The sequence below is a fragment of the Camarhynchus parvulus genome, chromosome 26 (assembly GCF_901933205.1).
Source record: "Camarhynchus parvulus chromosome 26, STF_HiC, whole genome shotgun sequence".
NCBI classification, from domain to species: Eukaryota; Metazoa; Chordata; class Aves; order Passeriformes; family Thraupidae; genus Camarhynchus; species Camarhynchus parvulus.
The window spans coordinates 541,898-602,845 of NC_044596.1; the positions used below are offsets into that span (position 1 = coordinate 541,898).

Below are 60,948 nucleotides of genomic sequence, written 5' to 3' on the forward strand. Positions count from 1 at the left end.
CCCTTTCTATGGTGCTTTCTGGTCCCACAAAAGAGACACTTTCAAGGCAGGCAGAGTGAAACCAAAGTGTGCAAGTCTGAAGAGCAGGTTCCCTCCTGCAGAACCTTACTAGGCTCTGGAAAGTCTCAGCTGTGCTGGGGCAAGGATGATTCACTGCTCAGAAAACAGCATTATCCTGGGAAATACAAGAATTCCCGGCATCTGCACCTCTGCCCCTCCTGGCGACCACCTGTCCAAAGGAAGGATCAACCCCCGGTGCTGAAGTTACCCCCAACAGCGGGACTTCTGACACCAGGGCTGGGGACAATCATTCCCCCCAGCAGAATTCGAGCGCGCCTCAGACACTTCCAGCTCAGGAGCGCCCGACAAGTTTGAACAGGCACGCTGCGCCTCTCTGGGAGCAGCATTGGGCCAGCGAGCGCTTTGATTGCGATCAGGCAGCTGGCAGGAATCCCAGGAACTCTCACAAAAATGCTTTGAAGAGCCCAGATGCACAGGGCGTGTCCCGGAGTGGGTGCGGAGGGTGAGTCACGGCCTCGCCATGCGCTGTGGGGCAGCGCCGGGACCCCCGAGCCCCCGGAGCAGCGCCCGCCTCCTTCGTGACACTGACTGCATCAACCCTCCGACCCCGGCCCATCGCAGCCCGATTCGGCACGGCTCTGCGTCCCTTCCAGCCCTGCCCGCTGTGCCGTGAGCTCCAGACACAAAGGCAGACAGGGAATTTGCTCGGGGCGCTGCGGGATGAAAGCTCTGCTGCTGCTGCTGCTGCTGCTGCTGCTTTGCCGGGGCTGCGCTGGGCTGGCCGGGATGATGCTCCTGTGCCCCGCTCAGGGACACCCCAGCCCGATATCAGAACGCAGTTTGCACAGAACTGCAATAAAAAATTTCGTTTAAGCATCTTTTGCTCTTCCAGATTCGGGTTTGGAATCTGTTGCAGAATCCCGGGAGATTCCCTCCTTTGGGCTAAACCGTGCGAACTCGCCCCAAGAAACCATTGTTTCCTGAAAGCCTCCCTGAGCTCCCTGTCCGCAGCTCCGCAGCCCAGCTCAGCAATTTGGGCGAGTTATGAAACCGGGAGATGCCAGAGCGCAGTGACGGGTGCGATAAACACGCGGGGACAGGGACAGGGCTGTTCCTCGCCCCGGGCCAAGTGACATTACAGGTTTGCGAGAGCTGGCACTTTGTTGTGCAGGAGCCACCTGACGCTGACAGCCTGTCATTGATTTGCGAAAACACCGCTTGGCATCGATATCGAGCTTTCAGGAGAAACAAGTGGGGCAGGGGAAAACAACAGCCGGGCACTGCTGCTGTGCTGCTCCTGCCTGCTCCGGGACAGCACGGCCTGATCCACACCCGGGAAATGCTCAGGAGCAGCAGGAAAGGAGGGCACCCACTCACCCCATCCACTCATCCCACTGGGCAGCACCCACCCTCCTCCAGGCTGGCCTTGCCTAGTCTAAAAGTCCTGCTGGTTGGGTGATGGAGCAGAGTAAAGCCTCTGCATCCCTTGGTGAGGTGTCAAGGAAGGTGGGGAGAAGGGACCAAAGGCAAATAAATAGCCCCAGTTGCTCTACTTCTGTGTCATATTGACATATTGACAAAACCCGGCTTTCCACTCCTGGGTTTCATGGGAGGAGCATCCTGGAGTATGGAAAAGGACAGTGCACAAAGCTCATCTTTCCCAGGAGCCTGCTCTGTGCTTTGATGCTGCTCTTGTTCCTACAAAACATGAAAGGTGGACACAAACCGCCAGGGAAACACAAAACCTGATGGATGGGAGTGAAAGCACCAGGTCAGACCCTGGGCACTGCTGATTCTCATTGGAGGCAAACTCCACACATCTTTTCTCCCACAGCTGATCCATCTGGAAACACAAAGGGCTCTGCTCCTCTGAGTGTTGGCACAAGCATCCAGGTCCTGATCCTGGAGCACCCAGGAAGCCTCTACCCTGGGTATCCTCTCCTCAGCCTCCCTCCTGATGGGGACTGTTCTTCTGTATCAGCCTCCTGTGGCTTGGCAGGAGCTTTGTCAGCACTTGCTGTGACCTGAAACTGGTCACACCAGCAGCGAGGTGCTCGGTTCTCTGCAAACGAGTTGCTGCAGTGTGGCTTGGCAGAGGGAGAACTCTCTGCTGCCATTCATAGCCTGGCGTGTCATTTCTTGCACAGCCATTTTATCTCCTCTTCTTGCTAAATTTCCTCTTTTCCTCCCTGCTACCCCAAGCTGTGTGCAAAGATTGCTTCAACCGGGCCCTGATTTCCCCACAGGCCTGTCCCTCAGACAAGTGGGACACCCTCTGGGGGGATGTCCCTGGCTCTCCAGGGGACCTGTCACGGCCCTCCCTGACCCCTGGGGCCGGTGTTCTGCAGGAATCCTGCAGGAATCCTGCACTCCTGGGCTTGCAGGGGTGGATTTGCAGCCTGGGCTTGCGGAGTTGGGCTCTGAACGGGCGCTGTGGGCAGCATTGCTCCTGCAGGCAGGGCCATCTCTTGGCACTGAGACCTGGGGCTGAGGGAAACACTGGAACCCAAGAGGAGCCGTGCGGGAGATGCTCCAGCCCCCGGGGAGCACAGTTTCCGACCCAGACCCACAGAGCCTCAGCCCGACCCCTCTCAGTGCCCGTGCCCAGCCCTGGAGCCCCCCGCCCTGCCCACCGGCACGGCCGCGGCCCGCGGGGCTGGGCAGGGGCAGGGGCTGGGGCCGGGCAGGCCCGGGGCCGGGCAGGCCCTCAGCGGCCCGGGGGTGCCGGGGCTGGCGGGAGGCGTGGGTGTGTGCGGGCAGGGCTGTATATCCAGTCTGGCAGAGGGTGTGACTGCTCACACGCCGGGGAGCCGAGCTGCGAGCAGCAGCCCTGAGACACCCTGGGCCAAGGGACGTATGGCAAGGAGGGCTTCGGGGGACTAAGCCCAGCACAGCCCGTGTTCGGTGGCCCCGTGTTGTCCGTGCGAGCCGAGTGCAGCCCCACGCCCGCGGCCTCCAGCCATGCTCCACTCCCCGCTGAAAACGGCGCTGGCCTACGAGTGCTTCCAGGACCAGGCCAGCTCCACGCTGGCCCTGCCCTCGGACCACAAGCTAAAAACCAAGGGCACAGGCAAGCAGCGCGTCCAGGAGCAGGTGATGATGACGGTCAAGAGGCAGAAGCAAAAGTCGTCGGTGTCGTCAAGCGTGGGCCACTCAAACCGAGGTAAAGTCCCGCAATGAGGGAGCCTCAGGGCAGGGCTGGTGCTCGGGGTGCTTTGGTGGGGTTTGTGGAGGGGGCACAGATTGCTTTGCTTCTCTCCTGGCTCACCTCAGGCAGGTGGTGCCAAGATCTCCTGCACTGGTTGGAAGGTTTTAGGACAAGACACAGAGCTGGAAGCGTCAACTCCTTCCTGGCTGGAGCTGATCCCTGGGAGTGCTGCTCTGCTCCACATCCCTGAGGCACTTGGAAGTTTCAGTGTGTACTATAACCAATTTTTCCCTGGCTCTAAAGCTGGAGTAACTGTCTGGTTTTGCAAATCCTTCCTCTGCAAGTGCCCCCATGGCTGGAATTCCCCACCACCCCCTCCTGTGGATGGCAAAGCTGACAGTGCTCCTCCTCCACCCTGCCGTGGGCTGGGGCTGGGGCTCTGCTGCTCCTGAGCGCGGGGCAGGTGCAGAGCAGGAGGCTGTGGCCACACACAGGACACAAACCTCAGCTCAGGATTCACCTCTGGGACTCCCAACACATCTCCCATTTACAGGCTGAGAAGTGTGGAGTCTCTGGGACCCTGATGGGAGTGGTAGGAAGGAGATGAGTTGAGAGAAGTGTCCCTGGTGTTGGTTGCTGGGGGTGTTTCATAGCCCCCTCCACTTTGCCTGTGTTGAGGTCCAGGCGGCCGCTCCACCTCTGTGCACTGTGTGTGTGCCATAGAAACAAGCAGCTGAGTCCTGCAGCCAGGTGTCCCACTGGAACACCCTCCTCTTTGGATCAAGGCTTGGCAAATGGTTCTCTTTGCCATCCTTGTGTCTGGAGAAAGCTGATCTGGAGCTAAAGCCCAGGGTTCCCCAGCTGGAAGCTGCAAACCCAGAGGGTTGTGACAACTTCTGTGCAAAACCTTCTGGCTCTTGGAAGTGCTTTTTCCAGCAGCCACAGAGCTCTGGCCTGGCTGAGTCCACCAGGGAGAGTAAATCCCAAGGCTTTGGGGACCATTGGGGTGCTGGAGCTGGGACTGAGCATTCAGCTGAGTCTGGAGTGAGCAGCATGGAGGGGGGCCCTGGGTGAGCTGGGCCAGGCTCCAATACCTCCTCTGGGAGCTGTGCCTTGTTCAGCAGCTCTTCCCAGCTGCATTGTGAGGCTGAATCCTGTGCTGGTGAGCTGCCATGGTCCAGAGACATGTTTGAGGCTGGATTAGCAAGAGAAGCTGGGTGGGCTGTAGGCTGCTGGAGGGAGTGTGGAGGTGGTGCTTCCTCGGGAGCCATCCCTGCTCTGGCAATTGAAGTTGCTGGAACACAGGGAATGGAGCATCTCTGGAGCTAGGGCAGGTGGGCTGTGCCAGGAACAAATCCCTGCTTCCTCTGTTTTTGTCAACACAGGCTCCAACAGGTTAGGGGGGTCTGGGGCAAGGAGAGCTTTCCTCTGCCACGAAAGTGGAAGATGAGAATCTCCTCCCACTTCCAGAGGGTAAATAAACCCCTTAAGGTGTTACAGTGACAGACCTGACAAAATAAAATAAATAGCATGATGAACTGAGGGGCTCTGGATGGACAGGGAAATAGGCAGAGTGATCCACAGGCAGGAAGGAAGGGAGGCAGAGGGGGATTATCCAGTTTGGAGAGGAGCCCAGGTGAAACCTCTGGGAAAGGAAAAAAAAATATAGCACATTCCCAAATTGCCAGTTTCTGCTCAACAAGCTAAACCCCTCCTCCAGACACTTTGGGGAATGTCTGGGAATGGGAATTGCGTGGAGATGTGCAGCTTTGGTTTCTGTGTCCCAGGGAAGCTGAGTCACATCCCACTCCCAGGAGTTGCCTCCAAGTACAGGGCCCAGGCCCCCCTCCCCTCGTTCCCACCAGGGGTGGTTGGCAAGCAAAGGTGCTGGGGGCTGATTCATCCCAGTGCATTCCTGGATGGAATCCCAGAAGGGTGAGAAGTTGCTGTTTGTTCCCAGGGCTGTCTCCTGCTTGGTGTTGGAGTGGGTCAGGCTCAGCTTTCAGGTGTTGGGTTTTACTGCTCTTGCCCAAAGATCAGGTGGGCAGCCCTGATGAGAAAAATTAGCTTTTCCTACAAAGAGGCTATGTGGGTCTGTTAAGCATGGATTCTGCCTGTCCAAACCCTCATCCAACTTTAACTCCCTACATCCCCTGGGGTTTCTCAGAGATGCTCCTCAGAGGCAGCACAAGCTGGGGAATTCCCAAAGCCCCCTGACAAGTGCCCGAGTGCTTTGTTCCTTCTGCTCCCAGACAGTCCCAGAGTGGGGCTGGGCAGCTGTTGGGCCAGGTCCAGGTTTGTTGCTGTGTTTGGAGCTGTGGTTTGAGCTGGAGTTGGAGCAGGGCCCAGAGCTTCCTCCACCTACAGGAACCGTGTCCTGGGGTGTGTAGGATGGGGAATATGGACATGGAACCCTCACGCACACAGCAGGGTGCGGGTGTTGTATCCCACCACTGGAGTTCCTTTAAGGGGGAGCACACACTCCCTCACTATCCCAGTGATTGATGGAACCGTAAATGAGTTGGTGCTTTGGAGTCCAGCAGGTCAAGGTCTTGTGGCCACTTTGGAGATCTGGTGTCCCCTAGGGCAAGGTGGCCTATGTGGGCTCAAACTGGTGTGCACTGGGGTGGGACAGTGGGCAGAAAACTGCTGCCAGCAGAACACTCCTGAGCCCAGTGGGGGTTGGTTCAGCACAGCAGCTACAGCTGTTCCCAAGGGTGGCTTTGGAGTCTGGGATGTGTGGAGTCTGTCCTCCTTGGGGGTTGGGTCTGTGGGCTCTGCTCTGGGGCTTATCTGTCCTTCTCCCCATGGCAATACCAAACTAGATGGCTCCCCCTGAACTTGTGAGTAATGCACATTTCCAGGGAAAATTAGTTTCAGTAGCATGGCAGAGGAAAAGGCCAGGCCAAGCTGAACCAGCTCCTTGTAGCCATCAGCTCTGTTCTGCAAAGTCCTCTGGCTAAAGGAAAGTTCTGCCAGTGGTTTGTCACTGAAGAGACACCCAAGGAGTGTCAGATCCAACTGTCCTATGGCTGAGCTGGGATTGAGAAGTTTCTGTGCTGGCTGTGGCTAAGAGGAGAGTAATTCCACCAAGGTCTGATGGAACCCCATCTGGCTTTGGTGGGGATCAGGACGCTGATGTGAAGGGAAGATGAGATTTGGGGGATAAAAAGTCTTTTGAAGACTTCTGTAACTTCCCCCAGCGTGAGATGATTCACTGAAAGGTTCAACTCTTCCACAAATCTTAGATTATTGGGATACAAAAAATCCTCATTAGTTCATAGGGCAGAAGGCAGAACTGGAGTTTTGTCATTCCTGCAGGAATCTCCATGTCTGGGATTTCACTGACACTTCTCTCCTAGAAGGCACCCAGGCTTTGCTTTGTGCCTCCCACAGGCCTCTGCTCTCCCTGTGTTTTTCCTATGTTTAATCATCCTTATTGTTTAAAGCTGTGCATAGTTTATGATTTAACTTGCCTAGCCTGCACTGCCAGTGACTGGTTCTTGTCTTGCCTTTCCCTGCCACAGATTAATATTTATTAAGAGAATCCTTTTCCACAATCTCCACATTGGCTCTATGTGTCCGGCTGGCTTTGGGAAAATGGCACTTGGAGCACAGCTCTCCTCGTGCCAGCAGTGCCAGCTGCAAGAGAGGAGAGCTGCCTTTGGGGAAAGGAAATAACTCATCAAGAACAGCTACACTGGGGTCCATGGCAGCCTCAGTTTGCTCTGCAATAATGGATAACTGGGATGGAGAAGGGGATGAGGGCAGTGGGAGCAGTGTAGGGGGGCTTACAGAGATGCACCGCAAGGTTTTGCACTTCTTATCTGCTGTAATTGAATTTTACCCTCATGAATTGTCCCACTGAAGATAAAAGAGATTTTAAAGTGTCTAAGTTTTAAAGGTGATGTCATGGGGGAATGATAATTTGGGGAGGGGGAAATCTCAGCGGCCTTCAGAATTGTTTTCTGCCCACATGGTCACCGAGAGGCTGCACCTCATCTGTGTGGTTCTGCCGCATCTTTCCAACTCTGTCCCAGCTGTTGAGGGTCCTCTGTCATGAGGAAAAGCTGAGGGAGCTAGGAAAGGGGCTCAGCCTGGAGGAAAGGAGGCTTCTGGCTTTGCACAACTCCTGACAGGAGGGGATAGCCTGGGGGGGGTTGGAGTCTGCTCCCAGGGAACAGGGATAGGAGGAGAGGGAACAGCCTCAGGCTGGGCCAGGGGAGGTTCAGGTTGTATTTGGGGGAAAATTTTTTCATGGAAAGGGTGGTTAGGTCCTGCCACAACTGCCCAGGGCATTGGTGGGGTCACCATCCCTGGGAGTGTTCAAAAGATGTGTGGATGTGGCACTTTGGACATGGGTTAGTGGTGAACATGGCAGTGCTGGGGGAATGGTTGGACTTCTTGATCTTAGAGATCTTTTCCAACCTCAGTGGTTCTGTGATTCCCTGGCTCTGTGTTACTGACTCTGTGTGTTTGCCCAAGTGCACATGGGCCTTTCAGGGACCTAAACAGCTGCTTGGGTAACAGCAGCTGGGACACAGACCTGTGGACACAGCCAGAAAAAAGCACGAGGGGGGCACCTCCTACTAAGAGCATTTCCACCCTGGCCCGTATGGTCTTTGTGATTGCCTGGGTTTATCCCAAATTCCAAGGACCTGTGACCGGGTTGTGTGGTCTTTACTCTTGAGGTGTTTGAAAAGAGGGATCTCCTTCCTGTTCCTGAGGGCTGGGGATACTGGCTGTCAAGCTGTCTGTCAAGGTGAACCAAGCAGAGAAATGTTCAAACCTGCACAAAGATCAGGTTTTCTTCAGCCACCTCCACCAGAAAATCCCCAGGTTCTTCCTGGTCTCAATACTGAGCTCTCCAAGCAATAAATCCCAGTTGAGTGGTGGCAGGAGAAACATCTTCTCCAGCCAGCAGGGTGACTTCGAAATGCCTTGAATGTTTGACATTCTGTATAATTCTGTGTTTATAAGCTCTTATGTACAAGTTCTGGGAGGTGAAGGTAACCCTTCCTTGCTGGGGAACATAAACTTGAACCAACTGCCTGATCTCCTGAATTTGGCCACATAACAGTGAATTTATGAAGAAAGTTACAGATGTGCCTCAACTGGCTTATTTTGGATATCTCCTTGCTCTAACCCCAAAGTCTGGAGTGCATGGCAGGAACAGATCCTGAAAGGAAAAGGAAAAGTGTGGTCCCCAGGCAGGACTGGTCAGAGGGACCTGTAAGTCAGGCACAGAACCCCTTTTTACAGCTGCTCACTCAGGAAAATGGTCCAGGTGCTCACACCTACAGTTACAGAATGTTTACAGAGAACAAGAGGCAGATTTGAAGAAGGAATTCCCAGGAATTTATCATGGAATGGCTTTACCTTTGTGCTCAGAATTATGGTTATCAGATAACTCTGTGTCCTGAGGAATCACCTGGCCCAAACTCACCGCTTTCATCACTGCCTTGCTGCTGCTGAGGCCCAACACTGATGTCCTGATGTGGAATTGAAAGGAAATCCCAGGGTGGAGAGGGAGCACAAGGTGAAGGACATGGCTGAATCTCCCGTTGCATTTCCATGGCCACTTCTTTGTCTTATCAGCAAGTGCTGTGCAGCTTTATGTGCATGAAGCACTTGGGGCTGGGGAGATCTGGGTGAGGAGCAGTGCCCACCAAGTCTCCAGACTATGGAAAAGGAACTCCTATGGTTTCCTGCACAGGCTGGGAGCCGAGCTGGCTGTTGCCTGTTCTCCATCCAGGGATGTTCTCCAGGTGCAGTCCTGCTGACAATAGAAAGCAAATCTCATTATTTACACCACATCCACACGAATCATCTTCCTGAGAAAATGCAAGAATTTTTAGCCACAAACCAAATCACCATAACAGGTTCTGGGTGCCTCAGGCAGGGCAATAAATAAAGTTTATTCCAAGGATCAGTGGCTGGAGGAGACCTGAGTGGCTCCGGGGCCTTTGTGGTCGAGCTTATCCAGTTTATCTCAGAGATGAGTCTTATCAAACAATCACAGAGATTAGGATATTTCTGACATTACCCACCAGTTTAGGTGCATAAGTTAGGACAGGTAAGTCCTGATTTTGTACTTTGTTAGACATTCAGAGCTTCCCCTGGAAGTTAATTGGAGTGTAGGGTTTGCACTTCCTCATAACGGGACCTGAGATGCCACAATTATTGAGCGCTTCTGAAAACGAAACTGAAATCACCCTAAACTCTTTTGGACCATCCAGAGGGGGTTAAGGGAATTCCATTCTGGAAAGAGAATGATTCACTTCATTTGTCTTGTAGTCATGAACGTGGCATTGAATAAAATACTTTTAGGAGGGATCCAAAAGTTGCAGTGTCAGAGACTGCTGGGGGAGCTCTTGGAAGGACTGGGGTAGGTAGATCCAAACTCTGGTTAAAGCACTGAGAAACAGAAAAAATGGCTGATGGGTTCCTCCTCCAAGATATTTGAATCTTAAAAAAACATGTCTGAGATCCAGTCTCATTTATTCCTCTAGCATCCCAAAAATAATGATGGAGCTCTATACATTTTCAGGAAAAGAAAGTAGAGACACACAAAGTGATCTTTTAGAGACAAGACTGAAATTCCAAGAGTGCAATAAGGTTTTGTAGTGTTTGATTGTTTTAGATCCCCAGGTGTTAAATAGATTGGATCATCCTTTATCCATGGTGTTTGTTAGTGACCATTGATTGATTTTAGCAAGCCTTGCTCAGGCTGTTCATGCTGATGGGATTGTTAGGATTCAGACATGGAGTGAACTGGTGAAAGGGTCAGGGGTAGGTTTTGCCTTCAGAGAGAGAAATTTGATTTACTACAAGTCTTCTATGGCCAGACATTCTGGGACATGTAGTACAAAATATCATCAGGTTCCTCTCATACTACAACTAGGAGGCCACCAAGTTGATCAGAGGAAAGGAACTACTTGCCTGTGAGGAAAGGCTGAGAGAACTGGGATTATTCAGCCCTAGAGAACAGAAGCTTTGACCTAATTGTGCCCTTCCAGTACCTGAAGGAGCTGACAGAAAACATGGAGAGAGATTATTACAAGGGCCTGGAGGGACAGGACAAGGGGGATTGGCTTCCCACTGTCACAGGGGAGAGTTAGATGGGATGTTGGAAAATAATTCCGTGCTGTGAGGGTGGGCAGGCCCTGGCACAGGGTGCCCAGAGCAGCTGTGGCTGCCCCATCCCTGGGAGTGCCCAAGGCCAGGTTGGACAGAGCTTGGAGCAACCTAAGATAGTGGGAGGTGTCCCTGCCATGGCAAGGGTGGAGCTAGATGAGCTTTGAGGTCCAACCCAAACCATTCTGTGATTCCATGATGTCAGACACTGTCCCTGACTCTGACCTTTTCTGCTCCTTTGCTTTAGGTTTTATGGCACTTGGTCTTTTGTGCTGCAAACCCTGGGGAGCCCTGGGGGGGTCTGTGGTGTGAGGGCTGGAGGTCCCAGCCGTGACAAGGGCTCCCCTTCCTGCCTGTATTCCCTATGTTCTGTTGAGATTTATAACTGTCACTTTTCCATAACTAATCTTGCTGTTAAAAAAAGCTTTGTGCTCTGAAAGGGACCTGCTGGGAATCCTTTCTCTTGGGAATGTTTTCTCATGCTGACTGTGCCTTTTCCATTTGCAGGTTCCATGTATGATGGTTTAGCTGATGGCTATGGCTACGGGACGTCCCGGGGCAGCTACTACGCCAAAACCCAGACAGGGAACAGCAACTGGGGATACCCGGTAAGACACTCCTTGATCTGGGATTGTGGCATGGTCTGAGGTCCCCTGGACGGGAAGAAAATCTCACAGTTACCTAGGGAGGTCACAGTGCTTCAGAAACTCACCTGAGAGGGATCCTCGCTCTCCTAGAAGGGAATTCAGTGCAGTGGAGGAGGAGGATTGAGGGCCCCACAGCTGCTTTACGTGGGGATTTTAGAGTGAACAAGATTTAGTTTGCATCTCTGGGTTGGTATCCAATGGCACAAGAATTTGGAAGTTGCCTGAGGGATCCGGGTTGGTTTCAGACTATCACAGCTCAGTTCAAGTCTGGAGCATATCCAGGGGTTCCCATCTTTGTTCCTGTGCACCAAAACATGGCTGTGAATGACATGAATGTGGCTGGGGAATGTGGATCAGGGGATTTGCATTAGAACTGCTGTGCTGTTCCCAGCCTCAGTGCTACTGCAGACCCTTCAGAGATATTCTCTGTGCTTGCAAAAATGTGGGTCCAGTTCTTCCACAGTGATTTCCAAAAAAATTATTGTAGATTTCCAGAAAAAGCACAGGTGAGATGGTACCTGTCTTTGTGCAGTGTGAGTCTGGATATCTCACAGAGCTCCTGGTCCTTGGGGACAGACCCCTGGTACACAGGGAATCACTCCAAACAGCTCCAGAGTCCACTGGGACAACTTGTGCTCATGTTGCCCCTCCATTTCAGGCCTGTGTTCTGCTGTTCCCTGCTTTTCATCAGCTCTAAAGTAGAAAGGAGCAATTCACAGATCTGGGATTTGAATATGAGAAAAGCAAAGGACTCCTTTCAACAACCCTGGGACTGTAAAGCAGCTCCATGTCAGCCATCAAAGGTTTGAACCAGGAAAGGTTTTGGTGGCTCCAAACACACAGACAGAGCTGCAGCTTTTCCTGGTGGTTGCCAGATCCTCTGCTTGCTCAAAGCACCAGCATTCCTCAGCTTCAGAAGGATTTACCTGGGTCTTTCCTAATGGCCTGTTGTAGCATGATGGCATCGAGGCAGTGGTGTCACTTGCTGAGTTTGCATCACTGGGTGTTCAGTAGGAAAACTGGGAGCAGTGGAGAATCTCCGAAATGTTTATTTCCAGCCTGTTGGCCCATTTCAGTGTCCCTTCCTGTGCTGGTTAAATCCCACCCAGAGGGGCTCCTGTCCCCAGATGGGAAAAGTTTGTTCAGAGGAGGCACCAAGTGGATTGGGGGATGGAGAATTCTGCTGTGAGGAAATACTGTGAGAGTTGGGATTGTTCAGCTTGGAGAAGAGAAGCTTTGGAGTGACCCTACCGTGGCCTTGCACTACCTGAAGGAGCTGCAGGAAAGATGAAGAGAGATTATTTCAAGGGATAGAGTGACAGGACAAGGGGAAATGGCTTCAAACTGCCAGAGGGCAGAGTTAGATGGGATTTTCTTCCCTGAGAGGAATGGAAGAAATTCTTCCCTGTGAGAGAGGTGAGGCCTGGGCACAGGTTGCCCAGAGCAGCTGTGGCTGCCCCATGCCTGGAAGTGTCCAAGGTCAGGTTGGGCGGGGCTTGGAGCCACCTGGGCTGTGGAAGGTGTCCCTGCCCTTGGCACGGTGGAATGAGATGAGCTTTGAGTGTCCTTCCAACCCAAACCATTCTAGCATTCTGGGATTCTGTAATGGGTTAGAGCACAGATCCGTCCATCCATGTGTCCTGTCTCTATCCCTAAGACAGTGGTAGAGCCCTGCAGAGGGTCCAGCCATGGTAACCAGGCAGGGGTTTTGTGGCCACTAGAAAAGTGCAACTGAGGCAGTTCCTGAGGCAGAGGTGGAGCATCTGAGCTTCACGACTCAAACAATTGGGATGTTTTGTTTTGATGATATGTTGCTGTTTGCCTATTGTGATTCCTGAATAGAGTTTGCTGTGCTTTGTCCAAGCAAAATTGCTCTGTTTAGCCATTCTAAGGCTTTGTAGATGGGTTTTTGTTAAAGATGGAGGAAGCCAAGGCCTGACTCTGCTCATGCTGGTAAGGTGCCGCTGCAGCTCCTGGTGCTGGTGTGAGGGTTATTGTTTCCTGTTGTTAGTTCCTGATCTTGTTCCCAATCATTATGGCAACAGGACAAATGCTGGGTAGGTGGGCATGCTACTGGCTGCAGGGGGTTTCAGTCAGCAGTGTTTGTGTTCTGGGGAACAGCTGGAAGGTGCTGATGAGGGTGATAAAGTTCAGGACCTCCATTAGACACCAGAGTCCCGTGGACGCAACAGTTCAGTCCCTTCAGGCTCACCAGGGATTTAGGCAGCTCTGTCTGTTCTCTGAGAGACTCCTCTGCACTTACTGAGGAGGGAAGGTCTTTCCCCAAATTTAAGTGTCATGCAAGTCTTTAATTCTAAATATTTTTGATAAAGGTCTTCAGGATCTGTGTTACTTCAGCAAAAAGGACTGGGACCTGTGAAGGATTCACAGTAAACTTTGTCTTACCTGAGTCTATCTGAGAATCAGCCATTTAGTCCTGACAAGTTGTCTGACTCCTCCCCTGGCCAACAAAGACAGAGGTAGGGGCAGTGATTCATCTCCTCCACCTGGGAGATCTGTCAGGTCAGGATGAATCAGCCCCCCTGGATCCCTATCTCCTGCCACTGGAGCTGGATGGAGCAGGGAGATGAGTGCACAGGGAGATGACTGCAAGCAGTCCCAGGGGCCACTGGCACTTTGGAACACATAACCTCAAACCTAAATGTGCTTAAGGAGCTCAACAGACACCAGACTCCACAACCACACTGAGCAGCCTCCTCCGTTCTGCTTTTTCCAGACAGTATTAAAGGTTCCACACATCCGCCACCAGCCTCCAGCTTGGGATAACTTCAGCTTTTGTCTACAGAGCTGTTTGAAGTCTGTGCAGGTTCTGGGCTTCCTAAAAAATGTTTCCTGTTTGTAATTCCTGGGTTGTGAGATGTGAAACAAAAGATAAAGCAAATCTATTTTTGAAGGCAAAATTGCTGGACTTATTTCCAGCTGGAGCTGGTGCTGTGAATGTGTCTGAAAAGTGGCAAAGTCCTTTGAGGTGCACAGGCAAACTCAGATACTCCAGGGAAGTGACCCAGTGTAATATTCAGGGGAATAACTGCCTCCCAGTCCCCCTGGAGTTAAAAAGGTGCAGTGTGAAATCCATTTCCAGAATGTTGCTCCACAGCACCTGCACCTGAGACACTGCAGTGCCCTGATCTAAGGCACTGCCTCAGATGGTGACACTAAAGGTGTCCTCTCCCACCCACAGCTCTTAAAAGCTGCTATCCCCAACTCCCTCCTTTTGTCTTGTTTTGTGTCTTCCTGGAAATGGAAACTTTTCACTTCTGTGTTTTCTTCCCAATCTTGTGAGACTGATGTTCAAATATTAGAGTAAGGGAAATGATGGATCTGGAGACAGAGCTCTTTCTGGATCAGTCAGTTTGGAACAGGCTGCCCAGGGCAGTGGTGGAGTCCCCAGCCCTAGTAGTGTTCAGCAACTTGTGGATGTGGCTCTTGAGGACATGGTTTAGGGTGAATGTGGCAGTGTTGGGTTAATGATTGGACTCTTTAATCTTAGAGGGCTTTTCTAATTTAATGATTCCATAATTCTTTGTTTCTAACACTTTGGATTAAATTCTCCGATTCACCCATTATTACAAATTACATTCTTTTCTGCTAATTCCCCTTGTGGGCTGCCTTGTTTGCAGCATCACTGTCCCCAGTGAGCGCCTTCTCACTGCCAGTCCAAGGAACACTGAGCCAGTGGGGCCTCTCCAGGAGGCACTTGGAGGGCAGTGGGTTTGCTCCTGGCTACAGCATTTCCTTGCCTCATGTGTCAGGGGCTGGCACAGCTTTCAAGGATGAGAATTCCTTTGGGAATTCCTTTGCTCAGATATCACACTGGGATGCAGTAACAGGAGGATCTGTGCCTGCAAACCCCTCTGTGTCAGGGTGATACCTCAACCCAGGTGCTGTGGAGCCTTAGAAATATTTGTCACCCTACTGCCACTGTGAGCTGTGAGTGGCCAGCAGTTCCCAAAGCCCTCCAGCCCCAGGAACTGTGTCCTGGTGTGAGCCACACCTCAGGTCCCACAGGAGGGGCAGTGGTGACCACGATTTTCCCTGACAAACCCGGGGGAGAGTTAAGGAAGCTGAACTGAACACCTAGAGCAGTGCAGTCATGGCAGAAGCCTCAGCATGAGCCACACCCTTGTCTCTGACAGCTCAGTTCACCCCAGAAATGGAGTCTCTCCAGCAGTGTTGCAAAGCCACTGCCACATGGGTCCATGGGTTGCAGGGACCTTGGTGCTCGCCCCAACTGCAGGTACAGCTTTGGAGAGGCACAACCAAATCCTAAACACATGGAGGGCAGCATGTGGGGTTCCACCAGCAAAGACCTCTGAGGCTCAGTTCCCACCCAACTCTTGCCTGGGTCTGCTGGGTTGGCAGGTCCCACAGCATGACCAGGATGAGGCAGGACCAGGACAAGGTACAGAGCCTACCTACTCTCCATGCTGCTGCTTCCACAAGAAGGAAACTCCCACATGATGTGGATGTCTCCAGTGTGTCCCCCCAGCACTGCCCCCACCGAGGGCAAACAAACTCTGGATGTGCTGGGGAGGGAATCTCAGATGTGTCCTGTCTCCAACAGATCCTTATCCCCACAGAGCTGAACTGGGGCTTTCACAGAATCACGGGATCACTGAGGTTGGACAAGACCTCTGAGATCATCCAGTCCAACCTTTGACCCATCACTGAGTGCAGGGTCCAGTCATTTCTTGAACACCTCCAGGGACAGTGACCACACCGCTGCCCTGGGCTGACCATTCCAATGTTTAACAACCATTTCCATGGAGAAATTCCTCCTGATGTCCCGCCTGGAACTCCCCTGGCACAACTTGATGCCATTTCCTCTTGTCCTGTCCCTGATCCTTGGGAGCAGAGCCCGACCCCCCCCAGGCTGTCCCCTCCTGTCAGGAGTTGTGCAGAGCCACAAGGGCCCCCCTGAGCCTCCTTTTCTCCAGGCTGAGCCCCTTTCCCAGCTCCCTCAGCCCCTCCTGGTGCTCCAGACCCTTCCACAGCTCCCTTCCCTTACCTGGACAAGCTCCAGCCCCTCAGTGTGTCTCTTCCAGGGGAGGCCCAGGTGTTACTTTAGTTCTAGGAGCAGCCGTGCTCCCAGACCAAGGAATATTTGGCTGGTCTGGTGGTACTGGATTAAAGCAATTATCTGTAGTAATTACATCCGTTATGGCACTAATGAGAAACACACAATGGTGATCCCTCTGCACTGGGGACTGTAGGAATAATTTTAACCAAAACTCCTCTGTGGGATGAAGTGTCAGAGCTTTGTCTCTGAAGAGCATTACCTGAACAAGAGGTGGTCACTGTTGTCCCTGCCTTTGCCTCTTTGGACAAAACCTCTCATTGTCAGTGGGAGCTTTGTTCCATAAGGATTTCAGGTCAAAATTTATTGTCTGTTGTGACAATGCATCCAAGCTTAAAAGAACCCCAAAAGAGAGTGGTTTGGATAATCTTGCCAGAGAAAACAAAGATTTAGAGCCACTGCACATCATTGCTTGGTCAGAGCCTGGTGTCCCTGGGAGGTTTGCATGAGGCTTTAGGCTTTGGAACAGCAAGCTGGACACTGCCTTCCTTGGCCAGAGCAAACGGAGCCAGCAAGACCTAAATCTCAGCTGAATAAGAAAAAAGAGATGAAAAATCATAGGGAAAGGCAGCTCTCTCCTGGGAGAGGTGGGAAGGAGCATTTCAGAAATAGATAAACAATGTATTTGCTGGTTTTGCAATTTTTCTCCCTGCCATGGAGGGAGCAGCACTCAGAGGGTTTCGCAAGGAGCGTGAGGAGCTCTCCCCACCCAGCACTCAGGGTGGGACCTGCTCAGGTTGCATGTCCTGTGCTTTGCCCTCCAGCCTGGGAGAAACCTGCTCCTGACGTGTTTATACGGAGCCCTCACTTCTCTGTCTGCAGCTCTAGAAACAAACAAATTGCAAGGGAAAAAAATCCAGGCAGGTAATGAACTGATGGCGTCCTCAGATGCGGAATCAGAACCACCCAGTTCTCTGGGAGGGCTCTGACGTGGGAAGGCAGAGCTGGATCCGGGTGCCATTCCTGGGCTGATGCACCTTGCTCTGTGCTTCTGCTTCTCTGGAAACTAGGGAGAGGACAAGACTTTTCCTGCTAAGCAAAAGGGTTTATGGAAGAAAAAAACCAGAAAAGGACTCATGGCTGATGGCCAGGGAAATACCATTTTGACTTTCTCTCTAGAACCACTTTTATTCCAGCTGAAATAAGTTAAAGATGTTTATTTACCTGTCTCGTGTTGGATATTCCAGTTGTTGCTCCAAGAACATACTGCAGGCTGAGAACTGGAGATCCACAAATGCTCATTAATCGGAAGGCAGGTCTGTGCTGCTGCCAGGGAGGGAAGCACTTCCTGGGCCTGACAGGAGCAGCAGTGCTGCCAGTGCTCAGCTCCAGTGCCTCTCCTTCCTCCCTGCTTTCCCCGTCTGACTGTGAATGAACAACTCCCAAGGCCTGGCCTCAGACACACTCATTTCACTGGGAGGAGGAGAAGTTCACGCTAGAATTCAGAATGCCAGGTGGCCTGGCTGCACCTGAGCATCCTCCTGCATCCTAAAGCCTAAAGGCAGGGACCTGCCAGGGCCTGATGGAATGGCTGGAATCAGAATTACAGGATCATAGGGTTGCAGAAGGGTTTGGGTTGGAAGGGACCCTCAAGATCATCTCATTCTCCCCCCGGCCATAGGCAGAGACACCTTCCAGTATCCTAGGTTGCTCCAAGCCCTATCCAACCTGGCCTTGGGCACTTCCAGGGATGGGACAGCCACAGCTTCTCTGGGCAGCCTGTGCCACCTGTGCCAGGACCTCCCCACCTTCACAGGGAAGAATTTCTCCCCAAAATCCCATCTAACGCAGCCCTCTGGCAGTTTGAAGCCTTTCCCCTTGTCTTGTCACTCCAGTTATTGATGAAACATCTCTCTCTATCTTCCCTGTAGCCCCTTCAGATCCTGGAAGGTGCTGTGAGGTCCCCACACAACTTTCTTTTCTCCATGCTGAACATTCCCAGCTGTCCTAGCCTGTCTCCAATGGGGAATTGCTCCAGTCCCCTTATCAGCTTGGTGGGTTCCTCTGGACTTGCTCCAACAGTTTCATGTCCTCATGATGGGAGCACCAGAAAACTGTGCAGAGTATTCCAGGTGGGGTGTCAGAAGAGCAGAGTAGATGGGAGAATCCTCTCCCTCCCTGCAGGATGAGCCTAGGACATGGATGACTTTTGTGGGCTGCTCCTTGGCAATGCAAGGAGTTGTGTGATGGAAGGGGACACCTTCCAAGCTGTCCTGAGCTCCTGTGGGGGGAAGCCTCAGTGACAGCCTGAACCCTTCAAAATGCTTCCCAGATCCTGCAGTGCAGAGGGAATCACTGCCTTCTGTCTCCAGCCTACTGAGAGGGACTTCCTGGTCTTTCCCAGCATTTCCCCACACTCCTAAAGGGCAGAGGTGTGGATGGCACACCATGCAAGTGGGCAGATGCAATTCACAGCATTGGGAAATCTGGGCACTGATGAGGTCTGAAGGCCAGAGATTGATTCTTCCTTTCACTGCTGCTCTTCTGCATAGGGAGAGCTCCCTGCACCCAGAGTGGCATCAGCAGAAGTTGGGAGCTGTTGTCAGGCAGCTCTTAAAACCACAGACTGTGTGACACCTTTCCCATCAGAGATGGCATCTCTGCAGACACAAAGTGCTTCCCTTCTTCCTCGCTGGGTGTCCTGTCTCACTGATGGCTGCAGGAATTCCATTCCCTTGGCCACATTTGCTCCAGTGCTAGAAGTGACAGTCCCTGACTTAGATGGGTCAGATTTCAACACAGGGATTTAGGTTTTAGTATGGGGAAGCTTTGCCAGGACCAGGAAGGGATCAGGTCAGCCCCAGTCCTGCAGGGATTCATAGGCTCAAGGTCTGAGGTCTGTTGGAGCTGGCAGGAGAATCCTCATCGATCTGGAGCTGTTGGATCAAGCTCCTGCTGCAAAAAGGGATTCTGAGATACCAATTAGGTCCGTGCCACTTGAAAGAGATTAAAATGGGCTCAGCCAAGCATCTGGTAGAATCAGCAATAAAAGTCCTGGACTGCCTTTGGTAATGAGCTTCACATCACACGGGAACGATTTTCCCATGAGTTTGCAAAAGGCTCCCCCGCCCTGCTGGGACCTGCTCGGACTTGCAGCCAGGGCTCCTGTGTTGCAGAAAGGTGTCTTTGCAAACAGCTTCACCCGTTTCGGGGCTGCCAAGGAGGAGGACAACGCTATGGCCACTCTAAAGCCCAGGAGGAAATCGAGAACCTGTGATTCTGTCTCAGTAAACAGAGACTCCCCTCTCCCCTCAGTGAGTGCACTGCAGAGCAAATCCCAGCTTTAGATAAACAACGAGTTCCTCTTCCAGGCTTCCTGAGTCAGTTTCAGCAGATGCCCAGGGGCTCCACAGCTCTGCCAAGCTTCTGACAGCCCTACAGAATAATCCCAGTTTAAACTGACTCATAAAGAAAACCAGCAGGGCTCACATCTGACAAGCTGCTCTCTGTCCTGTGGCTGCTGCCAGCGGCTCCACTGGGCAAAAAGTCCACCCTGCACCTTCCCACTGCAGCCCTGTCCATCCCTCACTGTCCCCAGGGTTTTTGAACCCAGGAAAATAAGTTGAAATGAGGATGACATCACCTCAGAAGGAAATATATGGTAGATCATGACTTCATGGAAGGTCAATTCGCTGTTTCTGTGTGTGTGCTGCATCCCAAGCAATGGGATGCAGAGAGCCTGTATATGTGGTGATCCTGGATTTTATCCTGGGCAGCAGAGGGCTTGTCCCACTGCCAGAGAGCCCCCAAGACTCATCACATTCTGCTGTGATGTGCCTCACCCTGGCTCTTCACCTGCAACCTGACCTTCCCAACCCCAGGAGCTCTGCAGGAGGCTCCAAACCTGCCCCTACCCCACTCAGCACCAGGTTTGTTCTGTGTCCTCTGGAGAAGGCACAGAGAGAAGCTGCTCCCCTTTTGTCCGCTTGCAGCACTTCACCTGTTTAGATGCTCATCTGAAAATCTGAAAACTACTCAAATAACAGTGATCTGGGCATCAGCAGAGCTGGACTAAAGGGCTTAGTCCCACCCAGGTGGTGCCAGGGAGCCCCTTGGGAAGGGTTTCAGCTGTTACCTCTGCAGCTCTCTGGGACACAGCTGAGAGGATTCCCTGCATTCCCGAAGATCAGTTTGTTAATGGAAATATTTGGCTTAATTAATTAACATAATGACAATTCTGCAGAGTGTTGGAGGCAGGAATGATGCTGAGTGTGTTGGGGCTGGGATAGAGTTAGGGCAGAGCTGAGGGACTCCAGGGTGAGCCAGCAGAGGATTCCCATTTCTCTATCACAGAGTGTTTCTAGGTTAGGAAATATGGAAAGGTTTTTTTCAGTGACATGAACTATTACACCAGACAGGCTTTTCACAATTCCAAGGAAATGATTAGGAGCCAGTGTTGACTTTTCTCTCCCAGCCAAAGGGACCCTTGGGTGGCCTTTGCAGAAAGCAGCACCCAAAGTGCCACTGCTTAGAGTTGGATGTGAAAAAACCACTTTGATCCAACAGGAGACCATGGAGGAGCTTTCCCAGGATAATCAAAGGGAGATGGGGAAGGCAGTTTTATTCTTTAGTTCTTTTTATCCCTGTTTGTCTTGGAGATCTCCTTGCCAGACTGCTGAGGGGATTCAGAGCACAAACTCAGCATCGAGGGGCAAACAGCCCTAAAACAGTTTCTTTTCCTTTCTGGAGTACACACCTGAATGAGTTGTCTCTCATTTGGACATAACCCTGCAGGCTCCCACAAGCCAGCAGTGACATCCCAAAGGTTTAACATTGCAGAAGATTGAATTCAATCCTGGTGTGGCAAACTTGATGCAAATCTGGAGGACTTCTGATGAAGGCATTTTGAACTGACAGCAGGGCAGCTAAAGCCATCTTTTTGTTTTGCTAATTGTAGATGGTTTATGTTACCATCTTTTATCCTTTCTTTTTTATTTCCTTTCTTAGTCATCTCAGTTTTTATTGTATATTCCCCATTGTTCCCAGAGCATCCCATTATCTGAGCAGATACTACACGCCTTGTAACTCATAAGCAGATATTCATTGTCTCCACTTGTTTCCTGGCACAAGAAACAAGATTCAAGAATCCCTCCTTACTAATTTTTCACTCCCTTTACTCCCTTTCTAAGGAACTAATAGATGGGAGGGGAAGAAAGGAGCATAAGGAAATTAAAAATAAGTGCAGGGACTGCTGGAAGGTCAGAATGGGGCATCAAGCTCCATGATGGTGAGAGATATGCAGTGAGGTCCTGTAGTTGCAGGGTGGGTTAGACCCTCTGTGTTGGGAATAAATCACTTTCTCTATTGCCAGGGTCACGTTTCAACTTTCAGTTCTAATTAAAGCTCCTGGATCCCACATCCTGATCCCTCATACCAGGTGGGATGTCCCTGATACCCAGGTGGGGTTTGGCTCCTTTGTAAGGGCTGCAGGTTGGATAACCTCTCTCAGGGGTCTCTGTGGTCCTAGCCGATCCCAAGATGTGTCAGAGTCTCTTTTCCCAGCCTGGCAACCGAAGAAGGAGTCCGGATTCTTCTGTTCTGGTTTTCAAGGTTGTTTATTTTCTGTTATCTATAACATTCATTCCCTGACTTGCTGAGGTCTGTTCAGCAGGTCAGTCAGTGGCACACTGCCCGCCTTCAGGGCAGCATTGTGTTTTTCTACTAAAAACTACCTGTACTTTATTTACAATTATTTTCCAGTACCTATCATCTATGTTACACAGTGTGTTCCTACTCTAATCCAATCCAAAAGTGCCACCATCACCCAGAAGATGGAGGCTAGGAAGAAGGAGAAAGAAGGACAAGGCACGCCCAAATCCCTCCATCTTGGGACCCCAAGCCCCCATTCTAAAAACCCCAAAATTCTACTTTTCACGCTGTGACAAACTAACTATCATTCTACTTAAACTTTCGTGGCTTGTAATTCCTCATATAAGGTTGATAATTTTTTCCATGGGTCAAAATCAAAGGCACAGGGGTCTTGGGCTCTGTGCCAGGGTTTCGAGCCTCCTGACAGAGGCTCAAGCCCTCAAGGGCAGCCAGAGGGATGTCCTGGATTCCGACAAACCTCCCATCAATTTTGGGCAGGAAAACACTTGGGAGGCCCAGGAAAGTGGTGACGGGCAGCCAGGCGGGCCTGGCCGTGCCCAGCTCAGCCCTAACGCCGTGTTTGTGTTTGGCAGCTGTGCAAAACGCCAATCACTTGTTTTTAAAATTAAAAGTTTAATAGTAATAAAATGGTTATAAAAAAATAGTCATATAATTAGAGTAATAACAATTTGGACCAATTGAATTAGGACAATATGAGACAATAAATACAAAGAGTTACGGATGTCCGGGTACCTTTTTCTGGGCAGTACGAGCCCAAAAAAGGACACCCATTAACAAAGGATTGACCCTTAAAAGCAATGGCCTGCTGCATATTCATACACTTCATACATGATGCATAAATTCTGTTCAAATACAGGACTCTGTCTGGTCATCATCGACTTCTTCCTCCGAATCCTAACAGTGCCTTTGAGGCGGGAAGAAGTTAATTTCTTCTGATAAGAGGGCAATAAATTCTTTTTCTCTGAAAGATTTAGGTGTCCTGTGGCAGCTATCTCAGTGCGAGTCCTTTCTTTAAAAAAGTATCTTACATAGCATCGTTTCTATTTTAACATTTTTTATAACCTAAATCTATATTTAACACATTACTTAAGAGAATTAATATAGCATTACTGTCTAACACAACACATATAATATTCATTTTAATATTTGCGAAAAGCCAATCATAAAATACATGCATTTTTCACAATAGCTCTACAACGGGACGCTGAAGCGGGACGTGGAGAGCCGGCGCTACAGCTCCTACAGCCAGATGGAGGGCTGGGCCAGCCGGGCCCACAGCAAGGCGCTGTGCAGCCCCCGGGCCGGCAGCGACTACTGCTTCGTGCAGAACATCAAGAGCAGCCGCAGCGAGCCCGACCTCTACTGCGAGCCGCCCCGCGGCACCCTGCGCAAGGCCCACGGCGGCGGCCGCGCCGAGCACAAGGCCACCCTCAACCGCCAGAGCATCTACAGCAGCTGCAGCACCCAGCAGGGAACCAGCAGGACCAGCAAAAAGGTGCCAGCGCGGGCCCTGTCCTGCCCCTCGAGCAACAAGCCCGACGTGGTCTATGCCCAGCCCGTGATGAGCTGCAAGCAGGACGGGGTCTATGGACAGGCCCAGTCCAGCTCCAAGTAAGTGCTCTTGTTATAAATAAGAAGCTTGACTAGGCCAATATGCAAGCATCAATCAATTTATTAATTAATATGGTAAAGTATGAGCAATACAGCGCTGAGTACAGTGGGGGAAGTTTTCCCTCCAACTGCACACTGATAGTTGAGGCTTGCAGGTATTTATAGGGGTACTCATCAGCTTTCTCAAGAGTTTCTATTCCAATTTTTACTCATCAGCTGTTTCTATTCCCAATTTTTACGTCACAATTCTACACCTATTGTGATTTAGTTTTTCTCAGGATGTATCCCAACAGGAGTATCCCCAGATGGTGGTGGTCAGGTTTCTGAAAGAAGAAAGATGAATCCCATCTGGTGAAGTCCAGCTCCCCAGATATGGGTCCACCTTTTAATTGCAAAGACTATAAATCTCATAACAGTGATGTCAGCTTCCCTTGGTCAAAACTATAAATCCTTGAGTTGATGTTCATCTTCCTTTCTCAAGCTGCTTTTCACTGTTTTGTTAAGGTGTGAGATAAGCATATTTCCTTTATATATATTCCAAAGCTATAGTTTCAAGGATACAAGCAATATTCTAAAATTATACTTCAAAAGGTTATTATTGCAGAACTCTTTAAGGATTAACTACAAGCAAAAAGCAACATCCTTAACACTTTAATTCCAATGCTCCTAAATCAACTAAGGTTAATTGCAAACAAAAGATAGGTTCAAAGGCCTTCTTCCATGCTTTACTTTACTCAGTTATTATTAGAATTCGCCACTGTCCCATGGTCGGTTTCCACACATATCTCAATCACAAATACACACGTTGCCTGTATGTACCTGACACGAAACACAGCTTTGTATTTCACACTCTGACCCTGAGGGAGCCTGGGCAGTGCTGGGAGCTCTGCCCACCAGAGCCGGGCACCTGAGCTGCTGCAGAGCCCTCAGCAGCGCATCCTGCAGCAAAGTGGGTCAGATGAGTCACTCTTAAGGGCTTTATTGCATTTCCTGGGCTGTGGAGGGGAACTGATAGGACTGGCTCAGTGCAGATATCTCTGCTGTAGCTCTGTGATATTGGGCAACACAATCCCTCAGTGTCTGTGCTGGCATTAACCCACAATGATATGAGGATGGGGAGGTGAAGAGCAGAAGGCCTGGTGTGCAGTCATGGTGTCTGTCCTGGCTGTCCTGCTGCTTCAGCCCAGCAGAAAACTTACCCAAAAAAAGCCTGTCTTGGCAAGAGTCAGTTCCTGAGGGTCTGACTCAGAGCAGAGCTGAGAGCCTGCTAAGCAGTGGTGTTTCCATCTCTTCTCTCCACCCAGCCTCTGCTTCATTTGCCCAAAAGGTCTGATTTTGGTTCCAGAAAAAAACTGAGTCATAAATTGAAATAAATATCCTAATTGGAATAATCTGACTAACCAGGAAAGAGGAGCCAGTGGAAGCTGTTCAATTTTTTCCCATCCAGAGCATCCAGTCCCATTTGGGATAGGAAATATATAAGGGTGGAGGATAGTCCATCATGTTTGAGCATCAGATCCCTTCTTGCAGATGTTGCCTACAAGCACAGGGTGTGTAAATCACAGCAGTGAGCTCAGGCCCTCCCAGGGATGTACCTGTGAATGCAGCAGAGTTCCCACTGGCAATCACCTGGTTTGGGTGGTGACTGAGCACTGCCCCAATGCCCTGTGCTACCTCCAGCTCTGGAGCACCAACCATGTTCTGTTACAGTCTTGGGAGAGACTTGGTCTGCACAAACCATAGTCTTGGAAGCCTTGGAAGACCGTGGTTTGCGTGTTTTGAACTGCAGAACATTGCAGTGAAAGCTGGAGAACGAGGGGCTGCAGCTTCCACAAGAGTTCCCAGGGTTACTGCACTCCCTGTGCTGCATCACCATCACACAGGACTTGCTCTGCACCAGCTCAGAAGCTGTCACACCTCCCTGACAGGGGGAATTTTGTCACACAAACAGTAAAAGCTCCTGAACTCATTCCTGGTGGTCCCTGGTCCCAAGGAGAAATTTCCCACTGTAGGATGTGTGTGAGACTGTTTATCAGGGCTCATAGACTTTGTCAGAACTCCCAGCAAAGTTCTGAAACTGGTGAGTTGTTGCCCCAAGGAATGATGGAGATACTGAGAAAATCCCCTTCCCTTTCAGCAGCATAAGCCACACTGTGCCCTTTTCCACATCTGAATGTCCCAGGTTACTCTGGCTAAGCCTCCCTGCTTTGGGATTGAGTAGGAGGGTATGTCCCAGAGCATGGATGCCAAGAAACATCACTGTCCCATTAGAATGTTATTGTGAGCCCTTGGCTGCCCATGTGCCCAGTTACTCCAGGTTTGACACATGCCAAAGTAGCCCTGGCCGGCCCAGAGCACTGGCGGCCTTGGCTTGCTGCTGTCAGCAGCTCTGTAAATCCTCTGGAACAGGATCCAGAGATGTTACACAAACTGGAAGTGATCTGTTCTAGGGAATTTCTCACTGAAGAGCAGAAAAGTGTAGTGGGAAGGATGGCAGAATGCCTGAACTCAGGGCTGCAGCTGCCTTCTCCTAGGGAGGACACAGCTTTGGAGCAAAAGTCCTGGCAGGCTCTGGCCAAAGCCACGGTCAGGGGCTTGGTCATGGCTTTGGAGAGGTCACTTGGAGAATGATGGCATTTTCTGAGAGGAGAGCTGCTGTTTTGAGAGGGATCCTCTCCAGCTCTGGTTGCCCTTGGTTAGGGAGTGGCTCCATTTACACACTCCTGGCTTGGGGCACGGCTCATCTGGCAGAACTGGTTCTGCTGTGGAAACCTCAAGCTCCAAGTTGGGCTTCAAGCTGTGGGCTCAGCCGGGCTGTGTCCCCTGGGTGAATCTGATGTGGCTGTGGCACAGCCCCTGCTCTGCCTGAAGCTCTGCAGAGCTGGGCTGGTGCAGGGGGCACCTGGTACAGGAGTTGTGCTCAGCAGGGGAGGAGGTTGTCCTTAAAGCTTTGGAGACATACAAAGTTGTCCTTTTTGGAAAAATGACTCTTTTGGATTACTCTTAGCCCTCAGAAGTGTCTTGCAGGGCACTCTTGGCCTTGCTCTCAGTGTGCTCTTGTTGGGGAAGGGGCCTCTGGGCTGGGTCAGGAACATGTCTGGGCTCTCCTTGCTATGTAGGGCTATTGTGTCTGGAGGATTCTCCACCTAGAGATTTCAATCTTCCCTTGGCTCCCCCGATGTTGAGTAAAGACAGCTTTGCTTGCAGGTACCCCATTATTAACCTCCCCATGCAGGGACAGGGTTCAGCTGGGTCACAGCTGCTGCCAGTTCCCAGTTTGGGGCTCTGTCCTTCCATTCTGGTCATTCTCCAGGTACAGTTCATGCCTCTGTGACATGGAGAATTCTGTGTTCAGTTTTTGTGCTGCAGATCTCCTGGTTTGGGATCTGTTGGATGTCTTGTCTGCAGGTTTGCCAATAGCCTGCAAGAGCTAGGGAAGGGCTGGATGCTTTTCATGCTTTCTGAGGTGATCCATGGGGTGATTTCCATTGCTGTGAGAGGGATTGCAGTGGGACCTGTGCTCCACTGGGTCTGTCTGTGATACAAAACTCTGTAATGCCCATGGACTGGCTCCAGAGTGGTGCTTCTCAGTCATCCTCTGCTGTGGATCTGGTCTCCCTGGATGGTGTGAGAGGAAAAATGGGTCACTGAATGTTCTCAGGTGGCAACAGCGGTGTGCAGGTATCAAAACTCTGAGTGTGCAATAACTGTCAAACTGTCTGTGCTGAGCAGTCCCTCTGCGTTTGGTGACAAAGTTATTTAACTTCCACAACTGGTCTTGATTATGTGATTGCTGCCATTTATTGAACTGGGTTTGGCTGTATGAGACAGGGAAGAGCTGATAACTGATAACAGCTGATAACTGATATCCCTCAGAGTCCTCCCTCTTACCGCAGCAGCTCTGACCACAGCCCCTTTCCAACTGCCTGCTGAGCAGTGTAACACTGAGCTGTTTGTCAGGAAAAGCCATTCTGTGATTCCCTTATAAACTAGATCATGACACAGGGGTTTACTCACCCCATGCTGTTGGTCCTGGTGATGAAATCTGAGTTCTGCACTGTTTGCCAGATCAGGATGTTGAACATTATTTAAAACTCCTCATGCAGTTTATTCTCCTCCACCAGCCCCAGTCATGATCCTGCCTCAGTGAGGAGAGAGGGACCTTCTCATGTCCATTCCATTTCTTTCATAAAAAATTTCTTCACAAAAATGGTTGTTTAACATTGGAAGGGGCTGCCCAGGGAGGTAGAGGAGTCCCTATCACTAGAGGTGCCCAAGGAGCACCTTGGATGTGAGTGCTCTGGGCTGTGTCACAAGGTGAGGATTGGCCACAGGTGGGCCCGATGGCCTCAGAGGTCTTTTCCAACCTCAGTGATTCTGGGATTCCAGACATACTTCTCTTCACTCAGGGGCTTGAGCCTTGGTAATCATTATGTCATATCTGGATCAACATTTCCAAGCTCAGCATCTCTGGCCTGGGCTGAGACATTCAGGGTGTTCCAGTGGCTCCTGTCCAAAGGCTGCTCTCAGTGAGCAGCACTCACGTTTTGCAGAATGCAGCTCTCTGGAGTCTGGTAGAGCTGGAGGAATTTTCTTGGTGCCCAGGACTCCCTGTTCTCCACAGAACCCTTCTTCATGATCTCTTGTGACATCCTCCAGAGCGGCAGTATTTCAACCTAGAAGCTGCAGCAGCGGTGATTTCAGCAGCTGGTGGAGACCACCCACATCTGTCCCCTTTGAACCATTTCCTCTGCTGGGTGGCACTTGCAGCATGCTCCAGGTGACAGGGCAGCACCCTGAGCAGGCAGCTTTTGGCTAAATTACGTGTTGCAGTGTTATTGATGTTATTGATACTATTTATGCCCACTCAGGATAAAAGTTTCTACATCCTGCTTGGTCATCAGGGAGCAGTGGCAAGAAGCAGTAACAAACAATGGGATGTTTAATTCTCCTGGGACATTTGGAATCTTTGTGCCCCTCCAACTGGAACCTGAGGTACAAGAAATCTGTGTTCACCAAGGACTGACATTGTATTAGGTCTGCTTAGAGCTGTTTTGCTTTGTGCTTCAGGGGCCTCGTGGCACAGACAGGGCACAGGTGGCCGTGGTGTCAGTGGCCCTGCAGTGCTCTGAGCTGGTCACACCAGTTCAGGAGATGCCTCTCTCTGAGCTGAGATGCCCAGTGCCAGTGGGGCTGAATCCAGAGACAGGTCCCTGAGTTACCCCCTAACAAAGCCAACACCTCTTGCTGTTCTCAGGGAACCCCACATGTCTGAGCTGGAGACTTGGCTGAGAGCCCAGACTCATCCCACCCCTGGAGAGGGAGTTTTCTCCTTTGGGAGCATGGAATGGGGAGCTGGGTGTCTGCAGACAGTCCCTGGCTGAGGGTTTGCTGATCTGGATCAGGAGCCTTTAATGGCCACCTGCAAACCCACACTTACCTTTGGCCCCATTGGGAGATGTGGATGCTCTTCCCTTTGGAGTCCTCTGAGTGTGGAGGAGACTGAAACACCTCATTAGAGACCATGTGAGTGTCTCTCCAGGCACCTGGGGATCCAGAACCTCTCAGAGCTGCTCTGTCAGAGGTCTTGGATGCCTCAGCTGGTAGCTGTGCAGGGGGCAGTACAGACTGGGACAATCCTCTGGGATTTCTTGGTGCCACATTTGGCTCTGGTGACCCCGACCTGGCCCCAGCTGAGCTGCTGCAGTCTCTGTGCTGTGCTGAAGTTCAGGGACACTGTGTCCCCAACAGCCATTCCCTCCTGAGCTCAGCTTCTCTGGCAGTGCTGCAGACAGAGGGAAGGACAGGAGTTGTCAGAGTCAGGAAAGGTGCTGAGGGTGGTTTCTGATCTATCTCTTGTCTTTTGGGATAATTAAAGCTGATCAATATCAAAACATTAATTCTTCAGGGCTAAGTCAGGCAGTGAAAGCAGAACCGAGTATGATGAAAGGCACCTTCATTTTGGTTTGTTTTTATTTGGGATAGAATGCTGGGATGTGCTGAACACTGTTTTGAGAGCCTCTACTCTGATTTTATTAATGAGCAATGGAACTTGTTAATTCCTCCTCTCTTGGGAGCTGTAGCCCTAACAAGCAGGATGGAAACTTAGATGGGAATTAACACAAAACAATCTGCTCATGAAAGGTGAGGGAAATTGCCTTTCTCTGATACTGATCCTCTTCAGTATTTGTTTGCCTTCCATTCCAGAATCTGATCTTCTTTGTCTCCATTGAATAATTTCTAGCTGAGGTCACTTCCTAGTCTGCTTCTTTCTTGTGGAAGAACAACCTTTGGAGCTCTTCCTACCAGTCACATTGCCTAGGCTGGAGATGGCTCAGTCCAAGAGTTTGTCGTGAAGCAGGTTGTTGTTCCCACAGTGTGGATCTGGCTGGGAATATCCCTGACTGGCTGAGGAGCAATCTCCCCTTTGCTGGACTTTGCCAGGGTGATTTTATTCTCAGATAGGAGAAATCCCTGCTGCTTCCTGGGCAGTGTGACTGAGCCTGACTGCTGACCTGCTGTGAATTTGTGCTGAGGACACAACAGGGAAAAGGGAACCTTCCCCATTTTCTCCCACAGAACTGCACCTGCATCCCAGTTTTTCCCAGGTGAGGGAGGGTTTGTCCCTCTATGGAGTGGATGTGAAGAAAATTGCCTTCCTTGAACAGCTGGACCAAGTGGATGTCCTTCTGTCTCAGAAAAAGTACATTTGATTCAATAATTATAAAGCAAAACAGATCACTATGATTACATGGCCACTGACCTGGTATTTTTACCAATCTGCCTCTCTTCCCATACCTCCAGTCCAGGTCCCAGTTCCCAAAGGAGAAGCCCCTCCCTGGAGCAGAACCCATCAGTTCTCAGCTCAATTGTCTCAGGAGCATGAAAAAAACCTGAGAAAAAATCACATCCTGGATGCAACCCAAGAGTTTCTGGGGCTCTATAATTTCTAGTTTACTTAGTCTTTCCAGTTTTGTGTCTCCTTGTTGCAAGTTTAATGGAAGTTCCTTGGTGCCAGGTTTTGATAGAGGTTCAAACTGATGAAAAGTCTTATGAGGAAGTGATGTTTTATTGCAGTGTAGAAATAAAAGTGGAATGAGGCTTACCCAGCCTTAGACATGAAGTGCATAAGGTCCAGCCCCAGACTGTTGTCTTTCATTCCTGCATACCAAGAGAGGCAGAGGTGTCTCCAGAGGGCAGGGCTTCCTTTCCTAGGAAAAATATCCAAGACACAAAGGCAAGGTGGTTTTTGAAAACACTGAATTCTTTCCAATGACTCCACAGGTGCTTGAATGAGTGATGCAGGCTGAGTGTAACTTTATGTCAGTGAGGGCAGTGGAGACCAGAGTCCTTCATGCTGCCTTTTGTGTGAAATTCCCTGTGGAATTGTGCATATTATTCCCTGCTCTGTGCTGTGTGGAGGGGAGCCCTTAGATTCATCAGGATAAATGTTTTATCTCACTGTAAGTGCTGCTCGTGGTGATCACATGTTCTTTCCAGACCTTTATTCTTCACATTCCTTTGGCACAGTCAAAGCAACTCTGTCCATCCCATGCCTGGAAGTGCTACTGTCTTGTGGTGAAATTTAACACTTCAAATGTAATGGGTTTATTTAAAGAACTTATTAAAAATCACTGTTCTGTTGGTCTGTGGCATTGTCTGAAGATGAGCAGCCCCTCTACAGAGTCACTCCTGATATGACATGTAGCAAAAATGTGTATAAATAAATGTGGTTCAATCAGGGACTGATTTCCTGACCTCCAGGTGAAACTCCCCATCAGCCCCAGGGAACCTCATCAGCCAGGCACAGCCACGACTTCACTGGCCTGGGAAAGCCCTCACACTTTTGGATTCCATCCACTGCTAATGAAGCCTTTCTCATTTGTATTCTGTCACTGCTGACAGTAAAACCAAACAGGAATTTGGCTTTGACTCTCCTCAGTCCTGGACTTTGCAAATTAACACAGCCACCACTGCCATGAGCTGAGATCCCCATGCAGCCTCTGCAGGATTAGCTGCAAGGGTGCTGAGAGGAGACAGGAACCTTCAATTACATTAATTTCTATAACTGGAAGCTCAAACAAGCTTTGCTGTTTAGACCTCCCTGAAAGTTTGGACCCTTTTGTAATTCTGTGTGGTTAAAACATCACAGATGGTACTGAATTAAGAACAAGCCAAAAAGAGCAGGACCTTCACCTTTCTAAACAAGTGGGAGAACCTCCAGATGTTTATATTTCTCTCAGGGTTCCATTCCTGCCACAAGCCAGAGGAATTCATATCCTTCCTCTTGAGTTGCAGGCACATTCTTTACCTCTAACAGGGACAGTGGTCAGCTTTTATAAGAGCTTGGAGCCAGCCAGTGTGAACATCCCCTGGGAGCAGGATGTCTCAGAGCTATTATTAGCATTTCATAAACTGCCTATTTGTCCATCCCATCACTCCAGACAGGCCTTTTCCGGAGGGATCTGCTTGAGCTTCCCAAGACCATCAGCTGTGCTCACTTTTCTGCTTGCAGCACCTCTCACATCAAAGAATCCCATGCTGTGGGAAAACCACCTGCCTGTGTTACCTTGTCCTCATCACCTGGTAGATGGTTTCACTCCTGTCCACTCACTCCTTTATTTGGGGAACAGTGAACTGGCTCTCTGTTCATTAAACTTCCACTTTGGGCATGATCAGATATCCACCACCTCAACCCAGTTTTCATTTTCTGTCTCCTTTGCTTGTGGATAGACTGGATCTGGAATTTATTACCCTTAGTGCTCTTCACTGTGTCTTTTCCATCTTTTACTATCTCTTTTTTTGAGACAGAAAAATCCACTAGAAGTGCACTCTGTGGTCTGTGTTGCAATGTGATAATATTTTATCATTGATTCCTTCCCAATAACTCCCAGTGCTGACATAGCTGTCTTGGCTGAGCGCTCACCCAGTTCTGTATTTCTCTTTGACACAGGATCTGTGGTGATGAGATTGATGCTGGCACCATGACCATCCAGAAGGCCATCCAGCTCCTGTGCTCCTCTGATGACAAGTACCAGGCCATGGGGGCTTACTACCTGCAGCACACCTGCTTCCAGGATGAGTCTGCCAAGCAAGAGGTGAGCAGACTCCTCCAGTGCCACACTGGGGCTGATGGCACAAGAGAGGGATGGGGCTGGTTTCCCTAGTGCCAAGGATCCATAGGTTCCCTTGGTTTTTATGAGGGTGCTTTGTATCTCTTTAGTCAGGCTCAGGTATTAATTAAATAGATTTTTCAGCTATTGGTGGCCACTTTCTCACAACAGCAGTTGGTCAGGATTTAATGCCTGGAATAGTTTCTGGGTAGCAGAGAAGCTGTTCCTGTTGTCACCACGAGCTGCTCTGGCACAGGGTGATGGGGTTTGACAATGTGGAAGCTGTCATCCAATGGCCTTTCGTGGGGGCAACTGCACCCAGTTCCACATCAGTCTTGCAGCCAGTTCCACATCAATCTTTCACTACCTCAGAGCTACAGAGTCAGAGCCAGACAAAAGCTGCTTTAAATCCCACTGTGAACTTTGCTGGGCATTGTCCAGTGACCCTGCAGCCCTTTGCCAGCCTTTTCCACAGCCCTTTTCCAGACTATTTCAGCCACCTGAGCCAATGGGCTGATAATTAGTGATCATGTACAAAGATAATTTTGCACATCCATAATTCTGGTTACCCCATCCTGGAAGTGTCCAGGGCAGGTTGGGCAGCTCTTGGAGCACCCTGGGATAGTCCCATGGCAGGGGGTGGGACAGGATGAGTTTTAAGGTTCTTTCCCACCCAAATCCCTCCATGACTCTGTGATACTTGACCACAGAGAAGCCCTTATAGCACAGGTTATTTTTCTGGTGCTCTTACTCATCAATTCCTTTGCCAACATGCAGCAAAGGAGGCAGACTGAAGGATGGATCTGCTGCAGCAAGGATGTCACCAAAGTTTATCCCCACCCTGGATTTACTGACATGCCAGCCCTTTAGAAGTGGCTTTCCCTGTCCTGGCACAGCAGTGGAGCTGGAAGCCCTGGCCCGGTGTGGGGCTGTGCCCCTGTGCCCTGGCTGTGCCTGGATGAGTGCAGGTGCCCAGCCCACGTTCAGCTGGCCCATTGTGGGGTGGCCACACCCTTTGTTACCGTTGCAAACCCTCTCTGAGCACTGGGCCATCCCATCCTTCCCAGGAGGATGTGCCAGAGCAGGTCGGTGACTCATCCCAGCTCACGCTTGTTTTCCTTCCCTCCCAAAAGGCGCCCGTTCATTGTCCATTGTCAGCAGCCTCAGCCGAGGGGTGTGTGTGGCAGGACGGGCTCCGGGCGAGATCTCGGCCGCTGCAGAGCACATCCCGCAGCGGGAGCGGCATTTGGGAGCTCAGCTGCAGGGATCCGCCTTCAAAGCTCCGTGTGCCGTGTGTGGTGTCCTGCAGGGCTGGGCTCCCTCCACTGCCTGCGGCTGACCTCGAGGGTGGTGACACTGGCCGTGACCATCCCTCTGAGCTCAGCCCGTGATCTCAGGATGCAGATAAATGACCACAGCATGTCATTAGATGGCTATAAATGGCCTCTGCTCGTAGGCAAGGCAGCATTTCCACTCGGTGCAGGCTGTGGAGGTGGGTGAAAGTTTGCAGGAGCACATTTCCATCAGCAAAGGACTCTGTCCATGGCCATTATTCACAGACAGCCACTCCTGCAGTTTGAGCTTTTGGCTCCAACCTCCAGTCCAGGAGCTCTGTGCTCATGACCCACAGCCTGAACCAGACTTGTCATCTCTGGCCCTCATTCCCTGGCAGCTCTGCTTCTTCAGCTCCCCCAGGATGGGCTGTCTGACCCCTGGCACTGCTGGGGCAGTTCTGGGTGTCCCTGTCCCAGCAGTGTCCTGTGCTCTGTGCTGATGGCCTGTGTCTGTTCTGGTGCCGTGCTCATGTCCCATGTCTGTCCCATGTCTGTCCCATGTCTCTCCCAGTGCTCTATGCTCATGTCCCATGTCTGTCCCGTGTCTCTCCTGGTGCTCCATGCTCATGTCCCATGTCTGTCCCAGTGCTCCATGTTCATATCCCATGTCTGTCCCATGTCTCTCCCGGTGCTCCATGCTCATGTCCCATGTCTGTCCCATGTCTCTCCCGGTGCTCCATGTTCATATCCCATGTCTGTCCCATGTCTCTCCCAGTGCTCCATGCTCATGTCCCATGTCTGTCCCGTGTCTCTCCTGTCCAGGTCTATCGGCTGGGGGGCATTGCCAAGCTCGTGGAGCTGCTCCGCAGCCAGAACCAGAACGTGCAGCGGGCGGCAGCCGGAGCCCTCCGGAACCTGGTGTTCAAGAACCCCACCAACAAGATCGAAACCCGGCGGCAGAACGGGATCAGGGAGTGTGTGAGCCTCCTCCGCAGGACAGGGAACACTGAAATTCAGAAACAGCTCACAGGTACCCTGAGTCTGCTCAGCCATGAGGTTCCCCTTGCCTGGAGTCTGCAGCCCTGGTGCTACCCTAGCACAGAGGGGGGGTCTTCTGTTCCTCTTGCATCAAAGGGTGGCCTAGATCAGAAAGCAGAGGAGGTCCTGGCCCTTCCATGTTCCATAAGGATTCCTGACTTCCTCAGTGCCTGTTGGGGAAGCACCTGCCCCAGGTCCCCTCCCAGTTATGGTCACCCCGCCATTCCCACACCTCCCTGTACCCTGGCCCCTGTGCTGTTCCCAGGAATGGCTGAGGGAGCTTCCAACCCCTGTAGGGTTGGCTGGGTTCTCTCCTTGGTGCCTCACCTTTGCCTGAGGAGTTGATGGGAGTTTTTTGATGCAGGTCACCCTCAACTGTGTCCCAAGTTTTATGTGCAAGCCTTTCCAAGATCCCTGGAGAGATGCTGTCCCCTGCAACCTAATAGCAATAAATAGCAATTTTGGGAGGAGGAAGGATGCTTAAATGCCCACCTCCATGTGGACCCATCCCGCCTGTCTCCCTTAGGGGTGGACAGGGACCAAGGTTTCAGGCAGCCTCTGCACCCTCAGCTCAGAGTGGTGAAGGGAAGAAGGATTTTGGTGCTGGAATCACCCTGAGCTAAACAAAGTTCGTAATGCACATGACCTTGTGCTTGAGCTTGTGTCCCACATCCTTCCTAGGACTGCTCTGGAACCTCTCCTCCACTGATGAACTAAAAGAAGAGTTAATACAGGAGGCTCTGCCTGTGCTGACAGACTGTGTTATCATCCCTTTCTCGGGCTGGTCTGATGGCAGCTGCAACAGGACACGAGAAATTATCGACCCAGAAGTGTTCTTCAATGCCACAGGGTGTTTGAGGTGAGTCACCAGGCAGGGACTGACTGTAGCTTGTGTCTGTGGGCAAAAGCTAAAGCCATCTAAATCCTCTTACAATGAGCTGAATTCATGCTCATTACAATTGCGTTATGAAAAATTCTCCTTGAGAAAGTTTTCTTGACTAAGAGAAGGAGCAGAAAAAAAATTGCATGTAAAATACTTTTCTAGTAGCTTTTTATTTTAATAATGTCATTCTTACTGAGTCTCTTCTAAAAAAAAAATTGAAGTTGTTTTGTGCACTAGTGAAACCCATCAGTGTTTAGCTCAGACCAGGAAACTGGACAGACTTTGCCTTTAGAGTTTTGAGGCTTCCAGAGAAAATAAACTGATTTAGGGTTTAGGTGACAAAAAGACAGAATTCTCTGTGTGGGGAAAGCAAGCATTTTCCCACTTCTTGTGATAACTGTTTTAGTACAGTACAGGACTTTTCCTGGCTCATTTCATCTGGAGACTCAGCTACGAAACAGGAGGTGCAGGCTGAGCCCAGAGTAGTTTATTTTGTTCACGGGAAACCAGAGTCCTTTTGTAGAGGATCTTCGCCCTGACTTGCTGTTTCTCCTACTTTCCTCCTCCACTTGGATATGAGCACCTTGTCTCAATGGGAACAAGTGGGGCAAAAAACCTGCCCTGTATAATGAGGTGCTTTCATCAAGGGAAGCTCTCCCCGAGGGAGGCAGCGCCGGCCGCGCCCTTCCCAGACATGCAGCTCGCAGGAGCTGGAGCTGCTTATGAAACGAGAGGCTGATCATGGCAGGGCCTTTGGAGACCTGATACCATCAGCTTCTGTGGCTGGGAACCGTGTCTGGGAGATAGGGAGTGCTGCTCCCTCCTTGCCTGTCCTGGAAGGCAGCTCCCTGAGCAGCTGCAGCTCGGGATGTGTGGGGTACACTGGGTGAGCTGCTCTGCTTTAAGGCCATCCCAGCCTACAACACCATAAAATATCCCATTAAAATGAGGGAAAGACAATGGCAACAGCTTGTAAAAACCCTGTGGAGTTTTAACTAGAGGTAGGCTCTACCTTCTGAAACTGATCCCAGCCTGTGGCAGCAGTACCCAACATCCCAAGGAAGACTGGCAGCTGCAGGTCAGCAAGGGAGCTCCAGAGGCCTGAGGGAGCAGGACTGGGGAGCAGGGAGAGTGAGGGAAGTTGGGATTGGATCCAGAGCCCCTGCTCCAAGGGCTGAGCCAGGACTACTCTGAGTCACTGCCCTGCCACATCAGAACACAGGGATGAGAACAGCCCTGGGTTTGCCCTGGGCCCGAGCCATTGCTGCTCAAGCATTTCTGGATTGCAGATGAATCCATGTTAATGAGGAGGCTGCAAATCACAGTGAACATCAGATCCAGTTCTGGAACGCCTGCAGTGAATATCTCACAACCGCTGCCAACCTCTCTTTGTTTTTCATTTGCAAGCTATAAGGCAATAAAATAGGAGAAAAAAAACAGAGCAAAACAACAAAACCCATATCCTGTTATTGGAAAAACTACCCTGTCCTGACAGCTGCCAATGTCCAAGAACCCATTTTGACCTCACAGATGGGTCAGTCCCTCTGGCAAGAGCCATTGCTGCTCTCCAGCATTTCCAGCCCATTTCCCACACAGACATTGCTGCTGACCCTGGGTAGGTCTGTGCTTACAACCCTGTGCACCTTCCTGATGATCACAACAAGCCCAGATAGTCTTTAGCCAGTTTTCCCTTTGGAAACTCCACTCAGGAGACAGTGTCTGTGTAGTGGCACATGCAGAGCCTCTGAGGCAGCCTCCTGCTGGGGACTGTCCCTAGGAGGGTGTCTTCTATGCAGAGCTCCTTGCAGGACATGTACCAGGTGAAATCAGTCCCAAAGAACAGCAAGAGAGCTGTGCACTGGTGCAGTCCCACCAAAGGCCTCCAGAGCAGGAGCAGTTCTTCAGCCTTGCTGAACCTGCCAAAAAATCCCCCAATTCAGTGACAACCATAGCCAGAACAGAGCCCAACTCACCCTCTCTCCTCTTTGTCCCCTGCTGTGCTCCTCAATTGCTTCTCAGGAACCTGAGCTCTGCAGACATGGGGCGCCAGACCATGAGGAATTACCCTGGCCTGATCGACTCTGTCATGACTTACACCCAGAACTGCGTGGCCTCCAGCCGCCCCGATGACAAGGTACCAGCTGCTGCCCTGGGATGCCCAGCCCCACAGTTAACAATTGCAACCCTGGGAATACTTCAAAATCCCTTCCCAAAAAACACAAGAGGTGGCTGGACTCTCTGGCTGCTCTTGTCCTTCCGAAGCCCCAGTGAGATCTGTTGGAGGGTTGTAAGTCATTGGGCCTCTGGACCTGAAGTAGAGCTGGGCTTTAAAATTTCCTTTTAACAAACACAGAGGAACAGTAAAGTACTTTGGTTCCTGAGTCCCCAGAACCCTTCCCTTCCCTTCCCTTCCCTTCCCTTCCCCTTCCCTTCCCTTCCCTTCCCTTCCCTTCCCTTCCCTTCCCTTCCCTTCCCTTCCCTTCCCTTCCCTTCCCTTCCCTTCCCTTCCCTTCCCCTTCCCTTCCCTTCCCTTTCCTTCCCTTCCCTTCCTTCCCTTCCCTTCCTTCCCTTCCCTTCCCTCCTTCCCTCCCTCCTTCCCTCCCTTCCCTTCCCTTCCCTTCCCTTCCCTTCCCCTTCCAGCATCTCTTGCTCTTTACCCCCCCATCTTGACATCCAGCAGGACTCAAGTGTACAATCCCCAGCTTGGCACCATGTTCAGCAGGAAGGCAGGAGTTGGCATCTCTCTGCCAGTCCCCTGACTGTGACTGATGGCTGTGTGTGAGCAGCACTTGCCTTGGACAAAAAACTGTTTGTGGACACCTTTCAGATGTAACCTTCAAAGTTACCAAAGTTATTTTGAATTCTCTCTGTTTTGAGCAAACCCACTTTTGGGGATGGCTTTTGCAGGAAGCCCCTTTCCAGCAGCACACACAAAACACAGCTCTTTGGAAATGTAACCACAGGTTCTGGTGTTGGCTATGGGTATCCAGCCAAAATTCTCTCTTGGTCTTCCCATTGGGCACTCCGGCATCCAGGGAAAGGAGCCTTAAAGCTTGTTCTTGGTAAAAAGTGTCACCTGATCTGTAGCTGTGACTCAGAGAGAGTCATTGGAAGTTACCCCTGGTGAGAGGGGCATTTCAAGATTTGAAATTTCATGGTTTGATCCAACCACTCACACTCTCTTTTCCTGTTTGCCAACTTGTCTGTGACAAGTGAGACCTCCCAAGGTTTTTTGGGTCAGTAGCTCACTGAGATCCTTCCTTCACATCTATTCCAGCTCTTTCCCTCCCATCCCTTGCTCCCTGAACAAGGCTAAAGAGCATCTGTGGTGCTAAAAAGCTGATTATGGCCCAGTCCATGTCCTCTCTGGTGCTGCTCCATAGTTTTCTGCCTAATGTGATGTTTGCATTTGTCTTCTGGGGGTGATGCAGTCTGTGGAGAACTGCATCTGCATCCTGCACAACCTCTCCTACCGCCTGGATGCTGAAGTTCCCAACAAATACACCCAGCTCAACCACATGGCCCGGAGCGTTTACATGGACAAAACTCTCACAGGCTGCTTCAACAGCAGGAGTGGGAAAATGGAGGTAGGATGTGCCACAGAGAGATTGGGAATGTGATGTTCAGCCCCAGGCAGGGGTTGCAAAGGAAGAGCAGGGTCTGAACTCCCTGTTTCTCATGTCTTTGCAGAATGATGAGTACGGGGTTCCCCTTCCTGAGGAGGATTTCAAGCCCAAAGGCCCCAGCTGGCTCTACCACTCAGATGCCATCCGCACCTACCTGTCCCTGATGGATCAGAGCAAGAAGGATGCCACCCTGGAAGCTTGTGCTGGAGCTCTGCAGAACCTCACTGCGAGCCGAGGGCTGGTAAGAGCTTCCCTCCCCTCCACATGTGTGCACCCAAATGTGTCAGCACTTCATGGAACCAGAGAATCAGTCAGGTTGGGAAGCCCTCTAAGGTCCCTAATCATCATCACTTTTCAGCCATGAAAAAGGAAAATGTCCTCCTTAAACCTCAGGGCACCACAGCCAGTCTCTCCATAGGGTTTGATCCAGTGGGATCCTAACTCCAAACTCAGGGTCTCATGGGAAGCTACAGCCAGCATCCCAAGGATCTATCCCAGACCCATACACTGGGTTTCCAAGTTTCCCCAGTCTGTTGGTCACACTGGCAGCAGCTGCTGGTATTGGCACCCTCCCCTGGCGTGGCAGTGAGGGTGAGCCCAGATGTGCACCCCTAGCCAGATGTGATGAGAGATGGGAGAAGGGCTGAGCCACTGCCCGTGCGTGTGCTCCAAGGGGAGGTGGCTCTAATGACAGGGTGGGTTGTGCTGTGGATTGTGGCTTGTCCACACCTCAGAGCTGCCTGTAAAATAGCTGTGACAGATGTCCTGACCCATGGGCACACAGCGTGGCGGTGCTAGGGGCTGGGTGATGCTGTGGCACCATGGGGGACACGTCACAGCCGCGGCTCCGCGGGCCCACGTCACTGCCCTGGGCACGTCCTCGCAGGCTGCCTCCCCTGGGACAGCCCTTGACTTGTCTGTTTGTGCCCAGCTCCATCAATCCCAATTTAAATAAGATGGATGGGGAGATAAAGAGATAATGATTCCATAGGTAGGAGAGGCGTGTCACGTGTGGGGAGTGTCCCACCCAGAGACATGGGTGACTCACTCAGAGCCTTCCCTGCTGGGATGGCATTGACCTGCCAGCTCTGATCTCCTTTTGTCACAACGATTTCCATGCTAAATAATTGGGAACCTTGACTTTTGGCAATTTAACTAAGCAGTGCCACAAAGCAGAAAGTGGAGAGAGGCTGTCACACATGGGCAGAGCTGGTCAGGGAAATGGGGCTGGAGTTCTGTGCTCCAGGGAAAAGAAAATCTCAGCAATCAACAACATTGCACAAGGGACAAACAACCAAACCCAGCTCTGACAGTGCTGGAGCAACTTAATTCAGCCTTCTGGCATGGAATGGCTGAAATTTGTCTGGGTGTGCAGAAGTGGCTCCTCCCCTCAAGGGTCTCATTCCAGCTCAGAGCTGGAGCTGGAGTTGCTGAGTTTGCTGTCATTTGATGGAAAGTGAATCTGGGGATGAGCTTATGGAGCTTGCTGTGATCCTTTAGGTCATAAAGGATGGCTCTGAATATCCTTCAGCTGTGCTTTACACACCCCAGTCCTGCTGGTGTGAATGTAGAACAGGGCACGTGTTTTCCAGACCCTTCTCTCCACTCCCATCTCACTATTGATGGACATGTGTCTCCATCAGCATTTCTGGTGGGGCAGCTGAGAAGTTCAGTTTAAGTTCTGTCAATAAGGGCAGTTTATTCAGGAGATGTGCTTGAGCTCCTCTGCCCTGGCTGCATCCTGAGACCTTCTACATTTACAAGCACAAGATCACATCTGAGTATTTTTGGTCCTCAGACTGTTTTTTAAAGACATCCATTATCTGTTCCTGCTCCCGTTGGCATTGTGGCATGGCAGGGAGCTGTGAAGGGCCAGGGCAGGGAGCTGCCAGGGGCTTGTGAAGGGTGAGGGCAACGTGGACATGAAAGCAAAGCTTCTCCAGCTTTTGGAATGTCAATTGAGTGATCAACTGCTCCACTGGGGCTCCTGAGAACAGCACCAGCAGCATCACAGCACATGAGAGGCTGACTTTTCAAATGTCACAGAATAATGGAATCATTAAGCTTGGAAAAGCCCTCTAATATCACTAAGTCCAGCTGTTCACCCATGTTCACCACTAACCCATGTGCCCAAATGCCCCATCCACGTACTTTTTGAACATTCCCAGGGATGGTGACTCCACCACTGCCCTGGACAGCTGTGCCACTGCTTGGCAACTGCTTTGGTGAAGAATTTTCCCCAGTATCCAATCTAAACCTCCCCTGGGGTAGCTTGAGATCATTTCCCCTTGTCCTGCCCCTTGTTCTGTGGGAGCAGAGCCCAACCCCCACACCCTCCTGTCAGGGAGTTGAGGAGAGCCAGAAGATGCTCCCAGAGCCTCCTTTTCTCCAGGCTCCCATAACTGTGGGGAAGAGAGGTAAAACTGACAGAGTAACTGGGATTATGGCAGCAGTAGAAAGGATTGTACAGTGCTCATTTTATGGTACAGTCACGTTCCTCCAGGCCTGACCATCATCCCCTGGCACTGTAATCATGGGCTCCTGTGTTGTCCCTCAGATGTCCAATGCCATGAGCCAGATGATTGGGCTGAAGGAGAAGGGGCTGCCCCGCATCGCGCGGCTGCTCCAGTCCAACAGCTCCGAGGTCGTGCGCTCCGGGGCCTCTCTGCTCAGCAACATGTCCAGGCATCCTGTGCTCCACAAAACCATGGGTAAGTCCTTCCCCCGTGCTGGATCCCAGCTTGCAGCTCTGTGGGATCTGCCCAGCCTGCTTTGTAAGCCCCATAAGGAGACCTAGCTGTGCTCCAGAACTGGGCAGAGCAGTGTCATTTCCTCTGGCCCCAGGACAGTCACCAGTGCTGTGTGACATGTGCTGTACTTTATGGACAGTGACAAACCTGCAGGACCATGAGGGTGACAGTGTTTTGGGAACTGAGTTGGACTTCAGTGTCTGTGGCCAATGACGCTGCCCTTCCAAAGGCCTGCAGACCTCATTTTGTCTTGGGAAAATCCACTCATGACAATGATGCCATTGCTGTCCAACACTTCTAGTGTCTCCCTGCAGAGAAAACTCTGCTTGGTGTTAACACAAATAGCATCATTCACTTGTGCCAGATTGTGTTTAAATGTTGATTGGAACATTCCTCCACCTCTTTAGCTCACCAGGTGCTCCCAGATGTGTCCCGTCTCCTGTCGTTCCAGTCTGGAAACACCAGCAGCTATGGGGAGATCATGACATCAGCTTGTTACACTCTGAGGAACCTCATCATGTCCAACCCCCACCTGGGAAAGTCTTACCTGTCCAGCAACTTGCTAAATAATGTAGTGAGCCTGTGCCGGAATGGGTGAGTGTGGAGCACGAGGCAGGGGCAGGGACAGAGCCAGACTGAGCCCAGAGCCTTCCCAACACCCTTTGGAGCCAGACTGGAGCATTACTCCTTCCCAGTAAAGGAACTGGCTGTGCTGGTGGGCAGAAATCCTCAGCACTGGTTTCTTGGAAACAGCAGGAGCCATCCAGAGTGGATTTGCAAAAGGACCTCTGGAAACTTTCTGGCTGAATTTTAGGAATTTCTAAAAAGAACTGAAGCACCAATATCTTAGTCTTTTAAAAATAGTACTTAGAGAGCTTGTGAAAAAAAGGAGAAGTAACTTTTTACACAAGCAGATAGTGACAGGACAAGAGGAAATGGTTTCAAGCGAAAAGAGGAGACATTTATACTGGATATTAGGAATAAATTCTTCCCCATGAAGGTGGGGAGGCCCTGGGACAGGTTGCTCAGAGTAGCTGTGGCTGCTCCATCCCTGGAAGTGTCCAAGGCCAGGTTGGACAGGGCTTGGAGCAACCTGGGCTAGTGGAAGGTGTCCCTGCCATGGCATGGGGTAGGACTGGATGATCTTTAAGGTCCTTCCAACTCAAACCACTCTGGGGTTCTCTGATCTATGAAAAATTCCAGCCCTCAGAACAGGGGATGTCAGTGACTTCCTGACTCCCGGGCTTCCCTCAAACCTTGTCATGAAGGTCAGGTCTGAGGTTCAACCCTGCAGGTACACAAGGATTGTGCTTAACTTTTATCTGTTCATCTTTTAGTTGAATCATCTTCCTCAAGATGCAACTCTGGGGGAACATAGGCAGGAATTATTTTAGGTACCTTCGTGGTCTATTCCTGTATTTTACACCAGCTGAGCAATCTCATCATATTTTACCTCTTTCTATTTTAGGACTTGGTTTGGGGTTTGGTGGTAGGAATTCTGTCCTGTTTGTTATCCAGATTCCCTGCAGCACAAGCCTGTCAAGCCTTGCCAAGTTCTGTGTTCATTTCTGGCCAAACTGGTGTTAAACTTCTATTATCTTCGACCATGTTCTCTCCTTCCTAGGCTTTCATCTCTCTTGCCATCTGTCTTTGTTTTAAAATGCCTTAGACAAGTAACCCATTGTTTTCTGTTGTGAAAATCCATTTGCATGCCTTCATCATCCTTTGATAAAGTTATTCCAATCCACCTCTTGTTCCATGGCAGACACACTCTCTGTCATTACACGGGGCCTCCTTGTTTAGTTTGGGCCTGGGCCAAGGAGCATTGCTCTATTTGCTGCTTTTACTTGCTTCCACTCTCCAATGAGCCCAATTACCATGAAACCCAGCCCTCTCCTAAGCCCTCCTTGTTTTGAATGGTATTTACTCGTGCTGAGGTCCTTCTGTGGCTCCTCACACCAGTGCTCGGTAATTTGCTGCTCCAGCACAGCCTTGCACAACCTGGGCTGGGAACACTTTAATTGCCTTGGCTGCTGGGGATGAGCTTTCTTGGAGGTGAGTCACTGAATTGTGAGGAGTTACCAAACTCTGGAGATGTCTCCAGTCCTGCCTGGATCTCAAAGTCCTCCCAAGAAACTCTCCAGTTGTTACAATGTCCAAAACTGGAGTTGTTCCTTTGCCTCCATTACTCATTTTTGTCCTCAAAGATTTTTATGCTGTTCACTTCTTAGGGAAAAAGAGAACAGTTTCCATCCAGGACTAATCTTACTTGTCCAGGCTGGATTATTTCATGCTGTTCCAGCAGAGCAGATGTTGGAGAGACTTTTGACTCCTGCTAGGTCCCAAAGTGAAATTTTCCCAGTGTCACATGCTGCCTGTGAGGATTAACAAGAAAAGTTAGGGTGGGATTTGTCCAGTCCTATATCAGAAAGAGCCTCCCCACTGGAAATCAATAAATCTCCACCTCTCCTGGGGGCTTGCTGAACCCTGCTGTGGTTCTGAATGTGGTGAGTCCCACATCATCAAGCTCCTCCTTGCCAGCACTGCAGGCAGCAGAGATGGGGGCACAGGGGTGCCTCAGTTGCCAGGGGGGACCCAGGGACACCCTGCACCCTGTCAGGACTTTGCAGTTTTCTCTGCCTCAGGTCCCTGTGGACACTCCCTGACCCCCAGGCTGGGGTTGGTGTCTGGGTGCTCCCTCCCTGTGTCTCCTCTGCCACCCACAGATCCTGCCCTGTGTTTCTGAGCTGGGCTCTCACTGCATTACCAGCTGCAAACCAGGAGCTCCACCTGCTCAAACAGCTTCAGAGGCATAGCTTAGAAAGAGACTCCAGGTTCCAGACCAGTGAGTTATGCATCTTGTCCTTTCCCATGTTCTCCTCCCTTCCCATGTTTCTTTCTCCTCATGTTTCTCATAGCTGGGTTTTGACAGAAAGGCAGAAAGGGTTCAGCAGTTTATCTGATGGATGTGGTTTCTTCTTCTTCCTGGAGCATCCCAATTAAGTAATTGTGATAGAGCAGATGCTCTCCTCTATGACATGGAGTTCATGGTCAAATGGGGTTCCTTCACTCTTCGTTATTTTTAATTGAAGTTGCCAAAATATTGAATATTTCCTTCAATTTCTGGTGATGTTTCCGAAAATCAAGCCACTGGACCTGATTTATTAGGGTGTTTGGTTTCCTTTTCATTTTGCTTCTCCAGCTGTCTGAAAAACATTGCTCATTTTCAAGCAACATTTCACTAATTAAATTGAAATTCTCCTCATTAATTCTACTGGCTGGACTCAAAGCTTTTCCCAAAATCTCTCCTTGTGCTTTAGAGTGTCACATTTGCAGTTTATCCCTTTACCATGGATTTATTTCTGTTTCTCTTTGTTCCTTCACTTTTCACACTTCTGCTATTGCAGTTTTAGTTTGCAATTCAATTGCACCACAGCATTTCACCGAAATTAATCTTTCAAGAGATTCAGGTGTTCCCTTGATTATTCCCTGTGCCAGAGAGTTCTTATCCACAGATTTCCAATTTCCCATTTCTGCCAAAGATTGCACCTTGATATCAATTTCATAATCTCTTGCTTGTTCTGGGAATTCCTTGGCATTCTAAGTGACACACCTTAAGTTCTTTGTACATTTATCCTTTGAGGAAGGATTATTTCTCCCCATTATTTGATATCTGAGGACAAGATTCTTGTCTTTTTTGCCCCCATTCTGTTTTTCCCCATTCCCCACCATCTCCTTCTGATTGTGTCTTGTTTACGTTTTGTTGAGTCTGTAGCTTTTTGGATGACTCCTGCCACTGCCACCAGGGGACATCTCCCTCGTTGCCTTTTCACAGTTTTTCATGAATAATTCTATTTGTAAAAGACAGACAGTACATAAAATCAACTTTGATTTTCAGGCAATTTGTTATTAAGGAATTTCCCCCCCAAATCAGCTGTCCTTGATATTCTGCTCCATGTTACCCACTACTATATTCACACTGTTTTGTCTGGGATATGCTGCTTTACCTACTGAAGTTGGCATCACAGCTCCACCAGCCCATAGTGAGCTTTTTGCTAAATTATAGCAGTCAATGCTGGAAGAAACAGTCAGTGCCAGTTCTTCAAATGAAGAGTTCAGAATTTCTGCCTGAATTCATAAATGACTCAGGTACTGATGCTGGTAATTTTGGGTTGAAAATACAAAACTTCTGAGGTGTTCTCTGGAGACACAGTGGCGAAAAGCACATATTTAGCATCATTAGAAGTAAATTTTTTCAAAAATCAGCGAGAATTACTCTGGCTTAGGAAGAGAGAAACAACTTGAAACTACAAATCCTTGAAAGAGAGAGTTCAGTTCGTGCTCTGTCTGTCTGATCACAGAGACCCTTGGGTTTGTAGGGATTTAATGGCTTTTCAGCCACAGACAACATTTCAGGCAAAAAATGTTTTAAAACATTGTTATTCTGGTGACAGAGCATAGTGTGCTTATAACTACAGAAGAGATTTGGCAATAAAACCCGTTTTTTCTGTCCCAAAGCATTGCTCAGGAATTTCTGGCTGATCTCCAGCCTTCCACACAACACTAGGAGCTGCACAACACCTTTGAAGTTTATGACCAAGTTAAACTCGATCATTTCTTTGGTAACAGCTGCTGTGTATGTCAGAGAAATGCCTCAAAATTTACTGGATGTGGTTCCATCCCTGTCCTCCCATACTCCAAGTATGGAGTCGATGTCCCAGGTTCCTCATGATCTATTGATCCCATTTCTTGTAGGCTTTTGGGGACTGTTTTGAGGACTCTTTTTGAGGCCACAAGGTTCTGTGGAGCTGTATCAGACAGGGAGGGTCCTGAGCTTGGTCTTGTTCCTCTCCATCATCCTGGGTGGGACAGGCTGGGGCTGCTGCCCTGAACCCAGAGCAGGAGTCTCCCACAGCCAGAAGGAGGCCCAGGAGATCAGGAGCAGCCATGGGAGCCAGCAGGGAGGGGATATCTGGGTATGAAATGTTCCAAAATTATAAAAGGTCCTGCGATGACTCACGGTTTCGAGCTGTTACGTGAGCAGGTATCTGTTCCCTTGTGCTGAGTAAGGGCTCTGGGCTGCTTGCAGATGTTGTTATTGCAAAGGCTCCCATCCCTTGTCCTCTCCAGGCAGCTCCAAGCCCGCTCCTCTGCCCCCTCCCAGGAGATCCACCCACGCTGGGAGTCCCTGCAGACTCCAGCAAAGGGCTGGCACTATTTCCCTTCTCTTTCCCTCTCTCAAATTTCAGACTCAGCTCAGTTTTATGCTCATTTTCCCACTCAGATCCTCCTCTCGCTTTCATTTGCCCTGCTCTGGTGACAATTGTTGTCACACAACATTGCTGAGAGAGCAGGAGGGTGTTACTGACAGTCCTGTTCATGGCTAGCCAGGCTCCCAGCTGGAGCTGGGTTTGTCCCAGTGCTCAGCAGTGCCTGGGTTTGTCCCAGTGCTCAGCAGTGCCTGTGGGGTGCTGCTCTGTGCCTGCCATAATCCTGTTGCTTTCACCTTCCCAGCTCCTGTCCAAAAGCAGCTGAAGCTGCTCGACTTCTCCTGACAGACCTTTGGTCCAACAGGGAGCTCCAGAATGTGCTCAAGCAGGTAAGGACAACACTCCTGCCTCTGGGAGTCAGGAGCAGCCCTGGGTTGTTCACCTGCTGAGGTGGGGAGCTGGTAAAGGCCCTGATCCAGCAGCCAGGAGGGCAGGGCCCAGGAGGAGCCTGGGGCACTTGGGCACCTGCCTGGCATCTGAGCAGGTGGCAGGGGGACCCTGCTGGGACTCACTCTGGGGACAAAGCAGAGGGTGTCATGCCTGTGTCAGACACCTTCCTCCCTGGGATGCTGCTGGGTCCCCAGCACAGCTCCCCCACTCTGGGCTGGGACACGCTGGGTGTTCTGCCCTCATTTAGGGGATTCCCTTCGCTGCAGCCCATCGGGTCCCAACAGGTGCCTGGCAAGGTCCCTCCTCTCTTCCCCCCATTTTCTTCTGTGTCCATAGCCCTGCCCTGTGGTTACACCCCCTGCAGTCAGAGTAAGCTTTCAAACCAAGAGGGGAGGAGTATTTGGGATTTGTTTTACTCCCTGCAAGAGAAGCTGGGAAAGTGCAGAGCCAAACAGGCACTGAGCAGCTCCAGCCCCTAGCTCCAGCTGCTCCCAATTCCCGATTCCCAGCTCCAGTTCCAGCTGCTCCCAATTCCCAGCTCCAGCTCCAGCCCCCAGCTCCAGCTGCTCCCAAGTTCCCAGCTCCAGCTCCAGCTCCTAGCTCCAGCTGCTCCCAGCTCCAGCTCCAGCCCCCAGCTCCAGCTGCTCCCAATTCCCAGCTCCTGCTCCCTGTGGCTTTCTTTAAACAAGTTTGGGTTTTTCCAACTCAAAAGCAGCAGCACCTGCAGGGAGTACAGGGCCAAATTAAAGAGAAGGAGGGATCCCTACAAAGGGGAACACCTGGAGGCAAAAGCAGAGCATCCAAAGTGACATTCCCACATTGACAGTGAGGGTTTTCTGCACAGGAGTTGGGGTGGTTTTGTGCCAGGCTCTGCTCACAGCCCGTGCCAGCTCATTTTGGTGTGACTGAGTCACTCTGGTGTTCACACACAGGTTTATTGCAGAGGTGCCTGTCAGGGAGGAGGATGGGAGTCTTCAGGGGTGCATGCACCATGTGAAGACTTCTCTTTTTGCAGGATGAGGAACTAAATGAAACAATACTCAGTGAATGATTCAATAGAAGTTCCCTCCAAAAACCTGGAGGGGTCCAGCTCTGGGTTGATGGAAGGCAATGCAAGGAAAAGTCATCTGGTCTAGGGAAAGATGTCCCTGCCCATGGCACAGGGTGGGATGAGATGAGCTTTAAGGTCCCTTTAACCCAAACCATCCCATGGTTCTGTGATTCTGTGGAGTTCATCAGCAAGGGTGACAAAAGTACCCAGAGGGCTGACAGAGGAGATTGGCTGAGGATGCAGCACACTTTGCTCAATTCCTGCTCTCAGTGTAGAAACTGATATGCACTTCATGTTTCTGCTTTTTCAGCAAGGGTTTGACAAGAACATGATGGGATCTTTAGCTGGAACGACCTTCAGGACCCTCTCCTCCAGATTTTAGAGCCTCTCCATGCACATTCAGGCTGCAGGTGAGAACATGGCCTTGTGGTGGATTTGGGACACAGGAATCCTTTCAGATTGTTGCTACTTTTGATCACCCCAGAAGTGTGTTTGTGAGATTTTCATCCCAAATTTTCCCAGCCCAGTCTGTTTCTATGAGGTCAGAGGCTGTGCTGTGCCTGGGCCCAGGGCAGATGTTGCCCCCACTGCCCAGCTGTGCATTTTGGAGATGCTCAGCACAGGTGTCACAGGACAGACAAAGCTGCTGGGCTCAACTGTGCCTCTCCCTTCCTTTGCCAAGCAATCAGTGATTCAGTGCATTTTTCCAAACCCTCACAGGTGAGGCTCTTCTGGGATTCTCCCTGGCACTGCCCTCATTCCTGAACTTTGAGCAGTGTTACCCAGACAGTGCCAGTAATGTGCAGTGAATTCCAGCACATCCATGGCTTCATTAGCCTTAGCAATTGTTTGAGCCCTTAATCTGCCTGCCAACCTCAGGTCAGAGTTGAGAACCACATTCTGTCAACTGAAAATCCCAATAAAGAATCAGGGAAGAGAAACCATGGGCAGAATTTCCAGGGCATTGTTATGGGTTTATATTCAGTGAGAAATGAGGATTTAACCCATCAGGCATTTTACTCATGATTCCCACTGAAGGGAAAAGCTTTAAGCACTTTGAAAATACCAGAGGCCTCTTGGATAGTGTCCAAAATTATGCAGAGGGAATTACTTGCTCCCTTCCCCAGCATGGTCCTTGTGACCAAACCAAGGGAAAACAATGCTAAAGCCTCTTCCCTCCCTCTGCCCAGGAATGGATTTTACTTCCTGCTCTGTTGGGACATTTGCACTGGGACTCTGAGGAGGGTGGAAGTCCAGGGTGAAAAGCTTTGTGCAGCTGAGAAATTGCAGTCAGGCTCAGAGAAAAGATTAAAAGTTGGGGTTTGCTGTAATGAAAAGATCTCTTGAATGTTTTAATTATCTGGGGTTTTGCTTTTTCTTTGTTTTATTTATTTTCCATTTCAGAATTTGGAGTTGGTTCATGTCCAAGAAGAGCAACACTTCCATGATTCCTGAGGATGTTAAAGATGTAGAGAGTTTCTGAGTTCAACTCAACTGTAAAGCAAACCAAACATGTGGATTTCATGTGGATGACACTGATATTTTTAAGCATTTTCTTCTTTTTAGGGGGGAGAAGGGACTTTTATATACTTTCTCGATGTCAATAATTATTTTTTTGCCAAGAGTGTGTCTGTGTAACTCTGGGTGTGATGTAGAGGTGTGTGCAGGCAGCACACAGAGCACACATGGGGAGCAGGGTCTTCCTCCAGCTTAGTCCCCTGTTTTCCACCCAAAGTCAGGGTGATTGTGCAGTTTAACCCCTTGCAGGATTTTATTCCAACCTCACCCTATCCATGCACCAAATACTGCCACGTTAAAATTTGTCACAACGTGTTTTTATCCACAAACACATAAAAAGTCAATCTTTGGTCAAGTTCCCCCTTTGCATCTGTCCATTATTAACAGATACACACAAGGATTCTCTTCTTTCCAAGGCTGGTTATTCCTCACAGTTATGAACAAGGGCTTCTTCTCTGCTTAGGATTTTTCTCTGATAATTGTTAACATTTTCTTTCCTGTCACATGAACTCTTTATCTCAAGAAGCAAATTGACACCTGCAGATCCTCTCCCAGGCCTCCATCACCCTTCCCTGGAGCTGTTTGTGAGAGGACAGTTGGGACACAGCTGCAGAGCTTGAACATTCCCAGGTCCTGATCCATTCTGGGCACCAAAGCAATTCCAGTTCCTGACTGTGCCTGGACAAAGGTGGCATTTGAGAAGCTGAGCAGGACAGGCCAAGTGTTTTCCCCCTGGAATCAATGACTGCCACAGGAATGAAAGAAGGGAGGGATGTGTCCTCTGTAATCATACTTTGTTTTTATTGATCAGTGTAAAGAACTGGTACTGATGTGCAAAGGAATGTGAGCACTTGTGTGATATCAGGTTTGGAAATGTTTTATTTCTTGGGATCTTGAATTGCATTCATCTGCCTGTGATGCTGAGGCTGTGCTGAGGGACTGCTGAGCTCATTTCAGAGCAACTCAATTCTCACAAGCTTCCTCTCTCCAGAAGAAAAATATCCTTCCCGTGGAGGTGACACAGCTCAGACTCACAGGAAAGGAGCAGCTGAGGCTGCCTTTGCTGCCTGTGCTGGTTATTATTCCTCAAAGGCTGCAGGGACACAGGGCCCTGTTTCTCTAACATCAGGGGCACAGGAGGTGCTTGGGAAGGATGGATTATGAGCCTGGAAATAGAAAAGCAGTCTCATTTTAAGTGTCAGGCTCATTAATTGGTGGGAGTCATGATATTCAGTTCACATCCATGGGGTGATCTGTGCCCACTAAAGAACCCCTTGTGAAGTTTGGGTTTGCTCTGCTGCAGTTCCAGGTGGCCCTTGCTGGTTCCCCTTTGGAGCACAGGGAACTCCTGCCCATAAGGAGAGGTCATTTCCAGCTGGTTTTCCTCTTGGCTACAAAGGGTGGCTTCATCTTGTGCACTTTACTGAGCAGCCACTCTTCTCAGTCAGGAGCTTTCTGTGCTGAGCTGCAGCCAAATGAGAAAGGGAAAAAAGCCCTTTTGAAGTGGAGGCAGAACCAGGAGAATCCAGTTGGACAGAAGTGTTCCAGGAGGGTTTAAGCAGAGCAAAGAGCCCCAGTCTGTGGGCAAAGCCCTTCCAGCAGTTCCCTTGCTGCATGTGGATTCCCAGATGCAAAATGTTGGAAATGCTTTGGGCAAGACCCATCTGTGGGTGTCCCCAAGGGCTGCAGCATCCACAGGGTTGGTTCAGTTTGGGTGTGAAGTGTTCTGTGCAATTTTGCATTCAGGTTTGATCTGTAATGACACATCCAACACAAGTCCTGGGAGCAAATGTTTTCCTCTGGAAAACTAATTGGGGAAACAGAACTATAAAATGGAATGATGGAATATTGAGGAAATTCACTCTAATTGGCTGTGATTTAGGCTTTATTTTAAAACAGTGCAGCTGCTTTCTCCCCTGGTGCAGTTACTGAGTCACTGTACAAGGCACAAAGAGCCATAGCATTATGATCATCAACTCACAATTAAATTTACAGGTGCTGGAGATTTCATTAGTGAGTATTGGACTCCGGGAGGCAGATTCATCATTCACATAAATTTTATTACAAAAACCACTGTTACAGTTGTTTTTATTACAGGTTTGTTTTTTTTTTTAAAGCTAAAAATAAAATCTGTCTCCATGCTCAAAGCTCTTCCAAACGTGACTGGGCACAGCCCTGAGCAACCTCACCTGGCTGGGATATTGTCCCTGCCCTGAGCTGGGCACACCAGAGAGGTTCCTCCCCCTGAGCTGTTTTTAGGATGCTGTTTGTCACTGCTTGCAAACCTCAGGGCAGAGCCCACTCAGGAGAGCCGTGGGCTGCAGAAATCACAACCATTCTGCCATTCCAGGGCTGTTCTGCAGCTGGATCTTCCCTGGGAAATTCTCTGATACCCTCTATTTTCCTCCCAGTCTCCCTTTAAGATCTGGACACCAGCCTCCACCCAAGTCAGTGAAGTGACTTTGATGCCCAACTCTGAGAAGTGAAGGGAAATTCAGACATTGGAGTAACTGCTGTTGCTCATAACCAGCTGTTCTGGGAGCCCAGTGAGGTTCTCTCCAACATAAATTAATGCTGTTTTCACCTCCAGTATAATTGTTTTCATTCTGGGGAGCTATTTTTTTTAAGGCATGATTTTAACTGTGACATGCTCTCTGATGAGCTGGTTTCCTGTTCCTTGCTCCTTGAAGAGCCAGGGGAGGGCACAGCCCAGGACAGGGACAGGGCAGGTCTGTGGCACAGGGATGGAGAGTTCCTGAGGAGGAGGAAGGAGTGTGGCCAGCAGCAGCAGCAGCAGCAGCAGTTGGACATCCAGCCATGTAAATAAACACCACCCTCACTGTCCTGGGCACAGCAGAGCTTTTTTGGTTGATTTCCTTATAAATGCTTTCTTTATTTTGTGTGTGTACAATCCCACCCCAGCATTTCAGAAGCCTCATGGACAAGTCAAAGGCAGTTTCATTCCTTTCTGAACACACACCAGTGTAAGACCAACTCAGCCTTACCAGTCCATAGCTCTACAGTGTATTCTGTAAGATATAGGTATGTGAGAAAAATGTCTCAGAGTTTTGTTTTGGCTGTACTGTATGTATTTGCTTCATTGGAAAAGCTGAAATCAATAAAAATTGCTGAAATTTCTTCAAGCTTTCTGGTTTGGATGGTTTTATTTTGGTTGATTTGCCAGTGTTAGGAAAGAAGAAAGGTCTGAAAGGTGTGGAAAAACCCTGTTACCCTGCAGCAGGAATCAGCTTGGACTGATCTGCCTTATCCAACAGGAGCAAGGAAGCTGTAAATCCCATTTCCTCCAGCCTGGCACTGCCCAGGCTCCCCAGGGAGTGGGCACAGCCCCGAGGCTGCCAGAGCTCCAGGAGTGTTTGGACAATGCTCTCAGGGATGCCCAGGGTGGGATTGTTGGGGTGTCTGTGCAGGGCAGGGGCTGGACTCAGCAACCCCTGTGGGTCCCTCTCAGCCCAGGATCTTCAATGATTCCATGATTTCATCCTCAGTGGATTTCTCTCCCAAGAGCTTTCACAGCCATGACTTCAGTCCATTGAAATGTTAATTACCATTAGTGTCATTTGTGCCATTGCTGAAAGGATCCGAGGCTGTAGCAGGGAAAACCCCTCAGCTTTTTCTAGACCTGCCCCACCTGAGCTGTGGTTGAAGCTCTGTGGCTCTGACGTTTCAGAGGTGTGGTGAGGGCGAGGGGATCCTCCCCAGTTTCTCTCTGGGCCAGGCTGGGCAGGCCCAGCTCAGAGAAGTTCCTCACTCAGACCCAGCAGCTCCTGGCACTCAGTGAGCTCCTCTGGACCCTTCCCCATGGAATGGTTCCTTCCTGAGCTGAGGAGCCCAGCACAGGGCACAGGGTGAGTGAGCCCAGGCCTGTGCTGGACATCACTGATCTGAGCTCTGCTCCATCCCTGCCCATACCTTGTCGCTGTCGTGGCGGTCACGACACAAAGCAGAGACCACAAGCAGTCTCAGATGGCAACTCTATATTATGGAACATAGCTGACTTTTTGTACCCTTTCTAATTGTTTATACTTCTTTTACCTTAACTATTGGCTACAATAAATTAACACTATTGGTGAAAAGCTACAGTGACTTCAACTAACTTTCTAAAAATATTTCATCCAGCGGCAAAGTCTCTCTTGTCTTTCTTCAATTCTTCATTTCTCTTGGTCTCCTTGTCTACAGCCTTGGAGAGAGCTCCTTATCAGCTTCTTCTTGCTTCTTAGCTTCTTCTCGCTCCTTTAGCTAACAGGCTTGCTGTTAGCCCCTTCCCACAATACCTGATATTCCCTTGGAAAATCAGGTTGAGCTTTTGTTGAGCTGTCACTGGGATGGGCTGGCCATGAATGGTCCATGGAGTCACCTCTACGCCCATCTCACAAAAGAAAAGATTATTTCACCCCACATGTATCACAACATTTCACTGTGCTGATGTTTGTCTGTCATTTACCTCCCTTTCCTTATTGGTCTCCAGCTCCCCAAAATTCCACAGACATTCCTCCATCCTCAGCAATGTCACTGATGTATCAGGTATAGCAGCTTGTAGGAATCCTCCCCATTTTTCACAGGCATCACAAACTGGAAAAGATAAATAGCTGCTCCTCTCTGCTCCTCTCCTTCCTGACTTCTCCTTTTTGTGATCCCCACTGATCCCCCAATCTCCTGCCAGGGCCTTCCCCTCTATTGGGAGATGCTCTGACTTTTTGGCTCATTCTTCTGACTCCAGCTGGTTTTTCCTTCAACTGCTTTTGGCAGGTTTAGTGTAGTTTATGTTGAACTTGGAAGAGGTTGTGAAGCCTTTCCTATTTTTGTCTTCAGCTGTTTGAAAAACACCTGCTGGTACTTCCTCCTCCTGCTGCTTACCCAGGCCAGCTGCCATCTCCTGTTCCCCAGGGAATTCCTCACTGCTGGGATGTGCTGCACTGAGCTTCAGGATGCTGAATGCAGCCCACATTGCCTGGAAACTTTAACTCTCCCTTTCCTTTTCCCTTTAAAAGCATCTCCCTCTGAGTTCCTCTTCTGGAGGATGAGCCTGTGCTGGTGGATATAAGTGGGGGTTTTGCTGAGCCCAGACTTTTCCTGCTACTCAGGACCAAACTGGAAGCTGCACCTGCACCCTTTGGGGACCCCCATCCTGCTCCATGGAATTGCTAGTGACAACATCAAAGGATTTGGTCTTTCCATCAGACCCTGCAGGAGCCAGAGCCCAGAGCACATGGGGAGAGCTGAAGTGCAGGATGAACAAAGGACTTTGTTATTCCCAGGGCTGGGGGGCACTGGGGTGTGCAAGCACTGGAGCAGCCTCACACAGGGGATAAGGAACAGAACCTCCTGATCTCCTTCAGAGACTTTTCAAAGCAGACGCCTGGCAAAGGGGAATGAGCTCAGCTCTGAGCTGTGTTTGGTATTTACTCAAGGCAAGGCTGAGGAATAATCCTCTACCACTGCCAGGATCTCATGAACAGAGGATTTGCAGCCCATCAGACAGGCTGGGCACACTCTGTGAGCCATGCAAGGGACAAGGGACAGGTGTCACTCCCTGCATGTGGCTTGGAGCTGCTTTCCAGGAGCACCCTCTGCTGCTCTGCTCAGGCTGCTGAAGGGTGGGTGAGCACTGAAGGATTAAGCACAAAGGCAAAGCATCCAAACTCAAATGTCTAAACCAGCTTTGGGTGGACCCAACAGCCCTTCAAAGCCTGGCTGCATTTCAGCTGTGATCACTCAGACTGCTCCTGCGCCCTGGCACAGCAGCAGTGTTTGTCACTGGCCTCGAATGTGGTACATAACAATTGTTTTATAAAAGCCCATTAGGGAGCAGCACATCCACCAGTCCTTGGGAGGATTAAATTTGACATCACAAACATCACGAGCTGGGGATGTCCAGTCTGCAGCTTCTTCAAGCATTATTCCCACCTGAAGTCACATCTAAGAAAGGTCAGATCAAGGACAGGCTGGGAGTTGCCTTCTACCCAACCTGGAGTGTCTACAAGGATTGCAGGCGAGTCCTGCTGCCCATTCCTGAGTAGCTCCCTGGACAGTGGAGGAGGGCAGGACATGACAGTGTAGCTCAGAGCACATCTCCAGTTGGGAAATGAATTCTTGCTCACCTTTGGAGCCAGCACACAACCACACGCTTGGGTCTCTGTCCATGTGCAGCAGGTGAAATGAATCCCAAGAAACCACTGGGTCTTTTTGGGGTCTGCATCCTGTGTGTGGACACGTGGCAAAAGCCCAGTTTTGGATAGGGAAGTCTGTGGACACACACAAAGAGCACAGGGCAGGTGCAAGGTGGGGTTCAGCTGTGCTCTGCTGTCCCTGCAGAGCCTGGCTCTGACAGAGGCACTGATTTAGCTCATGTGTAACGGGACTTGCAGCAGGACTCAGGGGAGAAAATGGATGCTACAGGGTGCAGAGCACCCACAGAGTGCTCGTTGTCCCAAAGAGAGCAGGCACCAAATCCTTGGAAAACATATAGGTCCTACAGCCCCAGGATCCCCAATAATCCATGGGGCTCCACCAGCAAAGCCTCATCCCACAGCCAGGCAGCCTCTGGCACAGCCCCTTCCCATCCCACAGCACAAAGTCTGAATCCTTTTTCTCTGCCTGTGATGCTTCAGGGCATCACAGACCCCACTCTTCATTTTCAGATCCACGGGATTCCATCCCACAGGTCCCAGGCACCAGAACTTCCTGACTTTCCCAGGCTTCCCATGGGAAGAGAATTCCATGTCCCAGACCCCAGCCTGAAGTGTGCAGGGCAGCACCGAGCCCAGGGCAGAGCCCTGAACAGCCCCGAGGACCCCCCAGCACCAGCAGCCCCTGCAGGGACACCCAGAGCTCCTGCAGGGACACCCAGAGCTCCTGCAGGGACAGGCTGGCTCGGCAAAGCCCCTGTGTCTGCATTTCCCAGCTGCTGGGAGGGATCAGCCCGAGCTCAGGCTGTGCTGTGGCCCCATGGCCAGGCACAGACACTGCTGGTGGCAGTGCCACAGCCCCAGGGCAGCCCATGGCAGGGGACCCTGCCCTGGGCACCCGAGTTTGGCACTGGCACCCAGAACCCCAGCCCAGGGCAGCTCCTCTGGGAGCTGGGCTGGCTCAGGAGAGGGTAGAGCCCCACGGGACTCAGTCCCTGCCTGCCTGCCCTGGAACAGGCAGGACTTTGGGCTCCTGTACACCCCCACTTGTGCCTCTCCCACAGTTACCCAGCCTTGCAGACTGGATCCTGCACAGAAGGTGCTGCAGATCCCACATTGTTCCCTTGGGCCCTTTTTTGGTGTTTCCTAAGCTTGTCTTTGTCTCAGGAGAGCCTTTTGAGGGACCCCCAGGAAGCATCCCAAGCATCCCAAGGGCCACGTCCCTTTCATCCAGCACCAGGAAATTTTTCCTCTGCGCTGCTGGGATGCAGAAAACTGAGCCTGAGTCTCCATCAGGGTGGGGGCAGCACTGACACCCAGAGCAACATTTCCCAGATAAAGAAAACTGAGAGCATTTTGTCAGGATGTGCCATCTATCCCCAAGCCCCAGGAATGCTTCTCCCATCCCAACTCTCTGCAGCTTGATCCTCTCATGCAGAAAAGGCTTTGATGAGAGGTCTTGATGTAGTTACCTCCCTCCTACCCCCTCCTGGATGTGGTGGCAGAAATGAGATGAGATCCCTAGTGCTCCCAGCCTCATCATCCCAGCTGATGGAGACCAAGAAAGTGTTTCAACACAAAAAGAGCATAGCAGGAATCCTTGCAGGATACCAGGGAATGCCGTTGGGAAGGTGGAACTGCTGACAGGCATTTTTAGGAAGTAGATCTGGTCTTGATCAACACTTTGGCCAATATTTCAGCTCCTGGATGAGACCTCGGGTATCCCAGGTGGGAGGTTGTCCTGGATTGTCAAGCAAATTGTATTCTACTTACCATCTGTATGGCAGTTGTATTCAGTTAAGTGGGCAGTTTTCCTTATCTCTTCCATAACTGGGGAAACATCTGATGATTAAGAGGCCATTGAATGTCCCTGCATGGCTGATAAGAACTACAGCATCCCACTGGGAGATGTGAGCCCAGGGGGAGGAGCCAAGCATTCCTACCCAGATATAATCTGGAGATTCTGGAACACCAGCACGGCTTCTGCACTGGATTTCCCAGAGGAACAGCAGCTGCCTCTTCCCCTGGATCTTCAGAGGCAGAGACTGCACATTTCTCCAGGATCCCTGCTCCAGCAGAACCACCCCTGACACTGCAGGAGGGCTGAGCCACAATTCCAATGGCACTGCTGCCAGCACCCTGACCCACAGGGTGTCAGGCTGGGTTCTGACTCTGTCAGTGTTGTTCTAGTGTACTGCATTGTTTATTTTATCTTTTTATTTTCTTCCCTAGTAAAGAACTGTTATTCCCTGCTCCCATATTTTTTGCATGAGAACCCCCTAATTTAAAATCTATGGCAATTTGGAGGTGGGGAGGGTTTATATTTTCCATTTCAGGGGGCTCCTGCCTTCCTTAGCAGACACCTGGCTTTTGAAACCAAGACAGAGGTGACCAGAGCTGAGTACAGTTCCTGCAGGAGTCCCAGAGCTCAGCACTGTGTGGGCGCAGAGCCTGCAGGGGCCCTGCATTGGCCGCATTTCTGCAGAGGAGAAGCAAAGCAGCCAAACCCCCAGGCTGGGCAGCAGGGAAGAATCCCCTCATGTCCAAGGTGGGTCTGGCTTCCCAAGGGAATGCCATGGGGAAAAAAACAGGTGGAAATTTTCAAAGGTCATAAATCTATTGGCTGTTCCTGGCACTGCAAAACCCAAATACTTTTCCAGAGAAGGAGAGTTGCTCCTGCCTTTCCCTGGCACTTGTCTCCACAAAGAGCCTCACAAGGTAAGGATCTCACTGAGAGCTGAGCTCAGGCAGTCCCTGTCACTGCTTTGGGTGCCCAGGACAAGTTTTGGTGTGGTAGATGCCCCAACCTTTGCTGTCCAGTGAAGGGCAGCAGAGATTTGCTTTGTGCATCTCAGTGCCTTCTTCCCAAAGTTTTTTCCTCTTTCTCCAGGAAGCCTCCTTCTCTCCCAGTGCAGGTAACTCCTGCTTCAATCAACGAGGATCTCTCCCAGCAGAACAGGAAAATCAGTCCCACTGGTTTTCCCAGGGCTGAAAGAAATGCTCAAAAAATGTAAAGGGAAAAACTGGAGATTATCTGGGAGCCTTCGGGTATTCCTGTTTCCCTCCAGGGGAGGAGATGCAGCCAGGAGGGAGAAAGACACTGGAAAGGATCGTTGGAGCAGGGTCACTGGCAGGACTTCAGTGGGACCCTGGATTTCTCAGGCAGCAGCGCATCTCTTAAATGGCTTCTGTCATTCTTGGCAGTGCAATGAGAAACTGGCTGTGCCTATCCCAAATATTTTTCTTTTTCTTCCCAAGGGTAAGCCAGAAGTCACACAAATGATTTCCCGCAGGACGTGCCAAAGCAGAAGAGGAGGAGATGTCTCAAGGAGTGTTTATGGTGTTTGCAGTGGTGGCTGCCTGGAACACGGAGCAGATCCCACACCCAGCACCCTCTGCCCCTGGAGCCAGCCCCAGGCTCCGAGAGCAGCAGCAGCAGCACAGGCGGAGCCGCTGCGAGCCCGGCTGGGGCCGAGTCACTGCCCAGCCCTGCGGGGGCTGCGGGAGGCAGAGCCCGGGGGGCTCCAGGAAAGGCCAAGCAGAGAGGGGCAGAGCCAACCCAACCCCATCCCACTGCCAGGGAGTGCGGCCACAGCAGGGACAGAGCCGTGTGCTGAAGGATGGATGGATGGATGGATGGATGGATGGATGGATGGATGGATGGATGGATGGATGGATGGATGGAGGGATGGGGGATGAATGGATGGATGGATGGGGATGGATGGATGGATGGATGGATGGATGGGGATGGATGGATGGATGCATGGATGGATGGAGGGATGGGGGATGAATGGATGGATGGATGGGGATGGATGGATGGATGGATGGATGGATGGATGGATGGATGGATGGATGGATGGATGGATGGATGCATGGATGGATGGATGCATGGATGGATGGATGGATGGATGGATGGATGCATGGATGGATGGATGCATGGATGGATGGAGGGATGGGGGATGAATGGATGGATGGATGGGGGATGGATGGATGGATGGATGGAGGGATGGGGGATGGATGGATGGATGGATGGAGGGATGATGGATGGATGGATGGATGGATGGATGGATGGATGGATGGATGGATGGATGATGGATGGATGGATGGATGGATGGATGGATGGATGGATGGATGGGGATGGATGGATGGATGGATGGATGGATGATGGATGGATGATGGATGGATGGATGGATGGATGGAGGGATGATGGATGCATGGATGGATGGATGGATGGATGGATGGATGGATGGGGGATGGATGATGGATGGATGGGATGGATGGATGGATGGATGGATGGATGGATGGATGGATGGATGGATGGGGGATGGATGATGGATGGATGGGATGGATGGATGGATGGATGGATGGATGGATGGATGGATGGATGGATGGATGGATGGATGGATGGATGAGCTTTTCCTCCCGTGATTGAGGCAGTGATAAGCTGATAGTGACTTTCAGGTCTCCAGGAAGGGGATGGGATGGGATGGGATGGGATGGGATGGGATGGGATGGGATGGGATGGGATGGGATGGGATGGGATGGGATGGGATGGGATGGGATGAGCAGACACCTTTACTTATGGGCAGGAGTGCTCAGCTTTGCCCTGGGACAGGT

General features: G+C 50.5%; 1 protein-coding gene across 1 annotated transcript; it reads left to right on the forward strand.

The window, feature by feature from the left end:
- Positions 1 to 2,830: 2,830 nt before the first annotated feature.
- On the forward strand, positions 2,831 to 53,188 carry PKP1 (plakophilin 1). The gene is made up of 14 exons (XM_030965710.1): positions 2,831 to 3,184; positions 10,814 to 10,914; positions 22,851 to 23,272; positions 32,226 to 32,370; positions 34,482 to 34,689; positions 35,379 to 35,556; positions 37,600 to 37,714; positions 39,012 to 39,167; positions 39,271 to 39,447; positions 41,764 to 41,917; positions 42,364 to 42,550; positions 47,471 to 47,555; positions 48,978 to 49,077; positions 50,072 to 53,188. The coding sequence occupies exons 1-13, from the start codon at positions 2,983 to 2,985 to the stop codon at positions 49,047 to 49,049; spliced, it is 2,202 nt and encodes a 733-aa protein (XP_030821570.1). The 5' UTR covers positions 2,831 to 2,982; the 3' UTR covers positions 49,050 to 49,077; positions 50,072 to 53,188.
- The last annotated feature ends 7,760 nt before the right edge of the window (positions 53,189 to 60,948 follow it).

Excerpts from the sequence above, each read along its gene's own strand:
- PKP1 (XM_030965710.1), top strand. The coding sequence starts at position 2,983 with ATGCTCCACTCCCCGCTGAAAACGGCGCTGGCCTACGAGTGCTTCCAG. Across the intron at positions 35,557-37,599 it reads AATGCCACAGGGTGTTTGAG|GAACCTGAGCTCTGCAGACA; the intron begins GTGAGTCACCAG and ends ATTGCTTCTCAG. Across the intron at positions 39,448-41,763 it reads TCACTGCGAGCCGAGGGCTG|ATGTCCAATGCCATGAGCCA; the intron begins GTAAGAGCTTCC and ends GTTGTCCCTCAG.